This window comes from Toxorhynchites rutilus, chromosome 3, assembly GCF_029784135.1.
Source record: "Toxorhynchites rutilus septentrionalis strain SRP chromosome 3, ASM2978413v1, whole genome shotgun sequence".
NCBI lineage: Eukaryota > Metazoa > Arthropoda > Insecta > Diptera > Culicidae > Toxorhynchites > Toxorhynchites rutilus.
Genome location: NC_073746.1, coordinates 301,689,805 through 301,761,893, shown reverse-complemented (window position 1 = coordinate 301,761,893; position 72,089 = coordinate 301,689,805). Strand labels below are relative to the sequence as shown.

Below are 72,089 nucleotides of genomic sequence, written 5' to 3'. Positions count from 1 at the left end.
CGAAGTTATCAATCACCAATGGATTCATGATCTTGCAACGGATGAGAAATCTGTAGGATAATTCTGTGAACCGAAGAGTAAGGGGAGGTACTCCTGCCAAAACTTCGAGACTCATCGTATGTGTCGAATGCAAACACCCCATGGCTATACGCAAGCAACGATATTGTATCCTCTCCAGCTTGAGAATATGAATCCTGGCAGCTGATCGGAAGCAAAAACTGCCATATACTAACACTGACAATATCGTTGTTTTGTACAACTGAATGAGGTCTCCTGGATGGGCACCCCACCATGTTCCGTTTATTGTTTGGAGAAAATTGATTCTTTGCTGGCATTTCTGTTTCAAATACGCAATGTGTCTCCCCCAGGTACACTTAGAATCAAAATATACACCCAGGTATTTGAAAAACATAGAGTGTTGGATCGTTTTGCCGGATAGGTGAAGCTGGAATTGGGCGGGTTCGTGCTTCCTAGAAAAAACGACCATTTCGGTTTTCTCCGTAGAGAATTCGATACCCAGCTTGAGGGCCCACGTGAACAGATTGTTCAGGGTATCTTGCAAGGATTTTTGCAGAACGGCGGGATTAGTACCCGTGATGGAAATAACTCCATCGTCTGCAAGTTGTCTCAACGTGCAATCTCTAGTTAGACAATCATCTATATCATTGACGTAAAAACTGTACAAGAGGGGGCTTAGGCAGGAGCCTTGTGGCAGACCCATAAAACTGTATCGAGAAGATTTCAAGCTGCCATGATTGAAAAACATGTGCTTTTCTGAGAGTAAATTGTACAGAAAATTATTCAGAATTGGCGAAAGTCCACGATTATGAAGTTTCTCTGAGAGAATTTCCATGGAAACTGAATCAAATGCCCCTTTGATATCGAGAAAAACGGAAGCCATTTGTTCTTTGCGAGCAAATGCGATTTGGATTTCAGAAGATAGCAGCGCGAGACAATCATTTGTCCCTCTACCTCGGCGGAAGCCAAACTGCGTATTTGACAGCAAATTGTTCGTTTCGATCCACTTGTCCAAACGAAGTAGAATCATTTTCTCTAACAATTTACGAATACAGGATAACATTGCAATCGGCCTATACGAGTTGTGATCGCAAGCCGGCTTGTTGGGTTTCCGTATGGCTATCACTCTCACTTGTCTCCAGTCATGCGGGACTATATTCAGCTCCAGAAACTTGTTGAACAAGTTCAGCAAACGCTGTTTTGCCAAGTCGGGAAGATTCTTCAATAAGTTGAATTTAATCTTGTCCGACCCCGGAGCTGAATTGTTACATGAGAGAAGTGCAATTGAGAATTCTACCATCGAAAAATTCTCATAATCGCCTTGGAGCGGAATGTCGCGTACGACGTTTTGTGCAGGAACGGAATCGGGACAAACCTTTCTTGCAAATTTGAAAATCCAACGGTCAGAGTATTCCTCACTTTCATTTGTATGGTTCCAGCCACGCATTCTCCTAGCCGTATTCCAAAGAGTGCTCATAGCTGTCTCCCTTGACAAACCATTGACGAACTTCCGCCAATATCCACGCTTTTTTGCTTTAATCAGACCTTTTAGTTTGGCTTCTAGAGCTTGGTACTTTCGAAACCATTCCACTAATCCAGTTTTCCTGAATTTTTTGAAAGCGGATGATTTTTCAAGGTAGACCTTTGAACACTCCTTGTCCCACCAAAGTGATGGAGGACGACGTCGGAAAGTGGTAGCAGGAACACGTTTCTTTTGAGCTTGAAGTGCGCTTTCGTAAATCAAACTCGATATAAAGTTATACTCTTCAAGTGGAGGAAGTTCATGCATTGAAACAAGTGCTTCAGATATTATTTCTGCAAATTTTCTCCAGTCAATATTTTTCGTGAGGTCATACGCAATATCGACTGACTCACGAATCATTGGCGATCGATAAAATTATTGGCAGGTGATCACTACCGTGGGGATCTTGGATTACCTTCCACGTGCAATCCAGGGATAATGAAGAAGAGCAAAGTGATATGTCTAGCATACTTGCCCGTGCAGGGTTGGCTATCCCATTATTTATAAATGTTCCTACATGATTTAGAACGTTTCGTTCTTAGGGGGACCATATTGCCCCTATCTACCCTATAGTTTTTTTTTGTGTGCATTTATTAACATCGATGTAAGAAAACCGTAGGAGCAATCAAATCACGTATTTTGAATGCAACAGCATCGAAAAATATGCAAAAAAAATTCTTCTACTGGAGAAATCAGAGGGTGTCGGTTTTACCCTGAATTCCCCTACGCATACTGAAACATCGATCCAACCGTTTCATTCATTTCTGCTCTCTCTGCTTGTTTCAATTCGAAAAGCAGAAGCTTTCATTCATTATAATCGTCAGAACATTTCATTTCGCATGCGAAATGACGATCGCCGCTATTTAGTTGTGTTCAGTTGAATCAATTCAACCGTTTCATTTTGTCCCGGACCGTCTAACAATCATCAGTAAAAATCGGGAAGAAATCAGGATAGCTCATATTGGATTGTCCGGAAGGTTCGTTGCATTTTTTGGGGAAAACAAATGCATCATCTTCATGGACAGACATACGTGTATTCGATTTTATATGCACCGATTTGTTCCGCAATCGTTCTTTCACGCAACTTTACAATTCTATCCTTCTAGAACATGTTTAGTTTTTCGACTGTTTAAGATATTTACTGTTCATAGAGTCAAAATCCTTGCCCTCGGGAGATATCTGCTTACTATCATATTCTTTGTCTTCCAATAGTATAATATTCCTAATATTCATTTCATTGTTGTAGTTTATTTTTAATCTTTGGTTTATTACTTTTATTATTTTCTTTCATACTTAATCAAACTTCCGCTCACAGCAGGTAATGTGTCCTTTTTTAGACATTTTGTATTTTGAACAACATTCAAAATAGCCGTACTTGTTAGCATAAGTGAGAGTACATGAGTACCAACATAATGCCACAAAAAAAATCTAGAATCGAATATACGTAACCCGCGTAAATACGAAAGTCGCGATAATTTTCGAACAGACCTCGTATTGTGATTTGTGACAGTATAACGACGACAATAAAAATCAAAACTGCAATAAAAATAATTTCGGAGGCGACTGTGCCGCAAATCATGAATTTTTTTTAACGCAGCGTCCCTACCTGAAGGTTGGAGAATAATGAGTGAATTCGGTTTCGAGATCAATTGCGAAATTTACGGGAACTTTTTTTTTCCAAGTTTTGTATACGTATAAGAAATACTACATCTTCTCATATGATCTTTGAAGCATATGTACTCATATATTATACATATAAAATCATCCAGATGTCGTCGTCTGTCGTCCTTGAAGTAAAATTCTGGATTTAGAGAAAAAATACCTCGCAACACTATCCTAAATGTTTATTCATTCAATTCAGTTTGATGGCATTGAACTTCTAATTATGTCATTGTAAATTGAAGAATAACACATTTTCAGGTGGAACAAATGCAATTTACTTTTCCTTATCAAATATTTGCTCTCCGTAATAATTGAACAGCTTTTCCGCAAAATGTGATACTGATACTTAACTTTTTTCATAATGACGAGTTTTTGTGGAAATATGATGAAATGTACAGGGTTTTCCACTTTAAATTCCGAAAGTAAATTGAAATAAAACACACTTAGAATTCGAATTTCGACGAAACTTTTATTTCAAATTAAAGTTTGGTTTATGCCATTATGTGTTTCAAATGTCCACCTAGGGCTTCCTCGCACACCTTGATCCGGAACAGGTAATTTTCGATGACTTGTCGGTACATATGGGGCGGTATCTCGGTCATAACTTCACGAATGTTGTCTTTCAAATGTTCAAGAGTTTGCGGAGAGTTTGCATAGACACGGTCTTTCGCATAACCCCACAAAAAAAGTCTAGCGGGTTCAAATCGCATGATCTGGAGCCAATTGGCATCACCAAAACGCGAAATTATGCGTCCCTCAAATTTCGTTCGCAATATGGCCATGTTCGGTCGTGTTGTGTGCCACGTGGCGTCGACCTGCTGAAACCACATGTCATCCGTATCCATATCTTCAATTTGTGGTAAAAAAAATCGGTTAACATGCGGCCATAGCGCTCACCATTCACAGTTACCGTCTCGCCGTCCTCATTTTCAAAGAAATACGGCCCGATGACTCCACCAGACCATAATGCGCACCAAACATTGACTTTTGGCGGATGCAATGGCCTCTCAACAATCACGTGTGGATTTTCTGAGCCCCATATACGAAAATTTTGAGTGTTCATATATCCATCGAGCTCGAAATGTGCCTCATCGCTGAAGAAAATTTGATGCGAAAATTCAGCATTTTGCTGTTGTTGTTCGTTCACCCAATCGACGTATGCCCGACGCATTCCATGGTCACCACGCTCTAATTTTTGTACCAGTTGGACTTTATATGGATGTAGGTGCAAGTTAAAATGCAAAATTCGCCACAATGATGTGTTTGACAAGCACAATTGCTGAGCACGCCGTGGAATCGAAACATTCGGGTCATCCTCCACACTGGCAGCAACAGCAGCAATATTTTCGGCCGAACGCACATTACGATGATGCACAGGTTTCCGTAGCGGTATCCAGGTTGTTCGAATTTACGCACTACATTAGCGATTGTGTGCTCTGTAGGCCGTCCATGACGACCAAAATCCGTCCGTAATGCTCGAAAAACATTTGCTGGTTTTTAATCATTTTTATAGTAAAATTTAACAAAATTAACACGTTGTGCGATGCGATCCATATTGTAAAATGGCAGACATTCAACTAACGATATGACGCTTTGGTTGACAGCTATGTAAAACGGTTGTCAGCGCAGGGCTGTATACTTTCGGAAGCCCGAAATGGTAAACCCTGTATAAAAAAGAATGATTACAATAGGACTACGTCTTCAATTCGCGTCGACGGCATTGAGCTTCGTTTTACGAGCTTACAGGCAATAATTGATTTTCAGGCGGAATGAATACGCTTTTAAAATAAAAATTGTGAAGGAAAATTAACTTTTCCGTATCAATCCAGTATTCTATGTCAATGAAAAACACCGGCAGTGAAAAAAAATGTATACGAAAATTGTGCCTGAAGATAATTTTATATTATAATGAACAGCTTCAGTAAAATTTTTGGAAATGTATGGAAAAATGATTAAAAAAAGTCAGGAATACGTGTTTTAAGTAATTAAATAACATCGCGGATACACCTACGATAACGCGATGCGCTATTATGACATTCCTAAATTTAGCTAGGAAAACTTTGGAAGGGGTCCCAGTTTATTTGCTACAGATAATTTTATTCTGATAAAGTAAAATGTACAAAAATCAGGCAAAATTGAGCGTTTGTCAGGATCTCAGGAAAGTGCCAAAAAGTCTGGGAAATTTTGAAAAATCAAGAAGGTTGGCATCTCTGATCATATCAGTAAGTTATATGATTACTCATATTGGCCAACAACACATCTTTTCCAATTGAAACAAAGAAGCTATGCGTGTTTTCTTGGCAGGGGGTTGATAATATAGTAGCACAAAAAATTTTGAAAATATTGTTAGAATCATTCCATCTACACCGTTCATTTGCCGGGGAACTCTTGGACTTGTAGGATTTACCGAAGATTCAGAGAATAATTCCAGTCAGTCTCAATAATTGTCGAAACATAAAGACTCACTTTCCGTTTGTTACACGAAAATTGTAAGGAATTGTATCAAGGACACGACCGCATTTTCGACGTAGAAAAGTTTTTTTGACGTAGGACTACGTCTAACCGGAAGATATAGGGGGTGAAATGGAAATCTAGGCACTGAACAAGTAGGAAAAAATGCAAGATTTGGAACGCTTATAACTCGAGCATTTCTCAATAGATCGCAAAGGTTTTTGCATCAATTGATAGGAAATATATCTACGCATCTATCATAACGAATAACATTTCATTTTTCTTGAGATAAATAATTGAATAATTGTGAAATATCAAGCATTGTCAAAATGCACTTTGTGCCCATTTTTGATTGGTCCATTTTGTGCTCCTCAAATCGAACCGACCAAAACGGGCAACCAGAGCAGCAGCGAAATAGAATGAACCACGATTGGAAAAGAAAAAGAAAAAAATGAACGAAACATTGGTCGCAGTCTCACACATGCGTAATTCTCGAGCCAGCCAGTCAGCTTAAAAATCCTCGCTCCGCTGCCGTAACAATCATTCTCGTTCAAACCGTACACCACATCGGTTCGCATCACAACACATCAACAAACCAACCCAAGCAGCCATGTCCGGACATGGTAAAGGAGGAAAAGTTAAGGGAAAGGCAAAATCCCGCTCGAACCGTGTTGATCTGGAGTTCCCCGCAAGAGTAGCTAGGCCGAGCGCGTTAGTACCAGTGCACCAGTCCACCTAGCCGGCGTTATATAGTTTCGGTCGCCGAAGTGATCGAGTTAGCTGGTAAAGCTGCTCGCGACGATAAGAAAACCCGCATTCGGAACAGAACACATTCGGTTCGGTAGACATCAAGACAACAGGCAGTTGCAGCGAGTGGCGAGTGGCAAACGCAATCGCAAAACGGCATCAGGTAGCAGAAGAAAAAAGTTTGTTCTTTATACAAACTGCTTTGGTGGCAAATCCAGAACAAGGCGGCATCGAGGGCGTTCGAAATGGTTTTTTTTTCAAAACCACGAGTACTAAGTTTTCTAAATTGGAACCATTCCATAAAACAAGGCGCTTTTCAGGGCCATTAAACCTTCCAAAAAAGAGTTTAGGAAATACAGTTCAATGCTCTCTAAAACAATATCCAAAATAATAATAAAACACAAATTGATTTTTTCATAATTTGTTTGTCAGGATATGATGAGTATGTGAATTTGGCAGTTGTTCTGAGCTTATTGATTTTCACCAATTCTTAAATTGCTTCTAGATTGAAAGTACAGTAATTTACACTTATCTCGACATTTAGCTAATTGGACGGACCAGTAATGCGACATATTTAGTTGGACATTTTTGTAAACATAGAGTTCGGGGTCCAAATTATGACCCCACATTGAAGGTCGACACTGTACCACTGTCATCGCAAATGTTCAATTACAGGTTAAAATTACCTCCAATCCGATACTGAGTGGTGGTAATGCGACGTGCCATTGAATGTAATTTACTGTAAAATATGTCACAAGCTGGATGGGAAGAAATTTTCCAACTGTGAAAGCTGTGGCGAGTGGCAAATGCAATCGCTAAACAGCAAGGTTTAGCCGAACAAGATGGGGATATCGAGTGATAACAAAACAATAAACTCTTTAGATTGAAGATAATTTTGTGATCCTGAAAAGGACCCTTTTTAGCCTGCATGTGAACCCAACGAGCGAACAAATCGTAATGAATGTAGTTTTTTGCCATCGCTCCCTTTTAACGCTCATTCGTTCGTCTCGTTGGACTCGCCCCTCTGGCTGAGTCTGCCGATTTGTCTCTATCCTGTGAGTGTGCACCGCTAGAGTATAAAACACGCGGACCCCAAAAAAATATCTTATTTTCTTTCAAACCGTAAACCCGTGTGGTTGTACGGCATCGGCATCGTGGACGTAACAAAGGAGGACAAGTTAAGGGAAAGGCAAAGTCTCACTCGAACCGTGCAGGTCTCCAGATCCCTGTTGGTCGCATTCACTGATTGCTCCGCAAGGGTAACTAGGCCGAACGGATTGATGCCGGAGCACCAGTATACCTAACAGCGATTATAGAGTTTCGGCCGTCGGAGTGCTCGAGTTGGCTTGCAAAGCTGCTCATGACAATCAGAAAACCCGCATCAAGAACAGAGCAGCTTCGGTTCGGCGCTCATCAAGGCAACAATTAGTTTCAGTGAGTGGCAAAGTGTTTCTTCGGCACGTCGCATCAAATGTAATTTACTGAACAACATGTCACAAGCTGGATGGGAAGAAATATTCCAACTGTGAAAGCTGTGGCGAGTGGCAAACGCAATAGCTAAACAGGAAGGTTTAACCGAACAAGATGGGAATATCGAGTAATAAAAAAAACACAACACCAAAGGTTCTTTTCAGAACCATCAACATATTCATGAAGAGTAAACAGTAAACTAATCCATTTTTAAGGTGTAGGTATTCACGTAGGAGAAGAAAATAAAACAATATATTTAAAATATATATTTAACAAAAGCTGTCCCCTTTGTATAGTCCTACGTCACTCCGGTTATGTCCCCGACATTACCCACCCTTCTTTTTCATTCCTAACTTTTATTTTGAAAGTGTGTTTATTCCATCTGAAAATCCTTCATAGTCATTGTCGCTTCCCAAACTCGCGATAGAAAGTTCAATGTCGTCAACGCGACTTTACCTTCTCGTTAAACAAATATCTCCTGCATTTGTTTCATGTATGACGTATATGTCAGCATTTTTGAGTTCTTATACAACAAATTACTGATGAAGAGAATCGTGAAGTGCTATCAGCGCTTTTCGTTTATTTGGTTCCGTCCTCATTTTACGATTGAACCGGCCTGCCAACTCGCACCAAATTTTCTCCTTTCCACTCAAATATCGATCACAAACTATGAACACTTTTGCTCCTATGTTTCACTTGATCTGGGATCGAACCACAGAACGCGTACAATTCATGGTGCATGCAGTTGCGCCGTTTTTCGCCTTCTGTCTGTACTTCACCATACCTAGTCCACAACACTTTACGTTCGAAAACTCCAAATGCGCTCAAGTTCTCAGCGAGCCGTGTGGGCGTCTCAAAATTGTAGACGATATCCCGTCAAAACAATGTTTAGTACAGATTTAATTTCGTGCAGCAGCGCAGTTCGTTCCATCTCAGCATTTTCCGAATAAAAAAGACACGATTTGCAGATTGAATACGTCTCTGGATCTCCTTGTTGATGTTGTTGTCGGCGATGACTATTAGTCCTAAATATATGTACTCATCGACCACCTCTAATTTGTTGTCTTTCACGATGGCCCTTGGTGGAAGACTGAAGTTGTTCTCTTTGGAGTGTTGCTCTCACATATTTGCTTCTGATGCATTAATCAGTTGTCCGATCAGTCGAGCTAGTTCATCCCAGGAGATGTCCTCGTTCTTGTACATGATATGTCAGATTTTTTTTCGATCAACTCTACTGTCGTAAAATCGACGAAATTGTTATGTGTGGACACGTTGTACTAATCTTTCCATGGTAATCGCAAGGAAACCACACTGTAGAGGCAACCCGTCTGGCCGCGAATATCATACTAACATTCCTTATCTTCCCCTGGTGACTGTAATAACGTGGCCGGCTATTTTATTGACTGATCAAGCTCGAATCATCGAAACTTGCACAATGGAAATGAGAAATGACGAAAATTTGCTACTTTCAAGCGTCATTCAGTATGTTCTTTGTGCAATTTTCACTGGTTCAATCACGGAGAGTAGCTACGAAAGGTACAATCTACCCATGCTCATGCTCAAGTCCGTAATAGATAAGATACCGCATCACTAAAACGGCTATAATTCTGTAAATAACGAGATTTTCGAAAAGTACGTTCTAGAGTATATTCTTGGATATCGAAGACTTTAAAATATGAAGAAGAAAATATGTTTTTAAAGAACATCAAAGAAATTAAAAGAAATCGCACATCGGTTAAACGGTTCAAAAGTTGCATATTTTCAAAAATAAGGTTTGAGCGGAATCTGAGTTTTTTTCCCAGTAAATATTTATTTCGTAAAATTACTGGATAACAATTTTGCATAATATGCATTTGTGGTCTCCCAAATTTTCGTTTTATGCCTATTTTTTATTTTCGTAGAGGTACTCCCTATATCAAAGTCGAAGACGTAGTCCTTCGTCAAATAACACCTTGTGTAAACCCTTGTGTGCATCATTTACTGACAATTCAATCATTCCTTTCCCTTCCAGAGGTGACTATCATTCCAACATACGACACGGACGTGCTCGGCTACTGGGTTTCGGAGAATGAGGACCTGCTGGCGAAGTACCACATCGACCTGTCACCTTCGGCCGCCCGCTGCACAATCAACCTGCAGGATCACGAGACGTCGTGCTCGGCCTACCGGCTCGAATTCTAGGCAAAGGGGATTTTTGTAGCGTTCTCCAATGAAATCCACACGATCCACACCCAGTCCTCCCAGTCCGCATCCACTTCCTCGGCATCACTTGCTGTGGCTGTTCCTGCTGCTGGGATCGCCAGCGAGGTAGTATTACCCTAAATGCTTGGTTCCTTCCCCCCCATTCCATGGCTGTATATTCAGGAGAATCGAACCATCCCTGTACTAGGCTCCCTAAATAGTGGTATGATTTATAGGTCGTTAGGGATCTAGGAACACTCTTTCTGGTAGCTGGGAAGAGCGTTTTTGCAGTACTCCATTAATCATTAAACAACGGAGCGATTCCCAATTTCTGTTTCTACCAATAAGAAAAATTATCTTTTACACACAAAGAACACAAACATTATAGTCAGACGTTACTCTGATAGAGGATAGGTAGTATTATGAATATTATTACTATTATTATTGATATTGAAAACCGTAGCCTAAACAAGGAAAAGACATTGAAATATTGAGCTTAACAGTAATAACATTGAAAACCAAAACCCTTTGAAAAAGGCGAATGAATCAGTCGACAACCAAATATCATCTTCTTCGAGATTGTATGTGCAATTACAGCCAACTGCAAGCCAAAAAACACAGCTCCAACTAATCGACCGAGATATTTAGGCGACCATTTCTAGAACCGATAGAGAGATGCTTATTCGTTCCGGAACCAGTGTAGGTAAGACGAAACTTTGCATTAGGTAAGGTAGCTAGAGTTGTGATATTTTGTATTATTTCCATCAAAACTAGCAAAACAATTCCGGCGATTCTAGAAACTCGAAGTCGGTAAACACGCGGTCCCGACGTTCCTTTGCTTTGCATACACTTCCTCGACATTCAGACATTTTCCATTGCCAAGTGGCGTCGTAGTTATTGAACTGAGGGACACGTGTTTACCGCGCACACAATCGATTGCAACCGATCTGGAAAGCGATAGGGAAAATTGAGATACTAAACATTGAAGAAAATCACCTTCGCACGTCGGGACGCTTTCAACGTTTTCCCCCCGATCCTTCGGGTCCGGTTCTCCCTTTCCCGTCTGCGGGCGGTGGCAAAATTGCGCGCAACTTCCGTCTAAAGTATTTTTGAGATACACACCATAACAAGAAGATAAAAACAAAACACAGACACACACACGCAGATGCACATTCACATCCACACACACACACACACGAGACACACCATATTTTAGAGTGCACTTTAAAAACATGTTGACACCATTGTTGACAGCCGAAGCCGATGCCATTTTGGAGAACTTTTTACAACCAATCAATATAAAATACCATTTACTAGGTGAACTTTGAATAGAAGTAACGACGACAAAAAGTAACAAATAATAACGCTTGTTCAAAAGAAGATTAAACTAATTAAAAATTGCGCTGCCGCCCGCCGATTGGGCGGAGGGAGGCAAGGCCCCTAGTCGGGAGGAATATTTAGCACGCATTGGGCGCGCATTTCAATATTAAAAAACTATATAGACAAAAAAGCATATTTATATATTACGAATGATTGTTAAATCTATTCACATGTTGGGGATGTGGGGACGTATAACCCTGAAAGCTGAACCGGATAGCGAGCGAGATGGTATAGTTTTATATATACAAACACACACACACACACACGGAAGGGAAAGGCGCGAAGGAACACGATGAGAATGCTACCTTGAGCGCGTTGGGTTGAGACGATGATTATTACATGAATTTCTTTATATTCATTGAATCAAATTTGATAATATATGAGAAAAAAAAACTAATATTAAGGTAAACAAAAAAAGTATGTTGATTAAAATATCGGATAGGAAAAACTTGTTAAAAGTTATATTTTCATTCCCTAATGATACTCCCTGTTGGGATGGATCTTATACCATTTTTCTCGCTCCATCCGTGTTTTCCGTTTATCTTTCCTTATTAACATGAAAACGACAAACAAAAGGCTCCCTGAGACATTGCAGTTTATGGGTTTATGTGAAAAATCCACTAAAAGTAGTGACCATGTTAGGCCGAGAGCTTGCTTCGGAAACCCCCCTTTTTTTGTAAATGTTTCTAAGAAAAAAAAATCCGACTTTTCAAATCCTTCCTCCACAAACACTAAGCTTTCGTTTAACTTATTTTTCCTTAACAAAACCAGAAGCTTGAACTGTCGAAATATGCAAGGTTTACGTAAGCGCCAACATGACCAAAATTCACCTTTTCACCATGTCATACATACGCCAAACATGAAAAACATGATGTGTTCATTCGAAAACAACTGTGAATTATTGAGAATTGACTTGCTCTCCATTCAGCAATTGTTTCGTTACACATGAATGCTCAAACAGGACCGTTCCGAACGTCACCCATCGGAGCGAAAGTTTCATTTAGTGCAATTATCCTTTTGCAAAAAAAATAATATGATATGAAATTCATCACAATCTAACCAAAACCAAGAATTGATTTCGGATCTTCACCCACGTCCATTCGTATCGCAAGTTCTTCAAAATGGGCCTTCGATTTGGGTCCCTCTTTTCTTGAGGCTTGTGTTTTTTCCGCTATCCGTCTGGAAGAGCCAGGTCGCTTCGAACTTGAACAAGGCACACCAGGAATCGAGCATCGGAACGGCAGGTTGACACGTGTCTTGCAACGCGGTTGGCAGATCCGTATTACTCTCAGTTTCTACCTCGAAGCTAGTATAACGGCTGCAGAAAATCCAGGGCAGCTCTTCCGGACATTATAGAAATTTTCTTCCAAATTCGTTTCCTTCGTGCAATCACTTGGACTATCAACCGTCGAAGAAAATTTTACGTATTGATCCTTATCAGATGAGTGAGGTAAGAACACCAACATAGTAACCAAGTTTTACGTCAAGATTGCTGTTCAACAAACACATTGTTCGCATAAACTGACGTAATACGTTTTTATTTCATCCACTTTTGACCGTCAATATTTATTAGATGGAGAGATTATTTTATATAAATTGTTCACAGTCATGATTATTCAGCTAAAAACAAGAAAAACGCGTTTTCCCATAACTGAAAGTGTTGGTGGTTACGTCTACCATGCATATTTGGGCAGTAAAGACGAAAGCTCTTCTCGAATGAGTACTAAATACGTACACGAACTAAGACACGCGCAGCAGTCAGAATGAAATTGAGCAAACGCAAATTTAGAAATTGGAAACAAAATTCTTAGTGATGTTTATGCCAGCTAATACTTAAAAAAAATGTTATGTACCAAGTAAAAATCACTAACCACTAGTGTCAGCGAACATGTCACCGCAGGGGACAGGGACAGAGACGGGATTGTAGGGGAAGAAATTGGACGATTTTTATATACGATTTTAAGCTTTTATAGTAGTGAAATTGACCACACAGCTGAAGTTGCAAGAGCGCTTGTCGGAGACAAAACTCCTGAAGAGAAATTGCGAAAATAGTTGAAACGACTTTCTCTTTCAGTATTCACCTCAGTAGGCGGATAATTTTCGGTTCTCAGTGGGCTTCTGTTTTCTTTTCGGCACAGTTTTAGGCGGGGAAATGTGCTTTTGCTAGGGGGATGGGAAAACGCAGCTCCCGCAGGGCTTACTTTGTTTTGCTAGCATGAAAGCATCGAAGCGTTCTGAACTGGGAAATGGGCATTCGTCGATGCTGCGCGCTAATGATATTGGTTATGATTTGTAGTTTTGTGAATCGATGAGTGCTTGGAGTATATGCAGGCCTACCACTACAATGTGAGTGCTTTAAATGAGGGAAAGTTAGGAGCGTGAATGTTTCCTAGCGTTGGTTCACAGGTCATCCGAAAAAAAACTTGTTCTACATCCGATTCAGAAACGAGTTACAGTCGAAAGAACTAACTGAAACAGACACAAACCCCAGTAAGGAAGGAATGAAAGAGGAGCACGTTTGCGTAGTCTGGTGCTAGAAGGAATAAAAACAATTTTGCCGGAAATGCCTTTCCTAGGGAAGAATCAATAAAGTGTGTAGCGGTGTCGATTAGAAATAAGTGCATGTTGTTGTGTGATGAGAGCGAGGAGAAACCGAACCCAAAATAAGGAGGCGAGATCAAAAATGAACTGTGAGAGAAAGAGACGTTGTTTACGAACATGATTTTATACTTATTTATTATACTGAATACCCATTTTTTACTTCCCAACCTAGTATAGAACGTAGCGTATATGATATATGATAGATCCTCAATTTTACTAAGTTTGCGCAGAAATATTATGCAATAATTTATCTTTTGCCTGATTTCAAGGAAGAGCTAAAACGATAACGATATTATATTAAATGAAAACTAAAGAAGAAAAAAAACAAACCAAACATATGCAAAACATTTTTTGAATGAAAAAAAAATAAACATAGAATGACCCTTTGCATGTACTAAGATAAATTCCAACAAAAAATAAACTATTTAGAAAGTGTAAGCTGTATTATGAGTACTGGCAGTCAAAAAAAAACATATGAAAACTATTTTAGCTTCATCTAGTCAGTTGATTGAATGTTCCGTCAGTTCAGAATTCCTTTATCCAGAATCCAAAAGCCTGCATCTAGCTGATGAAAAAAAAATTTAGACAAAAATGCATTCCCTGCGCGATTTACTACCATTTGTATCAAAATTAAAGCATACAAAGATAAAGTTCGTCGATCAACTCAATCATCACCATTTGCATCATGGTGCGCAGAAAAGCCACAGAAAGCGAATTGATTTCCATTGAGGCACTATTAAAAAAGGTGGTTCTGTTTGTGAGGGCGCAATTCAAAAACCGATATTCGTCAAACTACTACTGCACCACAACATTACTCCTACTCCTGAAATCGAGTCGCACACGCTGTTTTAATGAAGGCACAGGAAATCAATCGATCGAAAAGAAAGAGAAAACAAAAAGACGGAATCAATGCAAAATGCACCGTTCTGCAATGTATGTCTAGCATCTGTATGGTCATCCACATTTCAAAAGTGAAGAACTTCACATAATTATCCTATAGAAACAAAAAAACAAATTCCATATAAAACAAATCAATTTAATTGAACAAAAAAAAGTATAACCTATTATTACGATGTATGGTCAAATAAATAAAAAATGTATTGAAAAATCAATAAAAATTACAAAACTGAAAAGTGTAACCAACAGAGCTTTGTTCTTACTTTCAGGTTTTGGGGGGCGTTACTCGTCAATCCTGCTCATATCACAATCTAAAAAGACCACAGTTAACTCCTCAAAATGATCGATGCTGCTCGACAAAAAATATGCTTCAAGTAACAGATACAGATTGTTTTTAGGTAGAACCTAGACCAAAAATGGAAACATTGGTGACTCCCGTGACCGAATTGTGACTACTGTCAAACATATCATACCGAGGACTTCCTGTTCGGACCGTGGGACTTCTTCTTGCAACTTGCGCTGGCACACACGTTCTTTCTCAAATTCAGAATACAATCATGACGTATTATTTGGCATATAAATGTCAACCAGGTACTGATTGAAAATTACACAAATAATACGTTGAAAAAGCGTTTCTCTAGGAAGGTTAGCACTATCTAAGAAGAATGTTTCGATAACGATGAAGTCCGGAAAACCAGCAGACTTTTAACAAAATCCATGATTCAATTCCAGAAATTCATTGCGCTCTTTTTCTATTTTATTATAGACATAATCATCCATCATAAACAGGGCGCTTTATGGGCCGGTTGAATCATGGTCAATTGACTTATTAAGAGGTGGCGAAGGATAATTTTGGTGGAATAGACGCGTGAGTTGGCCCTCAAGATCTCGCGACCTTACACTATTGGACTTTTTGTGGGAATATGTGAAGTCTCTGGTCTATGCCTATGAGCGACCGACGGCTCTTGATTTATTATAAGCCAAATCTTTATAACGCTTTTCTGTGCTGTCTGCTCATTGCCGCAAATTTGAAATAAAACACAAATGAGAATGAAATATTTCCAGTGGTTAGTGCCATCTGTGTGTGACTGTACAAAATATGGACGAATTAAAAATCATCCATGTGACTTAACTCTATGCGGTCGGATGTCTGCTCTCAGTCACCACAGCAAAGAATCATATTGAATACTTTATTCATCCATGTGATAGTTTACACTTTTTCTGAAAGAATTTTGATGTCTAGTGTATCTGTTCATGAATAAATACGGAGCTTCTATGAATAATAGATAACAGTACTCGGTATAGCATCATATTTTCTTATCGAAATTATGAATGCATTGAATTTTCTTGTTGATAAAAGTATTCGAATCACTTTCATTTGGATTCCTTCCAATTGCTCTATTCCTGGTAATGAGAGTGTGGATACACTCGCAAAGATGGGTGGTATGCAGGGCACAGTTTTTGAAAGACAAATAGCGTATCGGGAATTCTTCTCCATTTCCCGACAGCAGTCACTCACCAGTTGTCAAAACCAATGGAACAGAGATGAGCTTGGAAGATGGCTATACTCTATTATCCCCAAAGTTTCAACAAAAGCCTGGTTTAAAGGGTTAGATCTTGACAGAAATTTTATTAGAACTATGTCCAGATTGATGTCCAATCATTCTGCGCTAAATGCGCATCTCTTCCGCATAGGTCTTGCTACTAACAATTTATGCAATTGTGGTCAAGGATATCATGACATCGAGCACGTTGTTTGGTCATGTAATGAATTTTGCAATGAAAGAGTTTAAATGGTTGCCGATTTAGAGGCTCAAGGAATACACTCACGCATGCCAGTTCGCGATATCTTAGCTACTCGCGACCCTAATTTTATGTTCCCCATATATGTCTTCCTAAGAAGCGCTAGTGTTATTATTTAGGTCACATCTCCTACTCCCACTGTCCATTCTCCCTTCCTTTCCTATTACACATGCAGAACTTAGTACCCGTTGAGATAAGATCATTACAGGAGCTATTAACATAACAAGGAGGCACTCACTACCAAAGGATACCGTTGCTACATCAACTGGCGATATAATTGTTACGACCCACCACAGGCACTGTTCCAGACAAGGATAATACCGACGAGGCAACGAACGAATAAATTATATTTTTTTTATATTGCACTGTAGTTTTAGCTAATTAGACTTAAGTTAATAATTATGTAGTTATAATATATTCAAATAGTTTTAAAATGTATTGCTTGATGGTGGCTCTTTATTCACTTGAGCCTAATTAAATCAATAAAGGATAAAAATTGGTATGGACAAAAAATATTAGTGAAGAAGAATAAGACAGGGTTTCGACTCAAAATCCGAAGTAAAATTCCCTGATATTCCCTAATTTTCCAATCATTTTCCAGAAAAGTTTCAGACGTAGACAACTGGAAAATATATGTAAATGCTACGAAGATTCAATAAGCTAGAACAAGTAAATTATAAACGTTCGTCGATATCTTCCAATTAATGAAATTTTGTTGTTCTCAGCTTGAGTTAGATGACCCTACAGCTCCGAGACCAGTGGACTGGACTTCCGCCTCTGACATGTTTGCTCATGTTCGCCAGGTACTTTTTCACTGTTTGGCCGGTTGCACCGACCTCCCGCCCAAGCGCACGCAGAGTTGTAGCCACTTTTCCCTCGATCTTCCTCTTCAGTCTCCTTTGGAGCTTCTTGTCGCTCAGGGTCGTCCGGAACAGGGCTCCCTTTCGATGCTGTGATTGTTGTCCAATAGTGCCAAGATGTTGTAGATGCCGGAACGGGCCTATCCGGCGTCCACAAAGTGCCGCCCAATGTCCGTTTTCGACGCGGTGGGGTACCGTTATTAAACGCGCACACTTCTGAACGAAGTAGCTTCACTGTTTTCGCCATCACGATTAGAGTTCGACTGATAGAGCTGTCAATTTTTTTTCTGCTGACTCATGGGTTACTATGATTGCAATTTTTGTCCATTTTTTTAAATGCAAACGTTAATTGCCGATTTTTTTCATTCCAAATAAAATACATTTTTTTGTAAATACAATGAACATATAAAGGTGGGATGTACATCATTTGAAAGCCTAAACTTTTAAGTTGTGGAATATTTTACGAACAAATTTTGATCTTGATGTGTGTGGATGTAGTAGACAAACATATCGAGAAGAAATCTATATAAATAAAAATGATTTGGTGTCCGTTCAACACGATTTTACTCGAGAACGGAATAGTGGATTGGATTAATCCACTCGCGTAATATCGATCACACAATTTCAAGTTTATGTTCGTTGTCAAGATGACATTTCACACCAACAAAATATTTTGCTGTTTTTTGTTTGTACCATTCAGTTGTGAATTACAGAGTGTCAGCAATGGAAGTCAACAAAACGAAAACTCGGTGCATTTTACACTTTTTATTTGATAAAGGCGAAAATGCAAGCTAGGCCACTGAAATTGTGAATAGTGTTTATGGTGCCGATACAGCTAATTACGTGCAATTTTGGTTTCGTCGATTCCCTTCAGGCATTTTTTATGTTGAAGATGCACCTCGCACAGACAGGTCCGTTGTCGAAAATGTCCATGAAATCACAGAAATAAATTAAGTTGACCGGCGCACTAATCGTAGCGTCGTCCATGAGCTTAAGATCGACCATAAAACAGTTTTAAACCATTTACGCAAAGCTGGATTTAAAAGGAAACTCAATGTTTGGATGCCACGCCAATTAACACAAAAAACATGATGTATTGAATTTTCATCTACGAAGTCTTGACAAAACGGAATGAAATCGACCAATTTCTTAAACCGATGGTGACTGGGGATGAGAAACGATTCACATACGACATATATTATTGTACGAAAACGATTGTGGTCAAAGCGCAGTGAAACAGCTCAAACGTTGGCCAAACCAGGACTAACGGCCAGCAAGGTTCTACTGTGTATTTGGTTGGACTTGAAAGGAATAATTTATTATGAATATCTACTGTCAACAACTGAACCGTTTGGAGTTTGGAGTTCGACGAAACTAGAAACGTCCAGAATTGGCCAACAGAAGAGGTGTTGTGTTTCATCAGGACAATGCAAGGCCACGCACGTCTGTAGTGACTCACTAGAAACATCGGGAGCTTGGTTGGGAAGTTTTAACGCATCCACCAAGCGATTATCACCTTTTTCTCGCATTGCCAAACTTTCTGAGTGATAAGAAATTGGGCTAAGAGAAGTTCTTAAAAATCAATTACTAGAGTTTTTCGCCCATAAGAACCAAGACTTGTTTGAGAGAAGCATTGAAAATGTGCTCCATACTTTCTTAACATAATTACTTACGTTTGAGGGATTTTCTTGCAATTCTATTTTTAGCAAATCAACTTCTTTCGTCCACCATTTAACGCATTTGTGTTTATCTAAAGTGTGTAGCGTATATTGCCAACATGATTACAGTACATAATAGTTCATACAATGCAATTATTGTTTGTATTTGAATAGCATTCGTTAGATAGAATAGAACCGCTGCATGGGTGCGATGTAATCGTAATCAGTTGCGACTTACCTGTACTTTATCAATGAAAGTTAAGTTTGATATAAAAAAATAAACGGTTATCCTTTCTTACGACCTAAGAGCAGTAAACTGATGGAACACATCCAATATATGTGGATCGATGTCGGATGTAAACAGAAGGCTCTCCAGTGTGCTGCTGTACTTCTGCACTTGTTCATGGTGCTAAAATTCAGAACGAATAGTGAACAAGCAGTAGAATAAAAGCAGAGCGCCATCCAACTCACCAGCATGAACACCTGTTGCAACCGCCCGACTGTCCAACGGTACCAGTCCGTATCATAGTCCCGCCCGTCGGTGTCACACTTCACCAGATGCTCCGACAGGATCATAATGAATCGCTGGAAAATAATCAAAAACAATCGCTTCTGATCGACGAAAGCCGCCTCCAATTTCTCCTCCATTCGCTCCACTTGTTCCTCCGTTGGTTTCTCCGCGTCATCGTTGTTGGGCTTCTTTCGGCGACGAGGCGGTGCCGGGGCACCACCACTTGCCGTCGCTTCCTCTTCCGAGTCGCTCGAAGATGACTCGGCATTACGGTCCAATCTCTCCTTGGCGTCGCTCAGTTCTTTGCCTACATTTGATAGTCAATTGTTGAGAAAAGTATGTTTCTGTACAAATCTAATTTCTTACTTAATTTTGTGACGTGTTGATTCATCTTCTTAATCGTCAGGTGCAGAATCTCCCACAAGTACATTTTGGTGAACTCGCCAACCATTTCCTTCGAGAAGACCCAAGTTGCCACGGCCGAACATTCGACGATTTGCGTCTTTAGCAGCTTGTCAATGATCACCACCATCATCTGCTGATGCGAAGACCACAACTCGAACACGTTGTGCAGAATGCAGATCTGTGCTTCCTCTGTCTCGGCCAGTGACTGTCGGAGAACAAAAACCGAAATAAACAAAAAACAAAATCAAAGATCAAACCGATTGTTTCCCGACTCCCACGGTAAGATGAGTAAAGGCTGATAGCTGAACCGACCTTGAACACCATGTGGAACTTGGAGATCGCCGCGAATGTGTGGGAAAAACTCTTGGAGCCCAGATTCAATAGCGTCTGCACAAAAACATCGATCTTGAGCGGATTGAAGGTCGATTCGACCATATCGTTCTCGGAAGTCTCCCGTGGATTGGGCAAATCCTTCAGTTCGTTCAGCACGTCCTCCGGGGTGCACTTCTGGCGGATGGCAACCACCAGTTTGTGGGCCGTTGCCGTTCCCGGGAGCGAGGCTGGAAATAACGGAGAAAAAAAAACAAAACAGTGCTTTTAATTAAACAATTTTCATAGATCTTGTGGAGCTGCGAAAAGTGAAAAGGTGTTATAATATGCCATATTTGCACGCTTCAGCGAGTCCTCGGGCTCGATGATCGACGAGAAGGATAGCTGTTGGCGCTAATGGTCACGTTATTACGCGATAAATGCTACCTGAACGGGGAGAAGAAAGTCTCACTTTTACTACAAACCGTGTGCAACATAACAACATACCAAACTAGTGACCATATCTGCGTGGAAAAATCAAGCGAGCCCCTCCCAGGGGTGGGATGCCTCGCTCTCTGTGTAAACACAAACACAGCAACATTGAACAATGTTCAAGCGTCCGAGCGATATGGAAAAATCATGTTCGAGCTACTCTTACAAAAAAAAAATATCTCGCGTAGTGAAGATTAGGAGAGTTATGTACATGAAAACCATGTAAAAAAATCTTTTCGGTAATCATTCTGTTTCGAATTACAACTCTCAGTCGAGTTTCCAACATCTTCCAGGTATCTCAAAGACCATTACAAACGGTTCCATTAGTTTCCTTGAGTCAGACTGACTCTCCCCTTGGAATGGATGTATATTTAGACAGGTGAACACTCACTATTTCAACGTGATTTGTGGCCGTCTTCGTATTAAAGTCAACGATCAAGTCCGTAATTATCGCTTATCGAATAATCGACCGTAAAACCAACGACCTTGGGAGGGGTATGCGAGCATGATACGGAAAACCGTTGGTATGAAAAACGTCAGTTTGAATATGGTGAAGTAAAGCTGTAAAAAATATGTCTGTTTACATCCAATGCCGGACTTGGTTTTTTTTTTGACAGTGAAAAGTATTACTATAAACATAGTAAAAATGAAGGGATCGATGCCGATTTTTTTTCGAGCAATCTCTTTCCCCTGTTTTTCTTTTTGTTGTGATGTAACATCGAGAAATCGCCGCGTTCCAATGAATAGGGTCCAGTAGCCCTCACCAATCTTATTACACTGGAGAGAGACCAAATAGAAAAATTTCAAAAATATCAGCGATAGGGTTATTTTATTCTGAAAAATAAGCCCATAGTTAATTCGGAACCTATTTTAAGAAATAGCCCTATTCGGAATGCATAAAGGCATTGTCCTTATCATCCATAATCGAATCAAATGTAATTCTTATGAGTTCATTGGAAATCTTCCAGATCAAAAGTTTCCTAATGACTTGACGTAGTGGCACTCAAACTCTCCAGACAAAAATGCACCTTCTGAGAAACAGATAACAATTGTAGACAATTTTCTAGAACGACTCAGAGCATACATTCTTCTTCTTCTTCAATGGCACTAACGTTCCTAGAGGAACTTCGCCGTCTCAACGTAGTATTACTTGCGTCATTTTTATTAGTACTTAGTTGAGATTTCTATGCCAAATAACACGCCTTGAATGCATTCTGAGTGGCAAGCTCTAGAATACGCGTGATCACAGTGCAAGTCGGAGGAAATTTCTTTGACGAAAAATTCCCCCAACCAGAACGGGAATTGAACCCGAACCCCCGGCATGTTAGTTATGACGCTAACCACTCGGCCACGGGAGCATACATCTGTTAGCTAACTTATCAAGATTAACCGTCATCTTTTACGAGGGTTCGATAAGTATGAATAACAGTTCAACAATTTTTATGTATATGATTCGACAGTTGTAAAGCAGAATGTTTTTTTTTTTTTTTTATCTGTATTATAGTGATTTTCAACTCATTTGGCTGGTTCGTCACTTTTTACTTCCATTTTTGGAAGAATGTCGGGAGTGAGAATTGAACTCGTGACCTTTAGCGTGAGAGGCATGGATGTTACCACTACGCCAGATCGCCTCCCATAAAAGCAGAATGTGATTATTAATTATTTACATGATTTCACAAACTGTGAATGGTTAAACAACTTCCAAACATTTTAGATCAATCCTGAAATCGTTCCTTTATATTAGGTTCATGCCATCTCCATCTTCTTGGAAGAATCCACGAATTAACATACCTTATCAATATAATCGTACCTCCTTGATGTGGTTTGTGTTTGCCATCAACGTTGCTGTCGACGAATTGACAACAAACTTTTATTGTCATTTGAATGGCGAACAGTTTGATAATAGGAGTGAAAAATATGAATTGAATGATTGTAAAGTTGAAAAGAATAATAGAGTTTCATAGATTTGGATAGGAGAATCAAGTAAATGTTTCATCAAGGGAAACTTCGATGGAATTGAAATCAGATCGAGTTAAAATAGTGCAGGAACAGAATCAAGTTATGACAGTTTGTTAAGCAAACTCACACTACGTGTATCATTCATCAATCAAGAAATCATTGATTTCATCCAAAGACGGCATCAACGGTTTTATCCTGAATTAACCACAATTTTTGACAAGATACAAATCAAAAATTTAGCAATATACGAATTATGAAGAAAAGGAACTATGAAGAAGCAACTCACTAGCCTTCAAAAAACCTATGAAAAATATAAAATTGACTTGTAGCCTTATAAAAGGTCATTCCATGCTCGCAGGGGAAAATGATACTAGAATAAAAATCGCTAACGACGTCTCTTCTTCTCTCTCTCTCTCGGTACAATGGTGGCACCCTTGCACCACCATTGCAAACGTTTTCCATTTCCATAGGGTACAGTGCAAGCACACTAAGTGCTAAGTGGTTATCATAAAAAGGATTTTAATGCGGGTTGAATTAAAAATATTACTAAAAAAGAAAATTGCAGGCAGCTTTGACAAAGCCGAAAAATCTTATGACTTTTGAAGAACATTATTTAAAAAAAAAATTTAAAAAATACGTTTTTGAGAAAAATGAATTTCAATTTTTAAAATAACATTTTTGTCAGCGAATTTTTTTTTTGTGAAAATGACAAGAATTTTGTAGGTATACTAGTTTTAAAGTTATAATTTTTTGTAAAAAATTAAGAAAAAAAATTTGGCTTTTTCCAAATAGTAGTCTAATTATTTTTCGAATATTTCAAGTATGCAAAGTTGCTTAAATGACCCATGTCTTTACACCCACAACGTTTCACTACTATCTGAGATGGTGCTACCAACTCCTAAGACGAGTTGGCATAAAATTCGTCATATTTTTTTTTCTGTATTATAGTGACTTTCAACTCATTTGGCTGGTTCGTCACTTCCATTTTTGGAAGAATGTCGGGAGTGAGAATTGAACTCGTGACGTTTAGCGTGAGAGGCATGGATGTTACCACTACGCCAGATCGGCTCCCAAATTCGTCATATGCCAAACCAATATAAGAGCAATATTAGCCAGCGAAACAAGATACACATTGCAAATAAGCACGCATTAAAGCTTTTCGCATACTTTGTCACATACACGGCCCAGATCGCAAAGGATATATCGATTATGATCCCCTTTTTACTCTTGGGAGTAATTCCAAATGAAATCGACAAATAACAAAACATGATTTTTGATTCGAATGAAAGTGTGTATTCCTTTTGGGTTAGAGGAAATATGAGTTTTCCACAGCAATTGGGAATTTTTTTGACTCAAGCGTAACTTTTGAAAAGGGCGTATCGATTTGAGCAAGAGAAATCTTTGATAAATTATATCTCAAAAACTATGAGTCGTACCGAAATAGTGTCTTAGAAAAAGTTATAGAGTATTGATGGTTGAATATGAAAAAAATGTACACTAAGAAAAAAAAATAGTACTATTTTTTTATTTACAAAATAAAAATTCAATTTGCAATATCCAAAATACATATTTTTAAATTTTTTTAAAATTTTTTTCATATAAATAGAAGTCATGTAGAAGATTTAAAAAATGGGCCCAAGGTGGTAAAATTATTTTTGACAAAATTTGTGGAACATCGAATTTTTAGGAATTTTCGAAACTTCGAATTTTTGTATGTTAGCAATCATTTTTAGCCACAAATTATGAATTCTGATGTGATTTAAAAGATCAGTTTGTATCAAGATAAAAAAGATTTTTTAGTTTCGCTACGTTTTGCATTAACCCACATGTCTTCGAATGTTTCGTAACGTAACTCCTAAACATATGTCTTTACCATAACGAAATGCGATTATAAGCGAATTCATAAAATCTCATGAACATGATGGTATAACACGACAAACATATTTAAAGGGCCTAATTTCTATTAAAAAGACAATAAATTACAAATATTTTTTTTAATATCTCGAGAATGGCTACATTTAGAAGGAGATTGATAAAATAACCTTTTTTGTTTTATATAACATCAGGACTCATAATTTGTGATTAAAAATGACTGCTAACATACAAAAACTCGAAGTTTCGAAAATTCCTAAAAATTCGATGTTCCACAAAGTTTGTCAAAAATAGTTTTACCATCTTGGGCCCATTTTTTAAATTTTCTACATGACTTCTATTTTGTATGAAAAAATTTAAAAAAAAATTTAAAAATATGTATTTTGGATATTGCAAATTGAATTTTTATTTGGTAAATAAAAAAAAGAGTACCAATTTTTTTTCTCAGTGTACATTTTTTTCATATCAACCATCAATACTCTATAACTCTTTCTAAGACACTATTTGAGTCAAATAGTGTTGAGTCAAAAAATTCCCAATTGCTGTGAAAAACTCATATTTCCTCCAACCCAAACGGAATACACACTTTCATTGGAATCAAAAATACAAGTTTTTAAAATCTGCATTTTTAGGACGATTTCATTTGGAATTGCTGTTGGATAACACTTTCCAACTTCATTTTATAATGAGGTGCAATCTTATCACGCATTTATGCAACAGCACCAGTTGCTATGTGAATAGCGTGCTCGTATAAAACAGCCGTGCATTCCAGCCGGCCTTGGTTTTGGATACAATCCCAAGCTGACGATCAGTCTGAGAGAAATATATTTCTGCTCCCATACATACAAACATTGAAAAAGGTACTTTTATTTGTTCATTTCAGCCTTCAGCACTTCATTCTTTCTGCCGAAGATGAAATGTTTTCTGCCATCGCTAGTTTGGGTGTAGTTTGAAACACAAAAAAAATTAAATTAAGTTTAAAAAAAAACATTTTTTTTCAAGGTTTGAAGACAAAAATGTGTTTTTCGGAAAAACTATTTACTTCGACTTTGTATAAAAATCGTTCAAAAATCCGTATTTTGACGTGGGACTACGGCTAACTGGAGTATATGGGGGGTAAAATGAAAACCTAAACAGAGAACATGTAGGAAAAAATGAAAGATTTCGAATGCTTATAACGAAAATTTCTCAATAGATCGGAAAGATGTTTGCATCAATTGATAGGAAATATTTCTACGCATCTATCACAACTGTTATTTTTCATGAGATAAACAATTGAACAACTGTGAAATGTTAAGCGTTATCTAAACGCCCTACCTCCCACGTTTTGATTGGTCCGATTTACGGTTTCCCCAACACAGACTTCTAAACCAAGGAGCCTGGAGGAATCCGCTTTGCAGATACATGCACGTTGGAGGAATTTTTGTTCCATGTTCCAGTATGTTGGCGAAATATGTCCTTTTCTCATTAGTTAGGATAGAAGTTGGGTGTCAAAGAACAAATTGTAGGATGGTTTCAGAGCTTTGATATGATTGATAGTAACAATCAAATTGAATATGAATTTTTGAGATAAAATTAATAATCACACATTAAAAATTACTAGCTCTTTAATTTTTCACTTCCAGAATGTTAGCAACAGAAATGGTTTACATAGCGTACTTTTTAATGTAGAACCAGTTTGAGGCAACAGAGTCCGAAACAAAAAAAAAAAGTTCTATAACTCTGTTATTTTTAAAATTCGAACATATGCTTAGAAAGATTTTTTTCATCAAATATGATCATCTATCACCTACTGAGAGATTCTGGAAAAACATATTTTTTTCGCGTGTGAAAGGTTTTTTGACTTCAAGGAGATGAATCAAAAATTGAGTTCTACTATATTTTCAATAAAAAAACATATATATCATAGATATAACCTACTCATTTTTTGTACTAAAAATAATTCAGTACCAAATGGAACAAGCTTTGATTCATTCCAAAAAGTTTAATAGTTTTTTTGTTTTTCAATTACACCCGCCAATTCTGAAAAAAGGAAAAAAAAAAGTAGAGAAAACGTGCTGCTGCGAAATTTTAGAAATATCAGTTTAGTAGAATGGTTTGGACGCCCTGAAAGTGTTTTCTTTATTGTAGGATCAGTTGACGATAATTGATTGATAAATCATTTTTGCCCTCGCAGAACAATACACTAGCTGATCGTATGTCACAATTTGTGGCATGTCAATGTATTGAAAATCCACCCGAACGCTATTCCGGTGGCCTCCTTCGCAATTGACATGTAATCGGCTACAGTCGATTATATACTTGTTGCACCAGCACCATTATTCCACATCTTTTAATTAAGTCAATCTATCTTAAGCACCGCATGGAAACAACAACAATGGCAATACATACTTGCAAGTATCAAATATCATGCTACATGTTTTTTAGTATTGCCTCAGTGGAATCGCACTTCTAGGCATCGTTCGTACAACGTAAACCAAGCGTCAATCAAGTGTTCGCCGTAGCATGCATACAAAGCCATACATTGGTGGTTTAAAGCTACTAGAAATATAAACACTTCTCTTCATTTTGCGCTATTCTCAAAAGAAACGCGAGCGAAATCAAGTCACATACAAAATTCCAGAACGACATGTACTCAACAACCTCGAAAAGAATAGCATTGCTTCATTATGATCAAAATTAGCGCAAATGCAATCCTTGTTGAAGGCAGTTTTGCGACTGGCACACGAACTCAAATAACTTATAACATTCCAGCTCGACATTCAAGATACTTGGTATTCTCCAAATATTTTTTTTTGGCGCGAAACCTTAACGCCTGCTTCGCCACAGCGTCAGTTCAATGCATTGATGTAATGTCAAAGGCACCAACGAATCCTTTATGATTTATTAACGGAAAACAAACAATGTTAACTACTTAGAAAAAGACTGAATATTTGCCTCAACAGAGATTCATTACTAATACCCTAGCGCAAATATTTCCCTCCCGCTATCCCCCCTCCTTGCACACGAGAGCAGAAACAAATGGGGTTTCAGTGTAGCGAAAATGTACTTTTTTACGTACGGATTATGAAGCACGCAAGTACGCACACAACTATCTATATATCGTTGGCATGATGTATCTAAATACACACACACTTATCTCCGTTTTGCGCTCTTCTGTTAATTTACCTGTCTAGCTTAGCTGTTATCCTTGGCGGAGAGTTTTGCTACCGTCATGCGAAACCAGATCACATGCAGAATTTCAGAACATTTATTTTCTAAGTGAGCCGACGATAGCCTAGCTTGACGATGCCCCACACAATTGTGTAGTTCAAAACATTAATGCAATAACGTCAGATTGATGCAATGATTGCAATGCCAGAGACATCAACGAGTATTTTGGTCGCGTCCACAGCTCAATCCGAAACGAAGACATGTGATAGCACAAAACAAGAAAGACAACTTCATTAGCCCCCCCTTACAAACCACATCCCTCCAACCCCTCCCCACCCTTCTTATTTGCAAAAAACTCAGACAGCCAGTTTTCGCAAGCCTCTTTTGAGGCCAACTTAGTATCACCAAGAGCGTTTTGCATGGACCGGAAGAGATGATAATCACTTGGAGCCAGGTCCGGACTACACGGTTGGTGCAATAGGACATCCCATCCGAGCTCCCGTAGCTTCTGGCGGGTCATCAAAGATGTGTAAGGCCGAGCGTTGTCCTGGTGGAAAACAAAACCATTCCTATTGATCATTTCTGGCCGCTTCTGGTCAATTGCCTGCTTCAAACGGTCAAGCTGCTCACAGTAGAGAACCGAGTTGAGGGTCTGGCCATAGTTGAGCAGCTCATAGTGGATGATTTCCTTCCAATACCACCAAACACACAGCAAAACCTTCCTGGCCGTCAATCCGGGCTTGGCGATGGTTTGGGCCGGCTCACCACGCTTCTACCACGACTTTTTTTTGCTTTAGGTTGTCTTACGTGATCCACTTTTCATCACCAGTCACCATCTTCTTCAAAAATGGGTCGAGTTCGTTCCGTTTCAACAGTGCATCGCAGGCGTTGATTCGGTCTAAAAGATTTTTTTGCGTCAACTCGTATGGCACCCATACATCCAGCTTTTTTTTTGGAATCCAATCTTCTGCAAATGGTTCCAAACGGTTTTATGGTCTATACTAGAGATGTGCCATCCGCTCATGAGCTGTTCCGAAGAATCGACTCTTTGAAGTGAGTTGACGCGGAACAGCTCGCAAAAAAAATCAAACAGCTCTTCAGCTCACTTTGATGATGATGAAGGAGAGAAAAGAGCTGTAGAATTGAAGAGAGTGTGTGAGCTGTAATATTCAAATGAACTGACCGTCTCTCGCTCTGCGTGTTATGATATCAGTTCAGTTTCATTTGTTCCTTGTCTTTTCAACTGTTATATTCGGGTTGACGGAATTGGGCTTTGTTTTAGGGGGCGCCAAAAATAATAATTGACTTTCAGGCAGAATGAGCACGTTTTTAAAATTCAAATTATGAATGAAAATTAAAATCTGTGTATTAAATTAGTCTAAAACACTTTGTTTGTAGGCGGTGAAAAAATCTCAAAAAATTCTTCTTGAAGACAATTTTATATTATAATGAAAAGTCTCAGTAAAAATATCGGAAATGTATAGACAAAAATTCATTTAAATTTTAACATTTTAAACTGGCTTCGTCTTCTAATCTGATAAAGATTACACTATCGAGTTTGGGACCCAAATTGAAAGTCGCCACCAGATGCCGACTCTGACAACTGAGCTGAAGAGCTGTTCATAAAGAACAGCTCTTCTAGATGAGCTGAGCTGATCTGAGCTGTTCATCATGATGAGCTGGATTGCACACCTCTAGTCTATACCCAGTTCCTGGCCAATCGAACGAGTACTCACATGCCGGTCTACTTGGATGATTTCAACGATTTTATCGGTTTCCACGACGATTGGCCTTCCAGTACGGGGTGTATCTTCGACAGCCACTACACCAGAACGAAATCGATCAAACCAACGCTGTGTTGTGCGAATCGTTACAGTATCGGGTCCATAAACTACACGAATTTTTTCGGCCGCCTTCGTTGCAGTTTTACCTTGCAGGTAGTAAAAACGTAAAATATGGCGAATTTCTTGCTTGGTGGACTCCATCTTTGACGCGCTATAACTTGAGACTGAAAAGGACAATCACAACACTCTCAAACCGACACTTGTAGCACAGATTGTCGTCTTTAAATAGCCGTATAGTATGACCCGATGCGATAAGTACAACACAAGATATGTTTAAGTGTTGCCATATATACGACATTTCTTTTTCCCCAACCCAATATCTGTTCTGCGCATCTCTGTATTTTCCTGCCCGAGCTGTCTATAACGAGCAATTAAATTAAAAATGAGCCACGTTTTTTATACCAGTACGAATCAGGCTCGAAATGAAGATGCAGTGTTTGGCCTACGGAAATTGGGAAGAAAGGAAATATTGCAACTCAAGCTCTGCCGGTTTGTCCGTTTGCTGTTTTATTGCAGTGGTGAGTATAAAGTATAAAGTATAAAGATGTCATTTGCGATTTCTGCGATAGGTTAAGAGAGGGGTTCTTCGTAGCTGAATGATTGCACTTTCACACTATGCGAACGATCGTCGATGAATCGCTGGTCCTTCAATTAACAGTCTTCAATAATGTGTGTGATGTGAGAATGAAGGATGTCGCACATCGCGGTGCAATTTAGTTCACAACTTAAAATCCCAGTAGGTTCGATGAAATGATGCACCGTATTGGTTTTCATGCCGTCTGGTAGTGAGTTCTTGAAAACCTTCAAGTTTAACAGAAATGTGGAATAATAGTGGTAGTGGATCAGACATATAATCGCCTGTGATAGCAGTGAGTGTCAGCTGCGTAAAATCCGCCGTGTTAACTGATGTGGGTTACTGGCTGGATATGACATCAGCCTCAAAAGCTGTTAGAAAGTTGGGTTCGATCTTCTAATCCAGTAATTTCCATGAAAAAAAATGGGTGGGTTATATCTATGATATAATCGCAAGGTTGACGTGGGACTATCTTAGCTTAATAATCATTTGTTTGTATTGATCAAATTTTTGATTAAATTAAACAATTTCCGAATTCAATATATTTGCGTTGTGAGTAAAAAGTTTGAACGAATGCCATGTCACTAGTGTCTGCACGATTTTACCAGGTACCTAAGTTTAGAAGACCGTGTTAGGGAAACGCGCTCTAGTCTGCACAAAGGCAAGCAAGTACAAATGAACTCGCAGTTTGCATGTATTTGCAATGCCGATTTCCCCAGACACCTTGGTTTAGAAGTCTTTATAGGTAAACAGATTTCAGTCGGAACAAAAATACTCCCGATCTGCATGAATTTGCAATCCCAATTTCCCAAAAATGTCCCCGACTTGCATGTATTTGCAAAGCCAATTTCCCCTCGCTCCATGGATTTGAAGTCTGTGTTAGGGAAATACATTTCAGTCGGAACAAAAATGACCCCGACTTGCATGAATTTGCAATGCCAACTTCCCCACGCTCCTTGGATTTGAAGTCTGTGTTAGGGAAACACATTTCGGTGGAAACAAAAGCTCCCCCTACTTTCATGTATTTGCAATTCCGATTTTCCCAAAGCTGCTTGGTTTCGAAGTCTGTGTTGGGAAAACCGTAAAGCGGGCCAATCAAAACGAGGTAGTTAGGGCGTTTAGATAACACTTAACATTTTACAGTTATTCAATTATTTATCTAATGAAAAATAACATTTAATTAATTGCGATAGATGCGTAGAAATATTCCCTATCAATTGATGCAAACATCTTTCCAATCCAGTAGAAAATGTTCGAGTTATAAGCATTCGAAATCTTGCATTTTTTTCCTGCATGTTCAATGTTTATGTTTTCATTTTACCCCCCATATATTCCGGTTAGACGTAGTCCCACGTCAAAAACTACTACCGAACTTCTTTGGAGCCTCATATGTTTATTTATTTCGGAAAGATTTCGCCTCTATGATGCGTTTGCTCCTGTGACTGAGTAATTAGCATCACACAGATCACGCCGGGACGCGAGGGTTTGAGTTCGATTTCAGTGAAGAAAACATGATGTAATATTTAGAAAAAAGGGAAATAAAGAAATGCGAGTTTTTTGCAGTTTATAACAATTCGTAAGTTCATAATACTGCTTCAAATTGCTACAATCCAATCTATTATTCTGATTGTGTTCACTCGTCAAAGTGCATTGCCGTTCAAAACAAGAGCTACCACCAGAATTCCACCGAGAAGCATCCATTTCACATTTCAATCTCGGGGTATTGCGCCTCCTCCAAAAACATCCGACGTTTACGAACATCGACTTTTCACCAATTTTTCACTCGACTGATCCTTCTCGCCGAACCGGAGCTTGTGTTGGAAATCAAACAAATTTTACACTCCACTCAAAGCGTTGTTAGCGATTAAACATCTCTACCCGTGCGCGAGCAGCTCGCTCCCCATCTACAGAGGGGCGCCACCGCCGTTGAGGGATGCATTTCCCACACGCGAAGAAAGCCAACAAAACAAAAACATTTCGCCCTCCACCGATCATCGATGCAAAGAATGTTCACTTTCTACGAGCGCCGCGGCGGATGCCTCGTTAGCGCGGTAAACGTAAACTTAACATATTGAATGAAACATTTCTTCGGAGAAATAAAGGAAAATATAAGGAATGCTGTACACAGACCGACCGCTTACACGGCCGATAACTGGGTGCGGGAAAGTCGACACGTGACGATCAATCGGTGATCGAACCGAACCGGTGCATCGATCAATGGATAACATATCACATCTGCATTAACTCCTCTTGTCGCCGTTCAAAGCTACGAAACCATGAATGAAGAGTATGCTCTCACCAGTGAACGATGGGTTTGAAGTGGAACTAATTTTCCGGAAGAATCCCCTGAGCTCTTGCGTAAACAAAGTCGTCAAACACAATGAGTGAGATTAGATGCAAAAGACTTGGATATGTAAATAGAGTTTGCAGATGAAACGAGTCATGAAGCTGTGACGGGATCCAATTGAATGTTTGTGGTTTGTATTGCGTTGCGGCAAAGGCTTTTCTTTTCCAGCTAGCCAACTGCTGGATGACAACGATTTCATCACGATATTTTGCTTAGATTTCGTGATTATGTAAACTCGATACACAAACTAAATTCATTATTACATTCGGTACAGGTAGTTTTTATTGAAATAAGCTAGTCCATTGCCCAGTGCTATTTTCTGTTCTGATGGGCAGATATGCGTGAGAATACTCAACACTTCATCCATCAAAAATGCGTTCACTTCGAGATGTTGTCGTACTATGATGTCCTTGGATAGGCCCCTCTTTCACGCCTTAAATCACCAGCAGTTTTTACATTGGAAAATTGCCACCTTCATTAGGGGCAATTTAATCCTCTTGCACCCACGATCCAATCCGCACATCATTTCCATTCGCAGCAGTGGGCTTCTGTTGAGCACATAGCGAGAATGATGTAATGCACATGGCTCATAAACCGCACTCCACTCAGCGTATTATGCATGAAAATTATGACCAAAACATGACAAAACTGTATTAAAAACAAAAACCTAATATAAGTAGTGTTTTTCACTTCTTCCACCCCTCCCGATACCAGGGGGAAGCTTTCGAAGCGAGGAATATTAACCAAATGCAAGCGAAACCAATGACCGCGCATTACACGCGGTAACCTCTCTCAACAAGCGAACAGCCTTTGACCTTGCCTTTTGGGCGGTCGTTTAGCGCCTTCGAAGTGCCGTGCGTCCACCAGCCCTGAACAGATAGACGCAGTTATTGAGACCAAGCGTTTCTATATTGAAAACAAAAATTGCTCCGCTAGACAATTTTCAATAAACTGGGACAGATTTTCGCTAGCATGCTGATTGGAATGTCCGATTGAACTTCAAAATTGAATCGACTAAAGTACCGGTTGGCATTCATGTGATTTCTGTAATTGTGATTAGGATAAATTATAAGGTTCGATCATTCTATGCTGATTAACATCTTCAATTTAATTAAATTTACTTTCTCACTGTTTACCACTAGATGACGTTACGCTAACATTGTGTGTGTAGTTTAAGATGGATGTACACCTTCAAGTAAGCCTTGTATTCAGTGTATGTCAAGTATGAACAACGTGTTTTTCTGCGAATATCTAATTTTTATTTTATTTTTTTATAAGATTTTTTTTTGTGTTGAGACAAATAGCGACCGTGCTCTACTTGGAACAACATGCAGAGATTAGTTCAAAAGCATCCCACAGCTTACATTGGTCTTTCAATCGCATTTCTGTGCTTACCTACCCATATTGGCAATAGCATCGAGGCACAGTTTTATATTCTACTGCGAATCATTCCCGCGGAATCCGGTCGCTCAAAATGCAAATACAATGCTTGTTCTATGGATACAGAGAGAGAGAAAATGTGACAATTCGGGCTCCACCCGTTTTACTGCAAGAGGGCGCCCAATAAAAGTTTTCATTTGCGATTTTTGTTACACACATCCACGATCCATAAGTCATCCAGCTAGCGATCAGACGACAGCGAAGCTCTGAAACGACTTTTTTCTAGGCCGAGTTTTCCGGCCCGATTTCTAGGCCGATAAGTTTTCCAAATTGGTCTTTTTCAAGGCTAGAGGCGTATGAACTGAGAAAACATTATTATCGTATGCTACACAGTCTCGATACAGCCAGCGAGAGTCAACAATCTTTCATAATGATTGGATGGAATGGATGGAATGCTTCTTGGAATAGAGCATTATCAGTTCAGAGGGTCGATAGTGTATTGAAGGATATCACACAACTTTCAAAATAGAGGCTCAATGGAATAATACACCATGCCTATCTTCGTGCCGTCTGATGCTTGTTTATTTTTGCATCACACGAACACACTTTCGTTGTCTTTATGCGTATTAAAAGTATATTGAAGTGATTTGTTTTGTTTTGTTTGATGGAATGTAAAATAATGGCGACCAAGGAACAAACATAAAATTGCCTGTGAACGATCACTGCAATGACTGTATGAAAATACATAGTAATAAAAAATTGGCCTTTTTGGCTATTTTAAAGATTTGAGGCGAATGGGCATTTCAGAGTCTGCAGAACGTTGGAAGTTGAATTTAAAAGTAAAGGGTCGACTCTTAAGTTTTGATGTGCTCTAAAATAATATTCAAAATAATAAACAAGCGATTTAAATATGTTAGACCTTCGTCAACAATGTAGTCGGGTCCTGGACATAACCCTCTATAGTGGAGGCGATCCGGCGTAGTGGTAACATCCATGCCTCTCACGCTAAAGGTCACGAGTTCAATTCTCACTCCCGACATTCTTCCAAAAATGGAAGAAAAAGTGACGAACCAGCCATATGAGTTGAAAGTCACTATAATACAGATAAAAAAAAAAAAAAAAAAATAACCCTCTATAAATGTTTTTGTTGCAATGTTTTTCAGGGATAAAACAATTATCTTTTAGGCTGCATAATGGTGAAATAGTGTGTTTAGTTTTGTTTTTCTTCAATTTTCAGAGAAAATTTGGAAGATAAAGAAATAATAATGAACATAGAAGCAAGACAATATGTAAACGATCCAAATAGAACAACAATAAAACAAAAAATCCATATAGCACAATCTTCTCTTGAACATCCACTTTTAGAGAACACTTATTCACCCTTTCAGTAATATCGCTTCTTTCTGCACATTCTAGAGAATCTATGTTCTCTTAAGTCCAAGTTCTCTAGCCTTTGGGTCTAGTGTCTGGCCACTAATCCTCTCAATTTCGTTAAGAAAGGCAATCTGTTTAATCGCTGTTTTGCAACGCTGGAATCAAGGAGACACAACTCGCGACTTTTGCGAATACGTTCGGGGGTGGTAATTTTCATGGTACTAGCGTGAGACTATGAACAGAGATGTATACGATGGCCTACGGACACTGTCCAAGCAGGTATACCCTTTAAAAAATCGGAAAACTGGCAGATGATAACTGTCGTTTCTGCAATATCGAAGTTGAAACTTCGGAACATTTACTTTGTCAATGCAGTACACTAGTTCAACGAGGACTGCGGATTCTTGGGAAGGGCATTCTTATGCCTATCGAGATTTGGTCTACTGAACCAAAAAAAGTAAGGAACTTCATAAAGAAAGTCATACCTTCGTGGGGGGTTATGCAAAGTCCTGGTGCGACTATTACTTATTCCCTGAGTAATGGAACGAACTGACACTGCATACATAGCAAACTGGAGTGCACTACAATAGATCAAATTAATGGTCGCAGTGGTACAATGCTCCTACAGAAGAAGAAGATGGTCTACGGTGAAACAGGAGGTTGTGGCAGGTTCTGCAAGCTATCCGTAAAAATGGAACGCACAAAAAAAAATCACATTCACAAAGAAAGTCGAGACAGGACAACTACCGAGCAAAGAACACGGGCTAGAGATTGGAATCTCGGGACATGGAACCGCAAATCTCTCATCTTTCTTGCGTGTACCCGAGTTCTTTCGGAAATATTGTTAGCCCGCAATTTCAACATAGTAGCGCTGCAGGAGATGTGCTGGGAAAGTTCGATAGTGCGATAGTTCCAAGGTGGTCATATCATCTACAAGAGCTACAGCAACACACACGAGCTAGATACAGCTTTCATCGTGATGGGAGAGATGCAGAAACGAGTGATTGGTCGGTGACCAATCAACGAAAGAATGTGCAGATGAGGGACGTGCGTCCACTTCTTCTACATCAACACTATCAGCGTCCACATCCCCCATCCAGGTAGCACCGATGACGACAAAGAATTCTATGCGCAGCTAGAACGTGAATACGATCGCTGTCCAAAATACGACATGGAAATTGCCATCGGTGATTTGAACGCTCAGGTCGACCACAAAAGAGTCAGTATCTGGAACACGGCACAGTTACCGGAAGAGTGGAACGAAGAGCTAATCTACTCCATCTTTAGGAAAAAATGACAAGCTGGATTGTGAGAACGACAGAGCAATGATGTCTACAAAATTTTATCCCAGATCCTCTTTCGCCGTCTATCGCTTATAGTAACTAGATTTGGGAGAAGGGATCAGGCCGGATTCACACAAGAGGAAGAGGAGCACAACGAGTGAGGAGGACAAGTTGGAGTAAGACTTGGGAAGAATTAGTGTCACCCAGGGTTGAAGGACTGCGGCCATGAACCAGGTTTATTGGTCAAATGTTGTGAAGAAGATCTAATCTCAATGGGATGTAGAATCATTGCAAATAAACATAGAACAGTTCGTACGGGGTCGGAGTTTGTTAGGGGTTTGTGAATCCTATAAAAGGCGCGACTTCCTTTATTGGTTATGCGTCTTCGAAATTCAAGGCTGTTGTTGTTGTCAGTTGTTATCAACGAACGAAAGTACCACTTCATACTCGTCGCCATCGATTACAACATAATTACCAAGAGGGATTCTGTTACGATCAGCCCTTTCTGCTAGCATGTATTCAGTCTTATACGCATTGATCTCTTTATATTATTTTTTCAATAAAATATTTTAATATTTAGCTCCTTTCTTTTCAATTATTTTGAGTTTATCTATTGAATATAGCATTAACAAAAACTCATAATTTTTATTTTGCTTCCCGTGACCCAGAGGCGAACGTCACACATAGCATGCCGGAATCTTCGGGTTCGATTCTCTTGCGACCTGCACTGGTCTCGCGTATACTCGAACCTTGCCATTCAAGAAACGCCGGGATGAAAATAGGGTTAAAATGGGTATGTGGTTGATTTGTATAGTTATCTTTTAATTTCATATTTATGTTGATGAATACCCTTTCTGCATGTTATTCCTTGTTATTTGAATCACCAACAAAACATTGAGAATATGAACAAAAGCTGAAAATCATCAGTGATTATGCGTGTGAAATTTCAAAACTTGTTTGACTTGTGAATATATTTTGGTAGGTAAGTTTACATCGAAGCCATATTAGGGGTTACCAAATTAGTATGTTGATCGGAAAGTAGATTCGAAATTATCTCTATCTTTCTCTTCATTTGTTTCGTTTCAGTTGTTGGAAAAAAAACCATGAGAAAAATAAAAAAAACTCTTCTGAGCGATAATTCTTCTCTTTGGTATAACGGTACCTGTCCGTCTTACCCTCATCAAAAGTCCGTTTCATCCGCACCACAGAAATGGTCAGCTTGACGGTTCGATTTTGTTCCAGCAGGAACGTCAGGAAATTCTTTTTCGTGTTGAAACACTAGCCTAAGCAAGGGACATCACGTGTGCTATTTTATCATATACTAGCTGACCCGGCAAACTTCGTCCCGCCCAACATTTGTTTTTGTTATCAATACCTTCAAACATTCACGTTATATTTCACTATGAACAACTTCATGGGTTCAATCGCAGAACTGTTCATTGATTGATCTTCTATTCGACCCCGTTGAATTTACTCTTTACTATGAAATTCCTAGTATTTCTAACAAAACCCATCATTATAATAGCAGATTATTTTCAGACACAATTCTCGTTCAAGATTTTTCAACCAATTTCAAATAACATGTTTCTCCATTACATGAAATATATGTTTTATACAGAAAATATGATAGAATAAAGACAGTCCTAAATCGAACAATTCCTTCCTTGAGTTCTGCTCTTATCAACACATCCTTTTTTTGGTATAGATAGAAGATATAGGAATGCGTTTCATCACATTAAAATCCATTTCCAGTTTCGAACAAAGATCAATTTCGCTAGCGCAAACATCAAATGAACTAACAGCACTTGTCACTATGTAATTGTAGAACATATGGGAATTTAATTTTCCGTATTTTCCCTTTTTCCTTCAGAGTTTTACGAAAATTTTCAATTGTCATGTTTGGTTGGAATATTTCTGGTTGAAATATGTGTGATATTTTTATGGAACCCCCTCTCCATTCCAGAGGAGGGAGGGGTGTCATACCGAGTTATGCAGAAATTTGTGTTTCATTTGTATGACAGCCCACCCTTTGAGCACGGGAAGAGTGTTTAACCACCATAGAAATATTTGTTGCATCCTAAAACCTCCACATGCCAAATTTGGTTTCGTTTGCTTGATTCATTCTTGAGTAATTCAGAAATTTGAGTTTTATTTGTATGGCAGCTCCCCCTTGGAAAGGGCGGTGGAGAGTCTAACCATCATAGAAACATTTATTGCACCCTAAACCCTCAATATGCCAAATTTGGTTTCATTTGCTGGATTAATTCTCGAGTAATGCAGAAATTTGTGTTTTATTTGTATGGCAGCCCCCCCTTAGAGAGGGGAATGGAATGTCTAACCACAATAGAAACATTTATTGCACCCTAAAACCTCAATATGCCTTATTTGGTTTCATTTCCTTGGTTAATTCCCGAGTAATGCAGAAATTTGTGTTTTATTTGTATGGCAGAGGGGGGAAGGGTCTCAAACTATCACGAAAACCTTCCCCGGCCCCAAAAACCCCTACATACCAATTTTAATGTTGATCGGTTCAATAGTTTCCGAGTCCACAAGAATCAGACAGACAGACAGACAGACAGAAATCCATTTTTATATATATAGATAGATAGATGACGGAACCAACCTTTTGTTCTGAATTTCATAACATTTCGTTCATTTGTATTTTAACTATATATATATTTTTTTTATAGCAATTCACAATTCATTGATAACTATAACAGCAATTCGCTCATCGATGTACGAACGATGAATCTATGAACTTCCCAGTAAAAACCATTTTCATTCTATTAATTTTAACCCCACATTATATTGTCTAACTAGAAACAAAACAAATTTCCGTAGAGTCAAAAGGGTTTTTTCGAAGAGTTTATTTTCTTAGTATCATTAGCACTATTTCTTGATAAATCGCTGATGTGTTTTGATCAAACGATATTTGAAAAAAAAAATTACGCATCGTTCAGAAAAAAAGGAAAAAAATAAACAAACGATTGAAAAACATTGAAGAGTGTCAAGTGTTATATAAACGTTCTGAATGTTCCTATCTGTTCTATTCAAATTGCGCCGACCATAACGCAAGTAACACAACAACGAAGCACAATTTGAATGAATCAATATCTATACGAAAGCAGTACTAGTTATCCATCGTGCACTATTCTATTCTAGGGGAAAAAAAAACAATAAATGTCATCGCTGACATTCTCCCGAGAGTTATTACTGCGTAAAATAATTCCGATGACGAGTTTGATCCATTCAATTCTGAAATAATATCCGAAGTGATAAATAAACGAATTGAATGAACTAATTTCATAGTCCTACGTCAACAATGCGATAATGTCTCCGACACCATCATTTATTTTATTTTTCCATTTATCAGAGAGACTTTATCACGCCTATGGCATTTGTGTCGGAAATCAAAAGTAATAGTTTATGGAAGTTCTGATATCACAATTCCATAGCAGTTCTTTAAATGTTTGAACCAAACATTTTTTTTAAATGTTTTGTGTAAGTCGAAAGAATAATCAGTACATACTAACAAACACAAATTTAAACAAAATTAATTGGTAAAATGGTTTTGAAAAGCTTTTGGAGTATGGAACATCTGATCGAAGATGTAACATTCATTACTTCTCATTCATAATAACGAAATAATATTATGGGTTACAAAATCCACTAGTGCTGTAATAAAACTGACAAACATAGAGTCATTCAACGCAGAATTTTCCATCCGCTGTCCTCAGCTTACCCGATTCTTGTAAAAATGTATTCAAATACTTTTTTTGGGCCCTTGTTTTTTTTCAGCCTCCGGAGCTGATTTGACTCAGTTCTTGAAATGATGGTGACTGCGCTGAATGCCATTTTTCGTTTCTGTACGACTAGTTTCAGTTGATACTATTGAGTAATTCCAGACGGAATCGTCCTAAAAATACAGATTTGAAAAACATGTATTTTTGATTCCAATGAAAGTTTGTATTTCGTGTGGGTTGGAAGAAATATGAGTTTTCCACAGCAATTGGGAATTTTTTGACTCAAGCGTAGCTTTTGAAAACGGCGTAACGATTTTAACAAGAGAAATCTTTGATAATTTATATCTCAAAAACTATGAGTCGTACCGAAATAGTGATTTAGAAAAAGTTATAGAGTATTAATGTTTAAACGTTCGTGCACCCGTGGCCGAGTGGTTAGCATCATAACTAACATGCCGGGTGTTCGGGTTCGATTCCCGTTCTGGTCGGGGGAAATTTTCGTCAAAGAAATTTCCTCCGACTTGCACTGTGATCACGCGTATTCTAGAGCTTTCCACTCAGAATGCATTCAAGGCGTGTTATTTGGCATAGAAATCTCAACTAAATACTAATAAAAATGACGCAAGTAATACTACGTTGAGACGGCGAGGTTCCTCTAGGAACGTTAGTGCCATTGAAGAAGAAGAAGATGTTTAAACGTTAACAAAATATACACTGAGAAAAAAAACTCTTTTTTTTATTTACGAAACAAACTTTTATTTGCAATTTAAAAAATATATTTTTCATATAAAATAGAAGTCATGTAGAAAATTTGAAGAAATCAGTCCAAGATGGTAAAACTATTTTTGATGAACTTTGTGGAACATTAATTTTTTATGAATTTTCGGAATTTCGAATTTTTGTATGTTAACAATTATTTTTAGCCACAAATTATGAATTCTTATGTGATTTAAAACAAAAAAGCCCATTATTGATCTCCTTCTAAATGCAGCCATTCTCGAGATATTAAAAAAATATTTTTGATTTATTGTCTTGTTTATAGCAAATAAGCCTTTTAATATATATGTACTGTTATACAGTCGTGTTCATGAAATTTCATGAATTAGCCTTCAACTTGACCTTGACAAGTCGGTCATCGAAATCGGTGTAGTAGTTCAACAGTTATGAATTTTTGAAAAGTCATTTTTGAAAAAAAGAAGAAAAAGTTGATTTTCTGAACCACCCTAAAATGGAAATGGTCACCCTAAAAAAAAATATGGGTCTAATGTTTTGCTATACAGAACAAAATTACTACATTTGACGAAAATCTGAGAATTACTACATCGGTTTGGCATGGAATGACTGTATATTTTTACCATAATGATGTATTTGGAAAAGTTGTTGGAAATCATAATTCATAAAATTTCATGAACATGAAGGTATAACACGACAAACATATTAAAAGGGCCTATCTACTATAAAAAAGACAATAAATTAGAAATGTTTTTTTAAATATAATGTACGAGCGTCATCTTTAGACGACATGAAATTCATACTGCTCTTCGATCACATCAGCGCGATGTGCATACTTTGCGGCGCATTGCTCCGTACAGGGGTAGTACTTCGGCGGAGCACATTGCCGTAATGAAAGGGTTAAATCTCATCAGGATTCATAATTTGTGGCTAAAAATGATTGTTAGCATACAAAAATTTGAAGTTTCGAAAATTTATAAAAATTCGATGTTCCACGAAGTTCGTCAAAAGCAGTTCTACCATCTCGGACTGATTTTTTAAATTTGAATTTTTAAATTTTAAATTTAATAGAAAAAAAATTAAAAAATAGGGGAAAGGGAGGCAAGATGACGAATCGGTAATTTGACCCGTTGGAATGAAGGTAGCGCCACCTACTTTTTACTAAATATGCATCATAACAAGGCCAAACTTTGTACTCGGTAACTCTGCCGAAAACGTTATCACAAAAAAGTGAAAAATAAAGAGGTGAAAAATCGTGATTTTGTTATTTTTTTCGGTTTTTTCAAATTTTTTAAAATAATTAAAATTTCAAAATAATTTTATACATGATAAAGGTACTCTACCGAACATAATCTGTTTGTTTCCGGCGAGTTTCAATCATGAATTTTTTTCAGCTACATTTTTTATTGGAAAAGTCGCTTTGGGGGCAATTGGCGAACTGTAACATTATGTTAATTTTTGGATTTTTATTGCAGATGGTTAGAACTTATAAACGAAAAAGAGACCAATGTTGGTCGGACACCAGTTTGGAGAATGCTATGAAAGCAATAGAAGAAGGTTCGTCTGTTCTGGGTACTTCAGAACAATTCAGTGTGCTAGAATCAACTTTAAAACGCTATCGACGAAAATATCCAGACATGGAGGTTTATTTTCAGCATTTGCGTTTCCATGTTTTTTATACAAGAAATATTAAATCTGTATCAATTTCAGGATACACCGTCCAAGGAAGGCCGCTTTAAAGCCACATTCAGCGACGCTCAACTAAAGGAGCTGTATGATTTTGTGGTCGCTGTTGCCCAGCGTGCGTTTGGTCTTACAAAGGTCCAGCTTGGAAGAATTTCTTATTCATTTGCGGTTAAATATGGCATAGAGCACCCTTTCAAAGGAACATGCGCGGGACGGATTAGGGTTGAAATGTTCATGAAGGCTCATAAGCTATCTTTGAGAAAGCCAGAAAATACCTCAGCGGCTCGATTAATGGCATTCAAAAAAGAAAATTGCAACTTATTTTTTTCGAACTTTGGGAGATATACGAGCTCAGTATCGTTTTCCTGCGTGTGACATTTACAATGTTGATGAAATTGGCGTTTCCACTGTTCCAACCAAGGGTAAATAAATAATTGTTCTTACATTTTGTTGATTTTCAGGTGACCAAACCATATTCGTCAACTTGCCTCCACGTGGAGGACAAGACCTATATTTGCATGTAGATGCCTCATTTATATCAATGTTTCATTTTTTCACTATTGTGAATGTAATACACATTAAGACGAAAGTGTTCTGTTATATAACGTGCATTGATTTACTAAGCAATGAAATGTCCAAATAAAGAAATATGCAAATTCATACCCTCGTACTAAACCTAAGGTTCACAAACCGACTAGTCATGTCTTGGTTTCGTGATGAGTATGGGGAGATGGTGCGTTGCAACAGACGAGACGTTATCAGCCCGATCGAACTAATCGGCAGTGCCCAGTTTGTGGAGGGAAAATTCATAATCCGATCAATCAACTATTAGTCTCGCCGCGCCACACCCCACAAAGGCTAAAGCTAAAGGAACTTCAACGTTCGCGCGGATCGGAAAAGCGACGAACCCCGACGCGATGCTCGGTGGACGTACAAATTTTCCACCGAGCCTCGGCAACACTCCGCGGTGCACACTAAGGGTTACGGTATAGAAGGATGAATGGAGAGGACCACCACCCCAAAAGTTGGTGGTTCGTACGCTTCACGATGGTTCCGAATTGCCCATGCGATTGCATGATTTAGAAAATGATTTTCGCTATTGTTTTCAGTTGATGAAAAACGCTCGCTCGAAACGGTTTGCAATCGCGGAGACCTCCCGTGCCTTAATCTCGGTGCAGAGAAAAAAAATACAGTAACGATCAAGATGAACCACGGGGAGTGAACTAGATAGTAATCACAAGAGCTGCAGCAGGAAAACTGTTGGTGAATTTATTAGTGAAGAACGCAGTGCTAAGTCACGAAGGTGAAACCATAATGGAGTGAAATGTTCTTCTTCTGAGAGTTACTATAAAACCAAAGTTCCACATTAGAAACAGACAACAGAAAGTTTAAATGTTTTGTGATTTACTGGATTACATTTGCCCACAAAATTCGTCAGCAAAGCCCGAGAAAGATTCAAGGGAGCCTATCCCACAACAGGAGTCGGAGAGCAAGCAGCAAGGCGATAACCACCCCTGCCAGCAACCGATAACCAATCGTCATGGATTACATCGGATATACAATGAACATTTGTTTAATTCTTTTCATGGTAAGCTGATTCTATACTGATTCCTAACAATCTTCGGAAGAACACAACAAACGCGGCGTACGACGCGCCACCCTCAGCGAAGTGCGAAATCTAGGGAAACCATCAAACCGTGGTGGCTTTCGGTAACGTGCCATCGCCAAGAGAAACACAAATTGAACATGGTCAATAGCACAATGGGTTGGTCAATTAATTTTTGCTTTAACAAAACAAAGCCGCTCACTGAGGGGACTGTAATGAACGAGTTCCGATGAGGTTCTTACAATTGATTGAGGATGTTAGTTGTGTATTCATTAACTTATACATTGATTTCGAATGATTATCTACTTGAATATCCTTGGTTACGAAATAAGAACGGCTCGAACGAAAAGTTGGCACCTTAAAATCCAAACATCAAATCAAATATATTCATCCGATATTGACGATAAAGCTCGGATATTCACGATTTGAGCAAGAATTGATACCTTTCGAAAACAAGAAATGGAATGAAATAGAACAGAGTTCCAGTCTTTTTATCTTTCTATCTAAGTGTTGTGAAATTGCAATATATTTACCAAAAAGAATGTGAATTTTCCCGAAATTAAAAAAAAGAACATTTTTTATTATTTATTTGGAAAGCTTGATCAAAAATACACAATTTAAAATGTAACAGTTTCTGCGTTTTGTGAAGAACAAGGGGGATTCTTTTCATTTTCTTTGAAAACTATAACTAAAAAAAATAGTCGTAAAAAAAGTAAAACAGGCCAAAAAATTTTAATTGCACTTCAATTTTATCATACTGTCTTTAGTGGAGACAATCCATATTACACATGTCGTGATGGGAGCTTATACTCCAATTTTCATTTACGACGAGTTAAGTTTTTGTCGAACAAAAATACTTCGAAACGCACTTGTACATAAGCTTGCTCATCTTCTAATCTGCCATTCGGAAATACATTCAAAGCTTTTTATCGGACAACAAAATCTTTAGTAATCTCATGTTGGAAAGACGAAGTTTTCCAGGAACCAGGTCTTATTTGAGAAACATAAATGAAAATTCTACGAGAATAACAATAGAACCCCTACAAACCGCGGAATTGAGTGAGATCACCGCGGATTACGAAAAATTTTTAAAACACACCATTGGTCTGATGATGTGAACGTGATGACCAAAACAAAAGAGCAACAGTCTACCATTCACTGACAAGTTTCGGGAAAGCCTATAGAATTACTAAAGGACTCGCATTTTTGCCCATTATGTCGAAACTAAAAATTAAAGGTTGTCAACTGTAATATTTTCAATCAAATACGAATGTAAGAAATAGTAAAATTATGTATTGCCATCTCAACCATCTTTCCTCATCAGATTTCAATGCCTTGATCTTTTTCTGATTGATATGCTCGCGAATATGCGTGTACTAAGGCCCCAAGACCTTTTTTTGGCGAGAAAAGCTCTAGCCAGAACGGGAAATGAATTCAGGAAATCACGACATGTGTAACGCTAACCACTCGGGTTTGGGAGCCAGAATCACATTATTCTGATCACAGGATTTTCTATGAACGTTACTTTTACATGTCCGTTAGAAATTTCATGCCTAATAACATGTATGTGCTTTAAAAAATTTCATAGAGGAGCTTGGCTAAATTCAGCATAAAGCCCTACCAATTTGGAATCCGTTCGCTTGCAATCGGATATATCTCGGAATCTGTCTGATTTAGGATAAAACTTTATTAGAAGAAAATGGTCTGTATTTATTGTAGTTTTTTGGATACAATTTGGGTTTTTTTTGAAATTTTTACCCTATATGGCCGAGTTAATTTCCCCTGAAAGAGATCCTTAAACGCTAATAATCGCTTGCATAACTTGTGAACTAATCAAGCAAATGGAACTAAATTTGGTATGTGGGGCTTTCAGGGGACAATAAATGTTTCTATGGTGGTCCGACACTTCTCTCCATTTCTAGAGCCATACAAATGAAACACAAATCTCTGCATAACTCGAGAACTAATCAAGCAAATGGAGCTAAATTTAGCATGTGAGCGTTGTTTGGTACGATAAATATTTCAATGATGGTTTGACACCCCTTCTCTTCTGAAAGGGTTGAAGGGGTCCCATAAAAATATTACCCATATTTCAACCAGCCATATTCCAACCAAATATGACAGTTGAAAGTTTTCGGAAAATTCTGAAGGAAAATGGGAGAATTCGGAAAATTGAATTCCCATACAATTACATCCTGACAAGCGTTATTAGTCCATTTGATGTTTGACATTGATCTTTGTTCGAAAGTGTAAATGGATTTTCAGGTGAAAAAACGCACTCCTATATTTTATAACTATATACATAAAGATGGTTCGCCAAATGTGTTGGTAAGCGCAGAACTCGAGGAGGGAATAGTCCGATTTGAGTTGTCTTTTTTTATATTTTCTGTATCAAACATGTACTCCATGTAACGGAGAAACATGTTATTTGCAAGTGATTGAAAAATCTTAAACGAATATTCTCAGCAGGGTCAGCTAATTATAATATAAAATTATTTTTTAATTTTATGAATTTTATTAAATTATGATTTTATAGTAAAACTAGCTGACCCGGCAAACTTCGTCCCGCCTGTCCAGCCTAAATTTCGTTATCCCATTCACGTTTTCTTACTGAGCGCACGTTCATGGGTCCAATCGCAGAACTGTTCATTGATTGTAGAAGATCAATCTACCCTTTAAAATTAACTTTTACTATAAAATTCCTTGTACTTCTACAACAACTCGTCATTATAATATTATTATTAGGTGATTATTTTCAGACACAATTCTCGTTAAAGATTTTCCAACCACTTGCAAATAACATATTTGTCCGTTACATGGAATAAATGTAAAAAAAAATATGATAGAATGAAGACAGCCCTAAATCGGACTATCCCTTCCTCGAGTTTTGCTCTATCGACACATTCGGCGATCCATTTTTGTTTATATAGATAGAAGACAATATAGGAGTGCGTTTTATCACATTAAAATCAATTTCCACTTTCGAGCAAAGATCAATTTCGTTAGCGCAAACATCAAAAATTTTCAATTGTCATGTTTGGTTGGAATATGTTTGATTGAAATATGTGTTTTAATTTTTTGGAACACCCCTCCCCCCTCTATTCCAGAGGAGGAGGTACCATGCAATCATAGAAACATTTCTCGTACCCAAACACTCACATCCCAAATTTGGTTCCGTTTGCGTGATTGATTCTCGAGTAATGCAGCCCCCCTTAGCTAGTGGGGAGGAATGTCAAACCAGCATAGAAACGTGTATTGTCCTTATACCGAAATTGGTTCCATTTGCTTGATTAGTCCTTGAGTTATGCAGAAACCTGTGCTTCATCTGTATGGTAGCCCCCCTCCCCCTTAGAGAGAGGGGAGGAGTGTTGAATCACGATAGAAAATTTGGCTCGATTTGCTTGATTAGTTCTCGAGTTATGCAGAAATTTGAGTTTCATTTGTATGGCAGTCTCGCCTTAGAGAGGAGGGAGGGTGGGGAGAAGTGTCGAATCACCATAGAATCGTTCATCGATCCCTAAAACCTTCATATGCAAAGTTTGATTCCATTTTCTTATTTAGTGAGTAATGCAGAAATTTATGCTTCATTCATATGTCAGCCACCTACCCCCCCCCCCCCCTTAGAGAGGGGAGGGAGGAGTGTCTACTCACTATAGAAATGTTTCTTGCCCTCTAAAACCTTCAAATGCCAAATTTGGCTTCATTTGCTTGATTGGTTTTTGAGTTATGCAGAAATTTGTGTTTCATTTGTATGGCAGCCCCGCCTTCGAGAGGGGGGAGGAGTGTCTGCTCACCATAGAAACGTTTCTTACCCCCTAAAACCTCCACATGCCAAATTTGGCTCCATCTGCTTGATTAGTTCTCGAGTTATGCAGAACTTTCTGTTTCTTTTGTATGGCAGCCCCCCCCCCCTCCTCCTTAGAGAATGGAGAGGAGTGTCTAACCACACACTAGAAACATTTATTGCACTCCAAAACCTTCACATGACAAATTTGGATTCGTTTGCTTGATCAATTCTTGAATAATGCAGAAATTTATGTTTCATTTGTATGGCAGCCCCCCTCCCATTAGAGAGGGGGAGGGGTCTCGCACTATCATAAGAAACTTCCCCGACCCCAAAAACCTCTACATACCAATTTTCATGTCGATCGGTTCAGTAGTTTTCGAGTTCATAAGAATCAGACAGACAGAAAGACAGAAAAACAGAAAGACAGAGGGACAGCATTTCATTTTGATATATATATTTAGATTAGATTGGTTCACTATAAGAGCTATGGCTAAAAACGTTGGTTTTTTTCACGACACTCTCAATAACTTGGAAAAGAAAATATAGAAAAAATACTCATAGTGTATCGTAGTATACTCATAGTTCTTACTATGATAAAATTACCATCGAAAAGTCATTTTTTTTTGGAATTTCCAAATTTTTTTATACGAAATTGGATAATTCTATAAATAGAACAGATGTTGATATGTTTTGTCTTATGAATTTGAATTTACGATTTTATTATTCATCGATTTCATAAAAATATAAAAATTCAGACGGTGAAAATAAGGAAAACATTTTAAAATAATTGATTTACTGCAAGCTGTTGTTAGTTCTCATCAGTATTTTGACAAAGATGCGGAAGCTTTGTTGGAAGCTGCTCACATAGTCCGGACCTGACTTCAAGGGATACCTCCTATCAGTGACTTTTTGGTCAGATTGTGAAAAATTAGTGAAGTATTATTTTTTTTCAAATTTTGTTATATTCGTCCGTGTTTAGGTGTTATGACATTTGGTATTTTAAATGTTCATTCTCACACAATTTTCACCGCTCTACTATCACACTTGGAAATATCCTATGTTTCGGATTTTGATTCCACAACTCTATGTTCACTAAATATGTAATATATCTGTCAAATTTATACCGGGAATTTGTGTTTTTTCCAACGCAGTATGCATTTTTTTAGCTGTATTCAAGAATTGCCTTGAAACAGTACGTTTAATACTCGATATTTTATGGAAAAATCATGAATATAAAAAAAACAAGTACGAACTCAGCAGTACTGTATCTTAAAACTTAATTTGATAATTCCAAAATTTCAAATTATTGAAAAATTGTACCGCAAAACCCTTTAAAATTCTGAAAAAAAAACACATATCACAAACAGGTACATTCAAATGAAAATTTTGTTTTAATGGATCTAAAAATAAAAAAATATATAATTTTTTTTTAATTTGTGGTGTTACACCATAATAGACGTACTTTGAGTATTTTCGGTGATTTGGTTTGGGGCCCCTTTTTACTTCCATACCCGGCCAGGCCTTTATATTATCGCCTTCAAAATAGACCTCTTCTGAAGCAATACACTTTTTCCAACGAACAATCCAGTCATCGAAAACCTTTCTATAGCTGTATAGCTTTCAGATCACGCAACGAATTCGTTTTGATTCAATGCTGTCAAAACGGGACCCACGAAGCGGTGATCTGAGTTTCGGACAAAGGAAGCAGTCACACGGGGCCATCTACGGTATGCATTCCGCAATGACGGAACTACAGCACACCTTCAATACGATTGCTCCCGCATTTGATCTCAATTCCTCCAGAAACATGCTAAAGCAGCGGTTCTTATATTTAATTAGGTTAAGTTGAAATCATTGGGACCTTGAAGGTCTGTTGATATAAACAATAAACAACATTTTGCCCTCTGGAAGGAATCCAAAATGGACAACAACACGATGTCGAAGAAAACAGTCAGCACTTTTCACTTTTCACTTTCACTTTTGACCCACTTTGACGTGTTTTTTCGGTTTCAACTCGGTTGAAACTTTTGCTTTAGCGGTTTGCAGCAATGATGATGCTGATGCTGATGATTGTTCACTCGTTTGCATGTCATACTCGTACACCCATGTTTCATCATCAGTAATTATGCGTTGGAAGAGCGTGGGATCAAAATTTTATCGTTCAAGCATGTCTCCAACGACTTGATTGCGATGAAATTTTTGAAGAAAATTGTGCTCTTTTGGCACTAGTCGTGCTGCGACTTTTCTCTTGCCCGAAATATCAACCAAATCATGACGGTCTTGGTCTCGTGAGAGATATTTAATTCACGGGCTAGCTCTATCAAACCTTAATGACGATTTCCGAACGCTATACCCTCTATTTTGCCGATTTTTTCGTCAGTTGAAGGGGTGGATGGTCGTTCTTGACGTGGCAAATCGTTCATCTGTCCTTGGCCTTCTTCGAATACCTCTACTATACATACACCCGTGTTTTCGACTTAATTGAGTCACGAAATGTATTCTGCAACATTTGGCACAAGAAATTTTGTTTGCAACAACAAATTTCACATAATATGTTTAATCAATAAAATTATGCACATCAAAAATCTCCACGCAAAAAAGTTCTTGTTCTGTAAACAAATTAAATGACAGATAGCGCTCAAAATTGACATTAATATTACTGACAGTAGAGCCAACTTTCAAAAAATGAAAAATGTTTAGCGGGAAGATTTAAAATAACAAATTTCCGGTATATATTCGACAGCATGTATGCAAAATGTGTGCCCCCGAATTATGTAAAGTTCGAGTCTACTTAAGGTATTACGTTCGAAAATGAGCACTTATGCGTATTTAAAAATGAGTAGAGGAACTGGTACAAATTCGGTGCCCCGTGGGTAATTTGGTACCCACCCGGATCTGCGGCGGTAATGAGCGCATTCTGGTGGTGAATAAAAAAAGTGTTCTTGTAACAAACATCAGATGCCAAAAACCCAAAATATCTGTGTTTTTTTAAAAAAAATCAAGTTTTGTTGTTTTTGAAATATCGAAAAAATTTCATGTGCGTCTTTTGAAAAATCATTAAAAATCGAATAGTTAGCCGATTTTCAATATTTAAGTTGATTTGGATCAAGAAATTGATGTTCTTCAACGAATTTGAGTAAGTGTATCGAGATTTTAATCACAAATTTCATAGATTTCATTCCAAAGTGAAAATTCGGTAGTGTATTCATAGTGTTGATGATACACTATGCTAAGTATTGCATATGCCCATGCAGCAAAATTAAATTTCGCCCGATTTGGGGATAAAAACCCACCCCGTCTGACCCGGACCCGGTTGGAAACAAATCGAGATGAAATTTGTTCACTTTTTCTTGAAAAAATCGTTTTTTTGTTCCTCTTTGTTTTGTAAAATTGCATGCTTTTTCGTCAAAGTTGAGTTAATTTACGGAAGATAGTGTACTTCACTTTCATTTTGTATGAAAATGTCAAAAAATACATTTTTCAGTGATTTGAGGACGATTCTTTTAATTTGAAAAAATAAAAAAACATGGGGTGCCAATTTTTTACCCAGGCATCTTGGGTACTCGAATTTGAGTTGTTTCACTTCTATGCTCAAAGCTCCGAGCCAAATCAACATTTTTGAAATCGGTTTGCGGGGAAATGTCCGCAATAGATCCCTTCATAAGCTGACGTAATATGAAGAAATTCCGAGCATTGGCCAAGAGCTAAGTCCAAATGGGGTACCAAATTTGTACCAGTTCCTCAATAGTTGTCTTTTTTTAGATGTTGTAAAGAAGTCTTAGCTTTCCACAAATAATTTATACATCAATTTCAAAGCCTAGAAGTACTCAAATTTACATGCTTCATCATCTACTTCAGTGGGTCATAAATGGGCTATTGTGAATTTCAACGATTCTTCGGCAATTATCAAATGTGAAAAAATTAGGCTACTATTGTGTTAATAGAAGCGCGAGGAACTGCCTACGAAAAAGAGTATTTCTAATCAAACTACTGTTCAGTATTTCTTTAAAAAATCTGGTTAAATTGTTAAACTTTGGAAACATTCGCCGAAAAAAATTGATTGGAAAATGTATGCAAACAATAGATGCAATTCGCTACTACCTTCCGAAACTACCTTCGATTCGCGAAGCGATCATTATCAATTGAACAAGCTGGATGATAAGGCTAATTGGATTTGCTATTGAATTAGTTGGCAAAAAATTGGGTTAGCATAAAAAATCTGAAAAAAACAGAAAAAAATCGAGTTTTTATTTCTTCTCGATATTTTTGTCCACTACATCTACACACACCACGATGTAAATTTATTCGTAAAATATTCCAAAACGTGAGTTTAAGCTTAAAAATGATGTACATCCCACACGCATAAGGGGGGGATTCTATGTACTTTATGTACAAAATACAGTATTTTATTTGTGATGAAAAAATCGGCAATTACTTTTCGAGCAACTCAATATAATATACGACATGACGGATACGTCATCCGCATGCACCTCAATCAATTAACGACAAGCAACAAAATGACCATCAAACCTCCCTCTGTCAGAAATCAGCAATTAATCGAAAACAACCACGAAATTGATATCGTCGGACGATGTCAAGTAAACCATTTCTAACTTCCGCTCGAGGTCCAACAAGCAGCAATAAATCATCTTGCGTGAGAATCGTTCTCGGTATTCAAAGCCCCCACAAAAATAATTAGCACAACCCACTAGGGCCTTGACACTGAACCGGCGCCAAATTTTCGAAAATAATTGAATAAAGCTGGTTTGCCTGCACTCTACCATGCTGCCCAAAATTTGCATTTGTTAATTCCTCAAGACAACATGCCACCGATTTCACACCAAAGTTTGTTCACTCCCCCAAAACGCACTCGCCTAGAACCAGCGCCTTTAATAGAGAAATAAAGCAGCCGAATCTAATTAAGGCAGCAACTTTTATGCATAGGATTAGCATCGCACGAACAATCAAGGGCGCAGCTGCTGAACGCTACTCGTTTTTTTCGCAGATTTCCGTTACCGGCAGCCACTGCCAGTATTACAGCAACCGTGATATCATTCTGACACCACACCAGCTCAAGACCTATCCGGGCAAGATTTTGTACTACCGACCCCACGAGTTCACCACTGGTCCGGGGGTCCTGGACAATGTCGTTCCTGCGCAGCAGGGAACCGCCGTCGGCACCGCCGTGCCCTGGGAGGAGGTGCTAAAGGAGACAGTCTTCCTGGCGCTGAATGATAACAAAACAAGGTAAGCCGGGTGATCTACTGAATGTACGGTATGCTAATGAAAACAACCCATTTGATGATGTTTCCATTCCACCTGCGCCATCAAAGCAGAAAATAAACATAACACCGAACAATGGTGGAATTATATAACTTTTGTCTTTGTTATTACCAACCAAAATTGTATAATATTTAGATTAGAACTGCGGTGCATTAGAAGCAATGATTTGGAACAGTTCCTGAAACTCCCACTTTTGTTTTTGTTTTCTTTCACAGCGCAAAGTCAGTCGATGGCAGCACGACCACCAAGCAGCCAATGTACATTATGCAGCAGCAAAGGGCCATTTACGGTGCGCCATATATTGGCGCTGTGGATTTGAGCGTTCCCCGGTTCGGAGACATTGTGGAGCTGGCCCATGGAAGGCTGGAGAAGGAAAACGACGAGGCGTACTTCTTCATTCAAGACGACGCGAACATTCGTCCGACAGGTCGGAATGTTAGTGCCTTCTGGAAGGTGGAACGGATTCGACACCGGGACGAACTGCGTGGCCATCGGTATGAGCTTAAGTTCACCGTCGCACCTGTGAAGGATTTTATGCTCGATGAAAATGCTATCGTGAATAGAAGTTTCGTCATTAGGGATGAGGATTATCCGCGTTACTTTGGACTATCTGCCCCGAACATGATGATGCCAATGATGAAGAAGAACGATCAATTCATCGAGCGTACCGTGTTCGATCCGATGTTTCCATATCATCCTGCGTTCGGAAGTACCCGATACATTAGACCAACCCAGCCATCGATGACACTCGGGGAGTTCCTCTTCCAGACGCTCTGGTCGGATGAAAGTACCCCAAAACATCATCACCATCCGTACGTATCGAATGGATATCGACTGGGAAATAGAGTGAAATTCCCAGAAAGCTTCACTACAAGTCAGTCAGTTCCGAAGTATTACCATCATATCCACATGCAGCGACCATCAATCGCCCCACTAGCGCCAACTGCTCCCCCAATGCCTCCTCTTTTCAAGGAAACTCACTCTCCAGCACCGAGCAACATTCAGCGAGATTACACCCGATTGGTTGACTTCCGAGGAGCAACTGATAACTATGAAGCTAGACCCAGCACTGAAAATAGTATTGTCTCACAAACTCAAAGACAGTCAACGCCTCTTCTACCGGCGCAACCAACGCACATTCACCATCATCACCATCAGCAGCAACTACAACAACAACAGTCACTGTTGCAAAGCCAGAATCAACCCTTCTATCCACAGCAAAATAATCCGCCACCACTTCAACCACTGCCCCAGAACCTCGTCCAATCAATTCCAATCTTCACTCCACAGAACCAGCTAATGCTGAATCACATTCCCATCTCTCCCAACCACATGATCCAGGTATCCCAGGCTCCGATCGCGATCCCAATTCACCTTCAGTTGCTTCCTCCACAGGGACAGATCTACCCCCAGCAACAGGACACTCTCCACGCAGTTCCAATCCGAATAATGCAGCAAGGGCCGGTTCACCTTTATCCACCACCAAATCCATACCTGGCACCACAACATCATCATCATCATCCAGCCCATGAGACACCCAGCAGATATGTCAACCAATCGCATCAGTTCCCTCAGCACTTCCCCAACAGTATCCCAACCACTTCGAAAGGTTCCATCACATCGCAGGCAGCGAGATATACTCCGAGACCATCAACCAGCCCACAAACAAGCCCAACAGCCTCAAAACCACGCTACGTAGCTTTACCAACGGCCCAAGCGTCACCCGCTGGTTTGCGGGAGAAATTCATAGCCCCAGCATTCCAACCCGCAACTAGCGCCGGTGACCCGCACCGACACAAGCAGGAACAACCAGTCACCACTGGGAATCCACCGATTGAGTCTGCTTCGCCCAAATTTCAATCATTTGGGATAGAAAACGCAGTCACACCAAAGAGCACCACCGATCTGCCAGTATCCACGGCAGCCGACAACTCGTTCACTCCCTCCATTGGCTATTCATCGTCGATACAAAGCAATTTCTTCAGCAACTTCATTGACGAGCAAAGTTCGCCAAGCGATGGTGGAAAATTGTACGCCGAGACGGATCCCTTCTATCACAGAACGCCCGGAACAACGCCGATATCCTTCACTACCGCCAGTCCACCAGCATCTACAGCGGTACCGAACTTTACCGCCAAGTTTACATCACATCCAGCTTCGTACAAAGGTGTTCCGTCGGCCACGATTGTACCGCCTCAAATAGAAACACCAATATCATCAACGCTCAAGAGTTTCCACTATTTCAACCATCACGAAAACTTCGACTTTGTCCCATCGAGAGTTGTCGAGTTAGCGCATGTTAAGAAAGTTCCCAAGAAGCAGGGTCCCAAACGGAAGAACCCAGCTAACAACCACCATCACGTGACCGTTACGAGCCATAAACCGCTGAAGTTTGGCGAGGGTCCAGATTCCGCCACGCATCGACCCGAATCTCAGTTGACCGTCCAGTTGCCACCCCCGGAAAAAGACTTCAATACCTACTATACCAATCCGAAGCAGTATCATAAAGCACACAAACCGAAAAACTTCGTAACCCAGTCTTACACAAGCACGACAACTCCGATCCCAACTTCGCTAACCACGCCAGCATCTACCACGGCCACCACTTCAGCATCCACTGGTGGCGGCTTCACCAATTCCGACTCCACTGAAAAAACTTCCCAATACCATTCGTACGTTAACCACAACTCGAAATCAGATTACGTCGTTACAACCTTACGGCCCCGTTTGGTCATCAAGAACGCTCACAACTCTCCGGCCGCCACGTTCACCGAAAAACCCATACTGAAGTGGATCCCGAAACGTTTCCGCAACAAAACCAGCACCAGCCCGGCAGATCAGGCTCCAACGAGCTCCGTTTCCTTGTCATCTGCTAGCGTCGAACAAGCTTCTTCGTCTTCGTCGGAACGAACGGCCCTAGACGCTAGCAAATCCCAGACACCAGTCACGCAACCTCCCCAGGGAACATCACGCCCAAGTCTGGAGAACAAATTGAACAGACTCCGTGCTTCGCGTGGCCGTTCTCGCTACACCCAACGTCGCGTCACCACTCCGGGAACTCCTTCCGCCTCCCAACATTCCATGAAGTTGCACCGGATGCGAACGAACGGCAGCAGCAGTGGCAGCGGCAGCACCAGCACAACAACCTCAACGATTCGACCAGTCCCAGGAATCACCGCATCCGCTTTCGACAGCAACCGTCTGGATCATCTATCGACAACGGAAGCCGATGATCACCAACCAGAGGAAAGTATCGTGGCGCCGTTCAATATCAAAAACGAGAGCAATGAAAAATCCAAACGTGACACGACCACCGAAGAAGGAGAAGTACTTCTCGCGCAACCGATGACCTCCAAACAATCCGACAGTTTGGACTCAGACTATCAGATGATCAAGGCAACCGTCACACCCGTCGAGACGAACAACAGCAATATGGTGCTGTTCGAAGCCAGTGACGCGTTCACACCAACCTTCCACGAAATCACCATGTCGATCATCAATCACGCCCGCGCTATCGCTAACCAGACCGAACGGGATAGAGATTTCCAGGACATAACGCTTCAAACGAACGAAATTGACCACAAGGAGGAATTGCCGGAGACTACCATTTCGATGTCTGCCTCGATCGTTGTGGACAGCACGAACGAACCACCGATAACGGAGAGTACCGTCTTCAGCGGCGGCGCAGACGAAGAGCAAACGAAAGTAACCGTCGCGGGAAAGAACGATCACGAGGAAAACGGAAGCGAGACCAAGCCGACAGACGACGGGGACAGCAGTAGGAGCGAAACGACTGTTAGTGTAGACAATTAGCGAGGGGGAGGAGCGTGTGATGGCTAGTGAGCGGAGAGAATGAGAGAGCAAACGATATTATAGCTAGTGATTAAGCAAATGATACCAAATTAATTTAATGCGTAACTTATAATATTTATATCAAAGTGAAGGGAGAATAATGGGAAGAGATGACAACCAAGAAGTTAGCTAAGTAATCATCGGAATGAACTCATGTTTGAGAGCGAACAGAAAAGTGTTGGGAAGATGTACCGATATTTTACGACCATCTGAAACTCGAGATTCGAACACAACCGGCGAGCTGTGAGAACTATCGGAGGGAAAATTTGTTATTTTGTTTGTGTCAAAATAAAACAATAATTTATGATTTCCAAATCATAGGCGTTTCAAAGTGCATTCAGATGACAGCTTATACTTCCAGGATCCGTACGGTCAAGACTCAGAGATTCACTTGAGAATAAACATACATGAACAAACTACAATAGATTCTTTATTTTAATAGACGAATTTACGCAAAGCTGAATCAGCTCATGCGACATCTACATTAGAGCTCAGAACCACAAAAGTGAGGGTGTTTGTTTATTTTATGCACTGAAAAGCAAGATTCGGTGGTGATTATTCATTTTATTTCAATTTAGATTCATTTCAGCCATTGAATGTCGTCAGTATATGGTAAGAAAGTTGGAGTTTGGTATATTTACGATGGTTTCAACACGTGATTTGACCAAAGTCATAGACAATCTTCGAAAATTTTATGTTTGACAATGCATACCGGTTATTGATACTAAGAATAATTGCGATGAAATCGATATCATATCAAATTGGCTGATATCATTGATTATGTAGGGGTCGATACGAGAAGGATTTGCAGTATTTTTAGCGCAAAACACCTTATTCATCGTTTACTTAGTTGAAAAAAATTAAAGTTACAATACTTATAACAAGCCATTCCTCGTAATATACATAACACATTGTAAAATGATGATTTTCTAACCTTTTCAGCGTGGAAAGAATACTTAAATTCGAGAAATTTGAAGGAAAATTCGGATTTTTCTAACAAATTTAAACGAATTTCATATTAAAAAAACAAAACATCCTCATTTTACTCGCTGCGCCATCTGGTTGTAAATCCAACGTAAATTCGTCAATTACGATTATTAATTACATCAAGATCTTCCAGGAAAAACTAATGGTATAGATAGTAACAAGGATAGTAGTGAAGAATAAATGATAAGTTTTTAGGAAATTCAGAGAAAAGGTGATCCCTGGCCATTCAATAAAAACAACATTGATGTGTCTGTTTGATGTAAATATACACAAACACTCTCATGAAAACCGACTTGGTGCAAGCCTCAGTCTCGGATTTGAATCATTAGTGAGACATTTAGCCTCCTGAAATGGCTCATCACTTCCTCGGATTTGAAGTTGTAGACAAATTCGCTCATTGATGTGACATCAAGCGTATCAAGCAATACTGCTGCATGTGACATCACCATCTAGTAAGACTCGCTCGCTAGCAGGAACGAGACTATGTGATAGAAAGCGGTTTTTTTGACGTAGAACTACGTCTTTCAGGAAGGGTCCCGAATCAGAAAACAGGTCACGTTTTCATGAAATAAAGCTAACGTTAATAACCATTTTCACTGTGAACGAATTCTCATGATTTGCATACCAATCGAATCGGAAATTCTCTAAGATTTGTTTGATATGCTATACATTACAATTCGCCAATCTCTAAACGGTTTAAATTCATGAAAACTGGAAGAACTTTTTCCCCTACATTTGTTCTGCCGGTTTGTGTGCTAACCCTACCCGTGTTTCGAATGCTTATAACTCGAACATTTTTTAACAGATCGGAAAGATGTTTGCATCAATCGATAGGAAATATTTCTACGCGTCTATCAAAATTAATAAAATTATATTTTTGATGAGATGAACAATTTAATAACTGTAAAATGTCAAGCGTTACCTAAACGCCCCAACTGCCAAGTTTTGATTGGCCCGATTTACGGTCTCCCCAACACAGACTTCAAAGCCTGGGAGCATCGACAGCTTGGAAGTTTTGCTGATTGATCGGGAAGAGATCAACCCAAAAAAAGAAGGGTGGGTAATGTCGGGGACATAACCGGAGTGACGTAGGACTATACAAAGGGGACAGCTTTTGTTAAATATATATTTTAAATATATTGTTTTATTTTCTTCTCCTACGTGAATACCTACCTATCTACCTTAAAAATGGATTAGTTTACTGTTTACTCTTCATGAATATGTTGATGGTTCTGAAAAGAACCTTTGGTGTTGTGTTTTTTTTATCACTCGATATTCCCATCTTGTTCGGTTAAACCTTCCTGTTTAGCTATTGCGTTTGCCACTCGCCACAGCTTTCACAGTTGGAATATTTCTTCCCATCCAGCTTGTGACATGTTGTTCAGTAAATTACATTCAATGCGACGTGCCGGAGAAACACTTTGCCACTCACTGAAACTAATTCTTGCCTTGATGAGCGCCGAACCGAAGCTGCTCTGTTCTTGATGCGGGTTTTCTGATTGTCATGAGCAGCTTTGCAAGCCAACTCGAGCACTCCGACGGCCGAAACTCTATAATCGCTGTTAGGTATACTGGTGCTCCGGCACCAATCCGTTCGGCCTAGTTACCCTTGCGGAGCAATCAGTGAATGCGACCAACAGGGATCTGGAGACCTGCACGGTTCGAGTGAGACTGTGCCTTTCCCTTAACTTGTCCTCCTTTGTTACGTCCACGATGCCGATGCCGTACAACCACACGGGTTTACGGTTTGAAAGAAAATAAGATATTTTTTTGGGGTCCGCGTGTTTTATACTCTAGCGGTGCACACTCACAGGATAGAGACAAATCGGCAGACTCAGCCAGAGGGGCGAGTCCAACGAGACGAACGAATGAGCGTTAAAAGGGAGCGATGGCAAAAAAATACATTCATTACGATTTGTTCGCTCGTTGGATTCACATGCAGGCGAAAAAGGGTCCTTTTCAGGATCACAAAATTATATTCAATCTAAAGAGTTTATTGTTTTGTTATCACTCGATATCCCCATCTTGTTCGGCTAAACCTTTCTTGTGACATATTTTACAGTAAATTACATTCAATGGCACGTCGCATTACCACCACTCAGTATCGGATTGGAGGTAATTTTAACCTGTAATTGAACATTTGCGATGACAGTGGTACAGTGTCGACCTTCAATGTGGGGTCATAATTTGGACCCCGAACTCTATGTTTACAAAAATGTCCAACTAAATATGTCGCATTACTGGTCCGTCCAATTAGCTAAATGTCGAGATAAGTGTAAATTACTGTACTTTCAATCTAGAAGCAATTTAAGAATTGGTGAAAATCAATAAGCTCAGAACAACTGCCAAATTCACATACTCATCATATCCTGACAAACAAATTATGAAAAAATCAATTTGTGTTTTATTATTATTTTGGATATTGTTTTAGAGAGCATTGAACTGTATTTCCTAAACTCTTTTTTGGAAGGTTTAATGGCCCTGAAAAGCGCCTTGTTTTATGGAATGGTTCCAATTTAGAAAACTTAGTACTCGTGGTTTTGAAAAAAAACCATTTCGAACGCCCTCGATGCCGCCTTGTTCTGGATTTGCCACTAAAGCAGTTTGTATAAAGAACAAACTTTTTTCTTCTGCTACCTGATGCCGTTTTGCGATTGCGTTTGCCACTCGCCACTCGCTGCAACTGCCTGTTGTGTTGATGTCTACCGAACCGAATGTGTTCTGTTCCGAATGCGGGTTTTCTTATCGTCGCGAGCAGCTTTACCAGCTAACTCGATCACTTCGGCGGTCGAAACTATATAACGCCGGCTAGGTGGACTGGTGCACTGGTACTAACGCGCTCGGCCTAGCTACTCTTGCGGGGAACTCCAGATCAACACGGTTCGGGCGGGATTTTGCCTTTCCCTTAACTTTTCCTCCTTTACCATGTCCGGACATGGCTGCTTGGGTTGGTTTGTTGATGTGTTGTGATGCGAACCGATGTGGTGTACGGTTTGAACGAGAATGATTGTTACGGCAGCGGAGCGAGGATTTTTAAGCTGACTGGCTGGCTCGAGAATTACGCATGTGTGAGACTGCGACCAATGTTTCGTTCATTTTTTTCTTTTTCTTTTCCAATCGTGGTTCATTCTATTTCGCTGCTGCTCTGGTTGCCCGTTTTGGTCGGTTCGATTTGAGGAGCACAAAATGGACCAATCAAAAATGGGCACAAAGTGCATTTTGACAATGCTTGATATTTCACAATTATTCAATTATTTATCTCAAGAAAAATGAAATGTTATTCGTTATGATAGATGCGTAGATATATTTCCTATCAATTGATGCAAAAACCTTTGCGATCTATTGAGAAATGCTCGAGTTATAAGCGTTCCAAATCTTGCATTTTTTCCTACTTGTTCAGTGCCTAGATTTCCATTTCACCCCCTATATCTTCCGGTTAGACGTAGTCCTACGTCAAAATGATTAATTTTCAAAAGCAGCATTTTCATTTTCATCAGTCTTTATTTTTATACTTTTCAAAACAATACTCAAGGGGGTCTTCGTTGCCACATTGGTTGCGCGTTCGCCCTGTAAGCGATCGATCGTGAGTTTAAAAATCAATTGACCATCTTTGTGTTGTTACAGAATAACTACGTCCACGCAACAATCATCAGCGATGGAGATCGATCCACGGTCGAAATAAGATCGATCATCCACACAACTGTTTTGCTCTGCAAAAAACATCGGGCTGTTGTTCTATTAATAATACAACAATGAGCATATCAACTGTCTCCGCTGTCCGGTGGCCTAACTGGAAAAGGAAGAACTGAAGGAATACTTTTAGGCCTACATAGCTACTGTGTGATGTACCATATGCAATGGTATAGAAGGAATACTCTTACGCTCAAAAATGGCAACTGTGTAGTAATGTGCTATTTATAGATACGACAAAACATGTGACATGTACACTAGGGTGGCAGCGAAAATGGTCATGTCAAACCGACCATGCACATTTTGTTTATTGGTCCAAAAAAATTACCTTTGCAAAGTTTCAGCTCAATCGGACATGATTTAGGGGTGCCTCAAAGCGCTCAAAGTTTTGATTTTTTGATCCTCCAAAATCTTCCAAGGGGGAAGTAAAGGAAATTTGGAAAATCGAAAAAAAATTTTCGATGCCAAATGACTTTAAAATTTCATGCCAAACCGGTATAGTGGTTCTCAGATTTTCGTGAAAAGTGGTAATTTTGTTCCTTATCGCAAACCATTAGATCCGTATTTTTTTATTTTTTCAGTAGGGTGACCATTTTCATTTTAGGGTTGTCCGAAAAATCAACTTTTTCCTCTTTTTTTCCAAAAATTCATAACTTTTGAACTACTAGACCGAATCAGATTATCGACATATCAAATTAAAGCCAATCACCTGGTCTTTTTTGGAAAAATACTACACCTGCAGAGAATTCGAATTCTGTTCCCGTTATTATTGATTTTATTCGTTTTTTATTGTTTTCATTGTCTCGAGATCAAGGGCTCAATATTTTTTTATATTTTTTTCTGAATAGCTGAGATTTTTTCACATAACATATGTCGAAACCAGAGAGTGGTTTTTTTCGTTTTTGAGTTATGATTTTTCAAAGTTAATCAATGGTTCGAAAAATTATTTTTCACTTTTGTTCAAAATTTTCAAAAATTTATTACTTTTGAACTACTGGACCGATTCAGATGATCGACACATAAAATTAAAGCCAATTAGATAGACTTTTTTAAAAAATATTAGACTTGCGAAAAAAAGGGATTTTGATTTTGTTATTATTAATTGTGTTAGTTTTTCATAGTTTAAATGGTTTCGGGACCAGGGATGCTATTTTTTTTATAATTTTCCTAGAAAGCTGAGGTTTTATACATAGCATATACAAAAATCAGAGATATGTTATTTTTCGTTGTTAAGTAATGATTTTTCAAAATTAACATGTTTTCAGTCTTCGTTCAATATTTCTATGCGACTAGACTAGATGCATGCGACTAGAGTCCGATTAATTGGCAAATGTCATTTTTTACAAAGAAGCTTATTGGCTTTATTTTGATATATCAATCATCTGAATCGGTCAGTGATTTTTCGAACCATCGGTTAACTTTGAAAAATCATAACTCAAAATCGAAAAAAACGCCTCTCTGGTTTCGACTTATGTTATGTGAAAATCCTCAGCTTTTCAGAAAAAACATAAAAAATATAGCGCCTTTGGTCCCGATACTATGAAAGCAATAGAAAACGGGCCTGATCACGAACATCACTGTCACAAACGCTTTCACGTCAATTACACTTCACTTAATCTTTTTGTGTCTATCATTATTGTGAAAGAGTTCATTCCCGTTTATGAGAGACATGTCTGTTTCATAATTTCAGGTGTTTGAACGTTATGTAGGTAGAAATAATAAGTGAATGAGATAATATTCCTAAATGGAACGTATGTTTTAGAATGACAAGTTTGCGATTATACCTCGATGATTCGGTATTTCAATCCAACTATTCGGACTAGGATTGGGCGATCTTTTCAAAAAGATCGATCTTGTCGAATCGATTTTCCAAACGGCGTGGGGATCGATCCACTGATTAAATCAATACCAAAGAATCGATCTTTGCCGAATTGATTTTTGCTGCGATCTTTGAAAACTTAAAAGTTTTTTATTTATCTGCTTATTCTATTTGAATGTCGTTTTTGACGTGGGACTACGTCTAACCGGAATATATGGAGGGTAAAATGAAAACCTAAACACAGAACATGCAGGAAAAAATGAAAGATTTCGAATGCTTATAGCTCGAACATTTCGTACTGGATAGGAGAGATGTTTGCATCACTTGATAGGGAATATTTCTACGCATCTATCGCAACTAACAAAATGTTGTTTTTCATTAGATAAACAATTGAATAACTGTAAAATATTAGTCGTTATCTAAACGCTCTAACTGCATCGTTTTGATTGGCCCGATTTACGGTTTCCCTAACACAGCCATCAAAACCAAGCAGCCTTGGGGAAATCGGCATTGCAAATACATGAAAGTAGGGGGACTTTTGTTCTCATCGAAAACTGTTCCCTAGCACAGTCTTTAAAACCAAGCAGCGAAATCGGCATTGCAAACACACGAAAGAGCCTAGAGGCGAGTGAACTGAAAAGTTTAAACCCTCTTAAAGCCAAAAAGAAGAAAAAGAACACACGAAAGTAGGGGGAGCTTTTGTTCCCACCGAAATGTGTTCCCTAATAGAGATTTCTAAACCAAGGTGCCTGGAGAATTCGGTATTTCAAATTCATGCAAGTCGTGGGTATTTTTGTTCCGATTGAAATGTGTTTCCCTAACACAGACTTCAAAACCGAGGTTTCTGGGGAAACCGGCTCTGCAAATAAATGCAAACTGCGAGTACTTTTGTCCTCGCTTGCCTTTGTGCAGAGTGGAATATGTCTGTCCTAACATGATCTTCTAAACTTAGGAACCTGGGAAAATCGTGCAGCCACTAGAAGCAAATGAACTTCCCAGTTTCAAGCAAATTCGAGATTCGAGAAGTATGTACACTTTTGGGATGTAAACTTCAGAGGGAAATGTAAAATAAAATAATCGTTTGATAATTTTTTTTTGTCTTTATTGGAAAGATTTTCAGCCTTAGGCTGGATCATCAAACGTTTGATAATTCTTCCGTACATATATTTTGTTCTAGTCATCACACCAAACGTAAAAGGTCCGTCATTAAATTTACTTGTAACGAAGAACAATCAATCACAATAAATGAATTGACTTTACACGGAATTTGTTCATTTTTTCACTCACAGAGCGAATATATTGAACTCAATTGAATTTGGAAACTGTTTCATTCAATCAAGAATTTAATCAATACAAACGAATGATTGCTAAGCTAAGGTAGTTCCACGTGAGCCTTGCGGTTAAATCATAGATATAACCCACTCATTTTTTTTTCATAAAGGGAATACAAATTTCATATTTCTATTCAAACATCAAACGCATTTTGTTATGGTTCTCAGCATGAAGGACATAATACATTTTTCTTGTCCAGACAGTCGTTTTAATAATTTAATTAATTGAAAAAGCATTATTAGATTCAACAACCGCTATTCAACAACAGCCCAAAACGATACCGCCCAGAACTCAGCTTACACTGATCCCATAAAAACCAATCGTACCATAAATATGTCATTTAATTTAAACAATACCATCAAGAATGTGAACAATTGCCAAATTTGAAGTTCTTGAAAAACCAAATTTGAGTTCTTGAAAAACAACCTTTCGCCTGTAATTGATGTCAACATCAAGTTCAGTGATCCTATGCGCAACTGGTACAACCCCTCAGTAGCAGCCGCTAGTTCTGTTTCTGTCAGCATTAGTACAGAAATAAATCGTAGAAGAAGCGATTCGAATGTTGACATTATGATTCAAAAAAATGCTAGTTGGCCTTGGGTGAGATAAAAAATCGATGTACACTGAAAAACAAATCTACAAAAAGATCGAAGGTAAAAAAAATCGATTTTCTCGAGTACAAAAGATCGATCCAAAAACTCGGAAAACTGAAAGGAAAAGATCGATCTTCTAAGAATCGATCCGAGATCGCCCAATCCTAATTCGGAGTCATTCCATGAATCATTTGCTTGGTGTGTTAGTTTGCTGAATGAAACGCTGGTTCGAAGATGAGGAGGAATACTTGGTTGCTCTTGAATAATGTAGTTGTTGAACATATGGGAATGTAATTTTATTTCTTCTTTCTACAAATTACTCTAGAGATAAAGCATGACTATAATGAGTTTAATAATCGATATCTCGCATCCTCTTGTACTCAGCTGTGTCTTACTCGTTTGAATAGTGAGAAGTATGTAGTATAGGTCAACGTTAGAATCCTTTTTTAAGAACCGTTTCTACAATTTATATCTTCTAATATCTTCTATATCTCAGAATAAACCCGAATTTATCCATCTCATGGTCAGTATATTCTGAGCTACTCCCATATGGGATTCTGAAGTTTAATTCTCTTATCCTTCCCATTCTCGTGTACACCCAGGTTTTTTTATGCGGTTTTTTTACGCGGTTTTTTACGAGGTTTTTTTTTACGCGGATTTTCGAATTAACGCGGTTTTTTTTACGCAGATTTTCCAATTAACGCGGTTTTTTTTTACGCGGATTTTCCAATTAACGCGGTCACCGCGTAAAAAAAACTGAGCAATATCAAATCTGTCCCTCATGCTTCCTGAGACCATATGACGGAACTTAGTGCTATTGACGGATATTAGTGCCGCACCTATGTGCCAGGTTCGATGCATCTGTAGCGAACACAGATTCAATTTGCCCGCGTTGTTCACCACCGCCTATGCCAGTTTCGATGAGAACGACCCCGTCAAGTCGGAGGACAGATTTTGCAACGCAAATGCCTGACAGAACAGAAAGAATTAGACCAGAAGCAGTTAGAGTTGGAACAGAGGCAATTAGCGCTGCAGAGAAAGCATTTCCAGGAGAGATACAAGCTGGGTCGCTAGCTGATGAATCTGCAAGTGCAAGAAGAAGTATCTCGAGATAGCATAAAGCTTGTGCAAGAATGGGTTGATGAGCACACCACTGCGAAGCAGAAATCCTCCGTACGACCTTCGTGTGCAACGAAGTTTCATCCAACCCCACATAACGGCTGGGGGAAGAAAGATTCATGTACATGTATTTAAGTCCGCTCGTCGAGAGCCACACACAATGAAATTCATGCATAGCATCAATCCCATTTAGGAATGAAATAAGCATGATTTTTGCGCGTAAACCTGAGGAACATCACTTCGCTCTCTCAGTTCATATCTCTCCCTTTCAAGCTCCCTCAGAGCGTATGCCGCACCCCATCACGATTCTCAAGAGGATTTTTATGTGACCTTTTTTTCTTTACGGGGAGTTTCCAATTAACGCGGATTTTCCAATTAACACGGTTTTTTTTACGCGGATTTTCGAATTAACGCGGTTTTTTTTTACGCGGATTTTCCAATTAACGCGGTTTTTTTTACGCGGATTTTCCAATTAACGCGGTTTTTTTACGCGGTTTTTTTGTCCGAGGTACGTATCCCCCGCGTAAAAAAAAACCTGGGTGTAATTTGATATGCGGGACATGAGGTTTGATATAATTGTTATAACAGAAACTGGTCAGTAGTGTCGGTCAGAAGCATATGTTTCATATGGAACATCTGATGAGTTTGAAGGAATTTGCCAAAAGCAGAAAATGATTCAGGTTTTTTAGACGGATATTAAAACTATGGAGAAAGAACTAGAGAATAATTTAAAAATTATGATTTGTAAGCTTTGCAATGATAGATTCATTTTTCCCTTATTTGAAACTTAAATATTATTTCATTCAAAGTATGTCTTCAAAACAACATCGTTGAAAATATCTATTACGTAAAACAAAAGACCAATCGATCTAGTTATCGTCCTGATTCGGGCCTTGTCCATCAATTGCGAATGTTTGAATTGCAAAAACCAGCTCTGCAATGTTGGAAATACATTACAGTTATTATTTTATATTCAAAATATTAACAAATCAATGTTATACATAATTAATCATAATGATCGTTTTGGGCCTGTGGCCTCCATTGCCATTTTATGGGGTTGCAACTTGTTAGTCTAATCCTTAAAATAGAAACAAAAATTTTCTATTCATTGAGGACAATCGAAATTAGACCTTTCGCAATGTTTCAATCGGTCTACGGGAGCTACATTTTTAGTCTTCAATTACAACCCATAGCGCATTTATCGAGTCCAAATAAACAAATTTACATCCTCTGGATACGCCAGGATTTCGTTCTAAAAATGCCACCAAGCGGGTAAATTGCTGTTTGTTTATCTTTTCTTTCTTAAAAAGCAAGACAAGTTGTTTCTTGTTTGTTTCTAATGAAGATTTGACACATTCGATGTAAAAGTATTACATTTATACAAAAATACTGTGAATCAGTTCGTATTCGTGCAAAGTATGTGGAATTTTTCATTCTTTCTTTTGAGTGTCTAGATCTTGCTTACAAATAGCTCCATCGTAGCAAAAAGAACTTATCAACATCAATGAGCAAATTCACACGACTTCCGCAACACCAGCAACACCCGGTAATTTTGTGCAAATTTGTAAGAAATCCCGGACAGAAAAACGGGTTTTAGTCAACACATTTTTTAGAAATTCTGGATAAACTCAATTGTGCTAATTATCCGTGTAATTTTGTGTACGACACATACAAAACGCCTCTAACACGCCTATACCAAATGTCAAAGCAATTCAATACAACCCAACAGTAATATGAATACACGTCCATTGCCCTTGTACTTACCGGCTCCTTCCATCGTATATTTGTATGAGGGCAACGGTGCCCTCGGGATCAGCTTTGAATACGTTTCCGGCATCATATCTTTGAACCGATCGTGATACGAAAACCTGCAATAAGATCCACATATTTTCATGATTCTTTTGTCAACAAATACATTTCTTTCCCGGAACCCACCTCAAACACTTCAGCAGCACCTCCTGGATGAACTTCGGCCTCGGATGCTCCATCTCCAGCAGCAGGCAGCTGTCCCAATCGTCCCAGCTCCAGCGGAACTGGAAGTTGCTCAAATGATACGAGAACCAGTTGGCGAACCGATCGAAGCAGCTGGTATTCATAGAATCGATTCTCATAAAAAGAATTTCCGTAGCCTGCGCCAACACCTGGGGCATTTTCGAGGGCTGCAACTTACACAACTCGATCAGAATCGATCCGTAGCAGATTTCCAAATAGCGTGGAGTCGGCATGTGGAACAACTCTGCGAAGATCACTTCAACAATGCAGTACTCGAGAGGGATCTTATCCTTGTAGGATAGATTCAACAGGTGAGCGGCACAATCCTTGCGCTCCCAGTGGTGAACTTCGACGATTGAATGAAGATGTTCCTCTATCAGGAAACGTTCAATCGAATGCGCTCCGGGCAGAATCGGACCGGCGGGGCAATCCGTGTAATCAAACATTCGATAGACAACCCACGGCATGGGATACTCAAAGCTCTCCTGATGGGGAGGTGGATGAATCAAAGGCAAATTATGCTGAAGCGCTTCACAAAGCACGGAATCGAACGCCAAATACGGTCTAGGAATATGCTTCTCGGTCCAGTTGTCCTGGCGAAGCTTACGAATCTGCGCCCACAGACAATCCAAGTATTCCTCCTGCGGATGGGGTGCATCCACTGACCAAACTCTCAACGCGTTGTGGTGCTTCTTCGTTCGCTTATTGAGAAACACTTCGATTCGAACCAACAAATTCTCCAATGCCGATTCTTTCTTCTCATACAACTCACGACCGACCCACGGCAGCGTCGATAGAACCGCGAAAACGTACCAATCACGGCGCACCTGCGGCACGGAATCCTCATTTGCCGCATCAACCATATTGTCCAGCAACTGCAGTAGAGAATTTGTCGATATGACATGGCAATTCACCAAATCCGCCAAAAATCGCAGCGCATATCTTGCCGTGTCCCACTTGCATTGCTTCAAACTTTCCTTGAAAGTCTTCACCATATGGTCCACAAGTTCCCCACCAAAGTTGTAGTTCTTGGCGTTCATCAATCCAACTATCGTGGAATAAATCGTACATTTCTCGGGCATCTTTATAGGACACTCGGACAGAAATCTCAAGATTTTACTTCGAAAATTGCCCAAATCGGACTCCAACACCGATACCAAACCTTCCAGATTAGATTCCAGCGAGGACGAACTGTTTTCGCCAACTCGCAGAATCAGCGCTTCCAAACGTTCTTCCACATCCTGGTTCTCGGACATCCGGCGACGTTTGCGATTTCGCTCTACAAAAAAAGAAATTCGGTTCAGTTGACAAATTGCGGAGCGATCGAAGTTACAGGTTAGAGGCGAGAGCGAAAAGCATCACTTACCACCGTAGAAATCGCCGTCATCCTCATAAGCGCGGCGACGATTCATGTTTCAGTGCTGTCCTTCGGTAAGCCGCCGATGTAAATTGCACCAAGTTGTTCGTTTTACGGGGAGTTTTACGGTAGAATAACGAAAAATCTGCACGACGAAATACACTTCCAAGACAATTCCCGACGCTCACGGCATACAAAGCAAGGTAGTCCTCGCGAAGGTAAACAACTTTTGAATGTAGCGCATGACGTCATTACTACCCGATTCAGAGCAAGGTGCTTGTATAAATGTATAACAGGTGAAGAAACATCATCACTGCAATGAGAAGGGGATTACGGTTTGTGGAGCGGGGGTTGTTTGTTTTGTTATTGCTAAGATACGCCATTTTTGTATTTTCACATGCGAAAGTAGTGGATGAACTGGATGAGAATGAAATTCTATAAAATCATCCCGTCTTTTTCACATAAATTCGCGAAAGCCGAACAAAGTAGGCATCGTTCGAATAAGCGTCGCAACAGTTTGTAGAGTGCCACCGGCAGCGTTCTGATGCTGTTTGTAAACAATACCGACAGCAATTGCAATATTGAATGAATAAATGAATGAATAAATTTTGATCGAAATTTGGTACAAATTCCAAAACATATTTCACAGCAATAATTACACTGAAGACATAATATGGTGCTGTGGCAGTTGTTATGGCCCCGCTTCACCTATGATAATTAAGTTGGATTGATGAGAAAACCAAAAATGGCTCCTTAACCGTAGCAAAAAGCGAGTAGATCAAAAAGCTTGAAACGGATGGATTTTACGTGAAACTGACCCGAGTGCTACGAGCAGGGCTCGGCATAGTCAGAGTCAACTGAGGATAGTCGGCTGACTAACCGACCGACTCGACTATATCATTCCATTCTTCCCAGTCAAATTGCCCTCATTGCATTTTGAAGTGACTTCCCCCAAAACGAATTCGTTCCTCTCTCTCTCCCATGCACGTTTACATGCATCGATGTTTGAGTTCACCGTGGTTTGACAAACGCTACAGGTGAGCTAGATTTTTTTATATCGTACACGAAAACTACTCACACGTATAAGTGTGTGTGCGCTATTTTGCACGCCTAATACTAACTAATACTAATGCGAGGACCTTTATAGCATATCTTATAAATGTCTAAGTTCGTTGGTTTGAGTTCACGATGGGTAGAAAAAAACAGGAAGTGGGTTATATCTATGGTATAACCGCAAGGGTAACGTAGGACTATCGTTGATTTAGAGATCATTTGTATGAAGTTGAATCTGAATTCATTCTGAATGAATGAATATTTGGAGAACTTCGAAAACGAGAGCGTTACGTTGGAGGCACAAGGTTTTATGCATCCAATATTGGATACGGAAATATCCTACTGATGGGGAAGAATAATCTTCAGAAGCTATCCTGTTGATTGCGATTGATTGAAAAATCGCAAAACCTAATGTATTTGGTCACAGTGTTACATGGATAGAAAACATTAAAATAAACTCTTTCATATGAATGTAATTTTAAATTCCCAGAGGAACTGGCAGATTATTTTCAGTAACGATTAGATATTTCCACATTTTCCTCGATACTGGAAGCCCACCAGTGGTTAATGCTAACTCGATAACCATCTGTTAATAGCACTTGATTGAAACATATTTGGTCACAGTGTTACATGGATAGAAAACATTCAAATAAACTCTTTCACATGAATGTATTTTTAAATTCCTAGAGGAACTGGCAGATTATT

General features: G+C 39.0%; 3 protein-coding genes across 3 annotated transcripts in view; 2 read left to right on the top strand and 1 right to left on the bottom strand.

Annotated features, from left to right (window-relative positions):
- Positions 1-15,175, top strand: part of LOC129778553 (microtubule-associated protein futsch) — a 233,080-nt gene extending 217,905 nt beyond the window's left edge. Inside the window, exon 7 of the mRNA XM_055785521.1 lies at positions 9,882-15,175. Within this exon, the coding sequence (XP_055641496.1) occupies positions 9,882-10,051 (170 nt within the window). The 3' untranslated portion in view covers positions 10,052-15,175. The remainder of the gene's footprint in view (positions 1-9,881) is intronic.
- Positions 15,176-19,322: 4,147 nt separating this feature from the next.
- On the bottom strand, positions 19,323-70,530 carry LOC129778401 (nuclear cap-binding protein subunit 1). The gene is made up of 7 exons (XM_055785283.1): positions 70,341-70,530; positions 68,918-70,253; positions 68,747-68,850; positions 20,479-20,726; positions 20,128-20,371; positions 19,722-20,068; positions 19,323-19,659 (listed from the first exon to the last, which is right to left on the bottom strand). Exons 1-7 carry the CDS (start codon positions 70,384-70,386, stop codon positions 19,546-19,548), a joined length of 2,439 nt encoding a protein of 812 aa, XP_055641258.1. The 5' UTR covers positions 70,387-70,530; the 3' UTR covers positions 19,323-19,545.
- Positions 44,008-57,757, top strand: LOC129778400 (mucin-2-like). Its single transcript, XM_055785282.1, has 3 exons — positions 44,008-44,502; positions 53,313-53,554; positions 53,806-57,757. The coding sequence occupies exons 1-3, from the start codon at positions 44,455-44,457 to the stop codon at positions 57,401-57,403; spliced, it is 3,888 nt and encodes a 1,295-aa protein (XP_055641257.1). The 5' UTR covers positions 44,008-44,454; the 3' UTR covers positions 57,404-57,757.
- Positions 70,531-72,089: the final 1,559 nt, after the last annotated feature.

What these genes read in the sequence shown, in the direction of transcription:
- LOC129778401 (XM_055785283.1), bottom strand. Translation starts at nt 70,386, where the DNA reads ATGAATCGTCGCCGCGCTTATGAGGATGACGGCGATTTCTACGGTG. An exon ending in ATATACGATGGAAGGAGCCG is followed by an intron (nt 20,727 to 68,746) that starts GTAAGTACAAGG and finishes CGTTATTTCCAG; the next exon opens with CCTCGCTCCCGGGAACGGCA. An exon ending in TGCAACAGGTGTTCATGCTG is followed by an intron (nt 19,660 to 19,721) that starts GTGAGTTGGATG and finishes TCTGAATTTTAG; the next exon opens with CACCATGAACAAGTGCAGAA.
- LOC129778400 (XM_055785282.1), top strand. Translation starts at nt 44,455, where the DNA reads ATGGATTACATCGGATATACAATGAACATTTGTTTAATTCTTTTCATG. An exon ending in TTTGTTTAATTCTTTTCATG is followed by an intron (nt 44,503 to 53,312) that starts GTAAGCTGATTC and finishes TTTTTTTCGCAG; the next exon opens with ATTTCCGTTACCGGCAGCCA. An exon ending in CTGAATGATAACAAAACAAG is followed by an intron (nt 53,555 to 53,805) that starts GTAAGCCGGGTG and finishes TTTCTTTCACAG; the next exon opens with CGCAAAGTCAGTCGATGGCA.